Raw genomic sequence first — 72,089 nt, forward strand, 5'->3', positions numbered from 1 at the left:
ATCTAGATTACATAGTAATGATTCTAACACCCATGGAGCTTTGGTGTTGATCATGTTTTGCTCGTGGAAGAGGCTTAGTCAACGGGTCTGCAACATTCAGATCCATATGTATCTTGCAAATCTCTATGTCCCCCACCTGGACTAGATCCCAGATGGAATTGAAGCCTCTCTTGATGTGCTTGGTTCTCTTGTGAAATCTGGATTCCTTTGCCAAGGCAATTGCACCAGTATTGTCACAAAAGATTTTCATTGGACCCGATGCACTAGGTATGACACCTAGATCGGTTATGAACTCCTTCATCTAGACTCCTTCGTTTGCCGCTTCCAAAGCAGCTATGTACTCCGCTTCACATGTAGATCCCGCCACAACGCTTTGTTTAGAACTGCACCAACTGACAGCTCCACCGTTTAATGTAAACACATATCCGGTTTACGATTTAGAATCATCCGGATCAGTGTTAAAGCTTGCATCAATGCAACCATTTACGATGAGCTCTTTGTCACCTCCATATATGAGAAACATATCCTTAGTCCTTTTCAGGTATTTCAGGATGTTCTTGACCGCTGTCCAGTGATCCACTCCTGGATTACTTTGGTACCTCCCTGCTAGACTTATAGCAAGACACACATCAGGTCTGGTACACAGCATTGCATACATGATAGAGCCTATGGCTGAAGCATAGGGAACATCTTTCATTTCCTCTCTATATTCTGCATTGGTCGGGCATTGAGTCTTACTCAATTTCACACCTTGTAACACAGGCAAGAATCCTTTCTTTGCTTGATCCATTTTGAACTTCTTCAAAACTTTGTTAAGGTATGTGCTTTGTGAAAGTCCAATTAAGCGTCTTGATCTATCTCTATAGATCTTAATGCCCAATATGTAAGCAGCTTCACCGAGGTCTTTCATTGAAAAACTCTTATTCAAGTATCCCTTTATGCTATCTAGAAATTCTATATCATTTCCAATTAGTAATATGTCATCTACATATAATATCAGAAATGCTACAGAGCTCCCACTCACTTTCTTGTAAATACAGGCTTCTCCAAAAGTCTGTACAAAACCAAATGCTTTGATCACACTATCAAAGCGTTTATTCCAACTCCGAGAGGCTTGCACTAGTCCATAAATGGATCGCTGGAGCTTGCACACTTTGTTAGCTCCCTTTGGATCGACAAAACCTTCCGGCTGCATCATATACAACTCTTCTTCCAGAAATCCATTCAGGAATGCAGTTTTGACATCCATCTGCCAAATTTCATAATCATAAAATGCGGCAATTGCTAACATGATTCGGACAGACTTAAGCATCGCTACGGGTGAGAAGGTCTCATCGTAGTCAATCCCTTGAACTTGTCGAAAACCTTTTGCGACAAGTCGAGCTTTGTAGACAGTAACATTACCGTTAGTGTTAGTCTTCTTCTTGAAGATCCATTTATTCTCAATTGCTTGCCGATCTTTAGGCAAGTTAACCAAAGTCCACACTTTGTTCTCATACATGGATCCCATCTTAGATTTCATGGCTTCAAGCCATTTTGCGGAATCTGGGATCACCATCGCTTCTCCATAGTTTGTAGGTTCATCATGATCTAGTAGCATGACTTCCAGAACAGGATTACCGTACCACTCTGGTGCGGATCTTACTCTGGTTGATCTACGAGGTTCAGTAGTATCTTGTTCTGAAGTTTCATGATCTTCATCATTAACTTCCTCACTAATTGGTGTAGGTGTCACAGAAACCGGTTTCTGTGATGTACTACTTTCCAATAAGGGAGCAGGTACAGTTACCTCATCAAGTTCTACTTTCTTCCCACTCACTTCTTTCGAGAGAAACTCCTTCTCTAGAAAGTTTCCGAATTTAGCAACAAAAGTCTTGCCTTCGGATCTGTGATAGAAGGTGTATCCAATAGTTTCCTTTGGATATCCTATGAAGACACATTTCTCCGATTTGGGTTCGAGCTTATCAGGTTGAAGCTTTTTCACATAAGCATCGCAGCCCCAAACTTTCAGAAACGACAACTTTGGTTTCTTGCCAAACCACATTTCATAAGGCGTCGTGTCAACGGATTTTGATGGTGCCCTATTTAACGTGAATGCAGCTGTCTCTAAAGCATAACCCCAAAACGATAGCGGTAAATCAGTAAGAGACATCATAGATCACACCATATCTAGTAAAGTGTGATTACGTCGTTCGGACACACCATTACGCTGTGGTGTTCCGGGTGGTGTGAGTTGCGAAACTATTCCGCATTGTTTCAAATGTACACCAAACTCGTAACTCAAATATTCTCCTCCACGATCAGATCGTAGGAATTTTATTTTCTTGTTACGATGATTTTCAACTTCACTCTGAAATTCTTTGAACTTTTCAAATGTTTCAGACTTTATGTTTCATTAAGTAGATATACCCATGTCTGCTTAAGTCATCTGTGAAGGTGAGAAAATAACGATATCCGCCACGAGCCTCAACATTCATCGGACCACATACATCTGTATGTATGATTTCCAACAAATCTGTTGCTCTCTCCATAGTTCCGGAGAACGGTGTTTTTGTCATCTTACCCATAAGGCACGGTTCGCAAGTACCAAGTGATTCATAATCAAGTGGTTCCAAAAGTCCATCGATATGGAGTTTCTTCATGCGCTTTACACCAATATGACCTAAACGGCAGTGCCACAAATAAGTTGCACTATCATTATCAACTCTGCATCTTTTGGCTTCAACATTATGAATGTGTGTGTCACCACTATCAAGAATTAATAAGAATAGACCATTCTTCATGGGTGCATGACCATAAAAGATTTTACTCATATAAATAGAACAACCATTATTCTCTGATTTAAATGAATAACCGTCTCGCATCAAACAAGATGCAGATATAATGTTCATGCTCAACGATGGCACCAAATAACAATTATTTAGGTCTAATACTAATCCCGAAGGTAGATGTAGAGGTAGCGTGCCGACCGCGATCACATCGACTTTGGAACCATTTCCCACGCGCATCGTCACCTCGTCCTTAGCCAATCTTCGCTTAATCCGTAGTCCCTGTTTCGAGTTGCAAATGTTAGCAACAGAACCAGTATCAAATACCCAGGTGCTACTGCGAGCATTAGTAAGGTACACATCAATAACATGTATATCGCATATACCTTTGTTCACCTTGCCATCCTTCTTATCCGCCAAATACTTGGGGCAGTTCCGCTTCCAGTGACCAGTTTGCTTGTAGTAGAACCACTCAGTTTCAGGCTTAGGTCCAGATTTGGGTTTCTTCTCTTGAGCAACAACTTACTTGCTGTTCTTTTTGAAGTTCCCCTTCTTCTTCCCTTTGCCCTTTTTCTTGAAACTAGTGGTCTTGTTGACCATCAACACTTGATGCTCCTTCTTGATTTCTACCTCCGCAACTTTCAGCATTGCGAAGAGCTCGGGAATAGTCTTATTCATCCCTTGCATATTATAGTTCATCATGAAGCTCTTGTAGCTAGGTGGCAGTGATTGGAGAATTCTGTCAATGACGCAATCATCTGGAAGATTAACTCCCAATTGAATCAAGTGATTATTATACCCAGACATTTTGAGTATATGCTCATTGACAGAACTGTTCTCCTCCATCTTGCAGCTATAGAACTTATTGGAGACTTCATATCTCTCAATCCGGGCATTTGCTTGAAATATTAACTTCAACTCCTGGAACATCTCATATGCTCCATGACGTTCAAAACGTCTTTGAAGTCCCGATTCTAAGTCGTAAAGCATGGCACACTGAACTATCGAGTAGTCATCAGCTTTGCTCTGCCAGACGTTCATAACATCTGGTGTTGCTCCAGCAGCAGGCCTGGCACCCAGCGGTGCTTCCAGGACGTAATTCTTCTGTGCAGCAATGAGGATAATCCTCAAGTTATGGACCCAGTCCGTGTAATTGCTACCATCATCTTTCAACTTTGCTTTCTCAAGGAACGCATTAAAATTCAACGGAACAACAGCACGGGCCATCTATCTACAAACATAAACAAGCAAGATACTATCAGGTACTAAGTTCATGATAAATTTAAGTTCAATTAATCATATTACTAAAGAACTCCCACTTAGATAGACATCCCTCTAATCCTCTAAGTGATCACGTGATCCAAATCGACTAAACCATGTCCGGTCATCACGTGAGATGGAGTAGTTTCATTGGTGAACATCACTGTGTTGATCATATTTACTATATGATTCACGCTCGACCTTTCGGTCTCCGTGTTCCGAGGCCATATCTGTATATGCTTGGCTCGTCAAGTATAACCTGAGTATTCCGCGTGTGCAACTGTTTTGCACCCGTTGTATTTGAACGTAGAGCCTATCACACCCGATCATCACGTGGTGTCTCAGCTCGAAGAACTTTCGCAACGGTGCATACTCAGGGAGAACACTTCTTGATAATTAGTGAGAGATCATCTTAAAATGCTACCGTCAATCAAAGCAAGATAAGATGTATAAAAGATAAACATCACATGCAATCAATATAAGTGATATGATATGGCCATCATCATCTTGTGCTTGTCATCTCCATCTTCGAAGCACCGTCATGATCACCATCGTCACCGGCACGACACCTTGATCATCATCGTAGCATCATTGTCGTATCGCCAATCTTATGCTTCCACAACTATCGCTACTGCTTAGTGATAAAGTAAAGCATTACAGCGCAATTGCATTGCATACAATAAAGCGACAACCATATGGCTCCTGCCAGTTGCCGATAACTCAGTTACAAAACATGATCATCTCATACAATAAAATTTAGCATCATGTCTTGACCATATCACATCACAACATGCCCTGCAAAAACAAGTTAGACATCCTCTACTTTGTTGTTGCAAGTTTTACGTGGCTGCTACGGGCTTAGCAAGAACTGTTCTTACCTACGCATCAAAACCACAACGATAGTTTGTCAAGTTGGTGCTGTTTTAACCTTCGCAAGGACCGGGCGTAGCCACACTTGGTTCAACTAAAGTTGGAGAAACTGACACCCGCTAGCCACCTTTGTGCAAAGCACGTCGGGAGAACCGGTCTCGCGTAAGCGTACGCGTAATGTCGGTCCGGGCCGCTTCGTCCAACAATACCGCCGAACCAAAGTATGACATGCTGGTAAGCAATATGACTTATATCGCCCACAACTCACTTGTGTTCTACTCGTGCACATAACATCAACGCATAAAACCTAGGCTCGGATGCCACTGTTGGGGAACGTAGTAATTTCAAAAAAATTCCTACGCACACGCAAGATCATGGTGATGCATAGCGACGAGAGGGGAGAGTGTGATCTACGTACCCTTGTAGACCGACAGCGGAAGTGTTATGACAACACGGTTGATGTAGTCATACCTCTTCACGGCCCGACCGATCAAGCACCGAAACTACGGCACCTTCGAGTTCTAGCACATGTTCAGCTCGATGACGATCCCTGGACTCCGATCCAGCAAAGTGTCGGGGAAGAGTTCCGTCAGCACGACGGCGTGGTGACGATCTTGATGTTCTACCGTCGCAGGGCTTCGCCTAAGCACCGCTACAATATTATCGAGGATTATGGTGGAAGGGGGCACCGCACACGGCTAAGAAAATGATATTAGAGATCAACTTGTGTGTCTAGGGGTTCCCCCTGCCCCCGTATATAAAGGAGCCAAGGGGGTGAGGCTGGCCCTAGGAGGAGGTGCGCAGGAGGAGTCCTACTCCTACCGGGAGTAGGACTCCCCTCCCTTTCCCTAGTTGGATTAGGACTTGGGGGGGAAGGAGGAGAGGGAAGAAAGGAAAAGGGGGGCTCCGCCCCCCTCCTTGTCCAATTCGGACTTGGGGGAAGGGGCACGCGGCAGCCCCTAGGCCTCCTCTCCTCTTTCTCCACTAGGTAAAATGCCGATTTCACCCGGAACACTTCTGATGTCCAAACTTAGGCTTCCAATATATCAATCTTTATGTCTCGACCATTTCGAGACTCCTCGTCATGTCCGTGATCACATCCGGGACTCCGAACTACATAATATAACTATCATCGAAACCTTAAGCGTGCGGACCCTACGGGTTCGAGAACAATGTAGACATGATCGAGACACGTCTCCGGTCAATAACCAATAGCGGAACCTGGATGATCATATTGGCTCCCACATATTCTACGAATATCTTTATCGGTCAGACCGCATAACAACATACGTTGTTCCCTTTGTCATCAGTATGTTACTTGCCCGAGATTCGATCGTCGGTATCTCAATACCTAGTTCAATCTCGTTACCGGCAAGTCTCTTTACTCGTTTTGTAATACATCATCTCACAACTAACTTATTAGTTGAAATGCTTGCAAGGCTTATGTGATGTGCATTACCGAGAGGGCCCAGAGATACCTCTCCGACAATCGGAGTGACAAATCCTAATCTCGAAATACGCCAACCCAACATGTGCCTTTGGAGACACCTGTAGAGCTCCTTTATAATCACCCAGTTATGTTGTGACATTTGATAGCACACAAAGTGTTCCTTCGGCAAACTGGAGTTGCATAATCTCATAGTCATAGGAACATGTATAAGTCATGAAGAAAGCAATAGCAACATACTAAACGATCGGGTGCTAAGCTAATGGAATGGGTCATGTCAATCACATCATTCTCCTAATAATGTGATCCCGTTAATCAAATGACAACACATGTCTATGGTTAGGAAACATAACCATCTTTGATTAACGAGCTCGTCAAGTAGAGGCATACTAGTGACGTTTAGTTTGTCTATGTATTCACACAAGTATTATGTTTCCGGATAATACAATTCTAGCATGAATAATAAACATTTATCATGATATAAGGAAATAAAATAATAACATTATTATTGCCTCTAGGGCATATTTCCTTCAGTACTCCAGCAACACCGCCCGAATGTGCCGACAAATCCTGATAGGAGCTGCACATATCTCGTTCTCAGGGCACACTCAGATAAGCAATCCATACAACTAAAACCAGCCTTCTAGTTTCCCCGAGGTGGCGCTGCAAGGGGCTCTAGTTTGGACCAACATTCAGAGGAGCACTGGCCAAGGGGGGTTTAAATAAAGATGACCCTTGGGCTCCGGAAACCCAAGGGAAAAAGAGGCTAGGTGGAAAATGGTAAAACCAAGGTTGGGCATTGCTGGAGGAGTTTTATTCAAGGCGAACTGTCAAGGGGTTCCCATTATAACTCAACCGTGTAAGGAACGCAAAATCCGGGAACATAACACCGATATGACGGAAACTAGGGCGGCAAGAGTGGAATAAAACACTAGGCATAAGGCCGAGCCTTCCACCCTTTACCAAGTATATAGATGCATTAAGATAAACAAGATAATATTGTGATATCCCAACAATAAACAATGTTCCAACAAGGAACGAACTCCAATCTTCACCTGCAACTAGCAACGCTATAAGAGGGGCTGAGCAAAGCGGTAACATAGCCAAACAACGGTTTGCTAGGACATGGTGGGTTAGAGGTTTGACATGGCAATTTGGGAGGCATGATAAGCATGTGGTAGGCATCGTAGCATAGGCATAGCAAAAGAGTGAGCATCTAGCAAGCAAAGATAGAAGTGATTTCGAGGGTATGGTCATCTTGCCTTCAAAGTTCTCAGAGTTGCCTTGATCCTCGTAAGCAAACTCAACGGGCTCCTCGTTCACAAACTCGTCTTCCGGCTCTACCCAAATAAGAGCAACAAGCAAAAGGAGCACAATCAACCACGTGCAATGCTCAAGCAACATGATGCAAACATGGTATGATATGCGGGATGCGATATGTGATGCATAGGCATGATTTGGAAAGGAATGATTGAACCTGGACTCAACTTGGAATTCCAAGAGTGCCACTGGAAAAGTGAGGTGATTTCGGTTGAAATCAATATAAAGATCACCGGAATCGGATGCACGGTTTGGAAATGGCAAGCGAAACAAATATGGCACCGGTCTACGATAAACAGCAAGTGACCAACTAAATGCATCAAGTTAAATATGCTACATCACTCAAACATGAAAACAAAATACATGGCGGGGATCCACTAATGATGCTTGACAAAAGATGAACACTGAGCTACGGCTAATTCATCCATTAACAGGTTCAAACATGCATGACAAAAGTGCAAATGCTAACAGGTTTCAGACTTAGTGAAATTAACACAAGTCTGGAATTTATCATCAGGAAGCACACTTTAGAGCGTGAAAACTACATGCTACAGGAACTTAACATGGCAAAGTAAGGCATGTCATGAAGCTACTGAAAGCACTTAACAAAAGTCCCTTAGTGACCTTGAGCCAAAAGGGATCAGAAAATACAATAGCAAGCATGTGAACATAGAAAAAACACAAACAGATTCAGACTTAGTGAAAAACTGGAGCATGCAAATCAGTCAACGAGTAGGCATGTTTACGAGCTCGATGCACTCAATACAGAGCATGGCATGACAAACTAAGCATACACCCATCAAGAAGACATAGCATAGAAGCTAGACATGGCAAGAACAATAACATAGCATGCACGGATCAATAACAACATCCTCGGCAAAATCGCTAAACATGTCAACAATCTGCCAGAATCATTTTATAGCAAAAGTAGAGCTCGATTGACTCAATCTAGGGTGCTCCATAAATGCAAAAAAATACATGGATGGATAGAGCACTACAATGTTAACAAAACATCCTTACTGATCATCCTCAAAAGAGGCACGGATCACTAGGAAATAACATGAACATATGGCATAAAAACAATATCAGGACAAGGACTTACTGAAATTCTAAGTCCCTGAAATCAGCATCAACGATTACGCTACTTTGCAAGCTTGTGCTAGTCATCACAAATATCACAAAAATACATGGCATACACCCCTGTAAAGATAATATGACATTCTACAAAACACATGTAGAGCTCAGAATCATAGCATGCACAAATTAATCATGGCAAAAATGACAGAAGGCCATTCGCTGAAACAGATCTGACATATTCCTCACATAGCCCTCTTCCAACAGCATTTAGGGCATCAAGATGAGCTCAAATGAAAATCATGCAATGAGTTGAAATGATGTACTCATCAAGAAGAACATTTTGATATGCTACACGCACGAATTGGAGCTACGAATGCAGAGTTATGGCATGTGGAAGAATGCAAAAAACTAGGATTTCGGGAGGAAAAAGTCAACCCTCGCGGATCTGGATCTGGTTGCACGAGCACTGTAGCAGTGCGGATACCGAGGTCGCCGGCGAGTGCGGTGGTCGCCGGAGGAGAGCGGTCCGATGATGGGGTGGCGGATCCGGCGAGAGGAAAGCGGCGGCGCGGCTCTGCGGGGCGTCGGGACGCCGCGGCGACGTCGGCGAGGCAGGGGCGGCGAGGTGGCGATGGAGGCCGCGGTGGCCGGCGATGGCAGACGCGGTGGCGCAAGGCAAGTCCGGCGAGGGCGGGCGCCAGCTCGAGGGAAGGAGAGGCGGGCACGGGCGGCGCTCGGCTCGGGCCGGGGAGGCTGTCCCTCGCGGGCTTCGGCGGGCCGCGGTGGGAGGCGCCGGCGGAGTGGGGACCGGCCTAGGGACAGGTGTCGCGCCTCTATTGGCCCGAGGCGGCGGTGGAGGCTGTCCGGCAGGAAATGGACATGTCCGGCGACGGCGGGTGCTGATGGACTAGGGTTAGGGGGGAAATGATCCGCGAATTTTGAGGGGGTGCCCTTTATATAGAGGTAGAGGGAGTTAGGAAGCTCCAAATGAGGTGCGGTTTGTGGCCACGCAATCGTGATCGAATGCTCTAGATGATGGAGATGGTCTAGGTGGGTTTTGGGCCAAATTGGAAGGGTGTTGGGCTGCAACACACATGAGGCCTTTTCGGTCCCTCGGTTAACCGTTGGAGTATCAAACGAAGTCCAAATGGTACGAAACTTGACAGGCGGTCTACCGGTAGTAAACCAAGGCCACATGACAAGTCTCGGTCCAATCCGAAAACGTTTAACCCCCACACACGAAAAGAGGTAGAAAGGACCACCAGAGGACATAGGAGCGCCGGAATGCAAAACGGACAATGGGGAAAATGCTCGAATGCATGAGACGAACACGTATGCAAATGCAATGCACATGATGACATGATATGAGATGCATGACAAAGACAAAACACATGGAGACAAAAACCCGACAACGGAGAAATAAAATAACTTAGTGCCGGAAACGGCAAGAGTTGGAGTACAGATAAGGTAAATTACATCTGGGGTGTTACAACACTCCACCACTACGAAAGGATCTCGTCCCGAGATCTAGGACTGGAAAAACTCCGGGTACTCAGAACGGAGGTGATCCTCGCGTTCCCAGGTGGCTTCACGGTCGGAATGGTGTGACCACTTGACTTTTAGGAATTTGATTGACTTGTTGCGAGTCTTGCGCTCAGTTTCTTCAAGGATAGCAACTGGGTGCTCACGATAAGAAAGGTCTTCTTGGAGTTCAATGTCTTCGAAGTTGACGGTGCGGTCAGGGGTCTTGAAGCACTTGCGGAGTTGAGACACGTGAAACAAGTCATGCACGTTTGCGAAGTTGGAGGGAAGCTCAAGTTGATAGGCGAGATCGCCTCTCTTGCTGACGATCTTGAAAGGACCCACGTATCTAGGGGCAAGCTTCTCTTTGATACCGAAGCGACGAGTACCTTTCATTGGAGAGACGCGGAGGTAAACATGGTCTCCGATCTCGAAAGCCAAATCATGATGCTTACTATCATAGTAGCTCTTTTGGCGCAATTGCGCTGCTTTGAGGTTATCATGAATGACTTTGCACGTCTCTTTTGCCTTTATGATCAAGTCATTGCCAAGAAGTTGACGTTCACTAGTCTCTGACCAGTTAAGAGGAGTACGACACTTCCTGCCATAGAGAATTTCAAATGGGGCCTTGCCCGAACTCGCTTGAAAGCTGTTGTTGTAGGAAAACTTGGCATATGGAAGACAATCCTCCCACTTCATACCGAAAGAGATAACGCAAGCCTTGAGCATATCTTCAAGAATCTGATTGACACGCTCGACTTGGCCACTAGTTTGAGGATGAAAAGCTGTGCTGAAATGGATGTTGGTGCCCATGGCCTTCTGAAAAGAATCCCAAAACTTCGAGGTGAAGATGCTGCCACGATCTGAAGAAATCAACTGCAGAATGCCGTGCAGAGAGACAATCCGAGAGGTATATAGCTCTGCCAATTGAGCTGCTATGATGGATTCTTTGATAGGAAGGGAATGAGCCACTTTAGTGAGTTTGTCGATGACAACGAATATAGCATCATTGCCACGCTTGGACTTTGGAAATCCAGTTACGGAGTCCATCTCAATGTGGTCAAACTTCCATTCTGGAATGGCAAGAGGTTGGAGGAGACCAGCTGGTCGTTGGTGCTCTGCCTTCACTCTTCTGCAGACATCACATTCATTCACGAACTGAGCAATCTCACGCTTTATTCGAGTCCGCCAATACGACTGCTTGAGGTCCTGGTACATCTTTGTGCTTCCAGGGTGGATGGAGAGGAGTGAATTGTGAGCCTCGTTCATAATGACTTTATGAAGTTCACCTTTAGGCACAACAATGCGATCCTCGAAGAATAGAGTATCCTTGTCATCAAGACGATAGCACTTGTACTTGGGTTGACTCTTGGCAATCCCAATCTTCACCTTCTTCACCATAGCATCAAGAAGTTGAGCCTCGCGAATCTGATCTTCCAAAGTAGGAGAAACTTGGAGGTTGGCCAGAAATCCTTGAGGAACAACTTGTAGATTGAGTTTGCGGAAAGCTTCACAAAGCTCGGGTTGGTAAGGCTTGAGAATCAAACTGCTGCAGTAAGCCTTTCTGCTCAAAGCGTTAGCAATTACATTGGCCTTGCCTGGAGTATAGTCGATACTCGGATTATACTCTTGAATCATTTCGACCCAACGAGTCTGCCTGAGGTTGAGATTAGGCTGAGTGAAGATGTACTTGAGACTCTTGTGGTCAGTGAAGATGTCCACTTTTCTTCCCAATAAGAGATGTCTCCAAGTCAAAAGAGCATGCACAATCGCCGCCAACTCGAGGTCGTGAGTGGGGTAGTTCTTTTCATTGGGCTTCAACTGGCGAGAGGTATAAGACACAATTTTATTCTCTTGCATCAACACTGCACCAAGACCTTGAAGAGATGCACGAATCGGAGCTACGGATGCAGAGTTATGGCATGTGGAAGAATGCAAGAAACTAGGGTTTTAGGAGGAAAAAGTCAACCCTCACGGATCTGGATCTGGTTGCACAAGAACTGTAGCAGCGCGGATACCGAGGTCGCCGGCGAGTGCGGTGGTTGCCGGAGGAGAGCAGTCCGGCGATGGGGCGGCGGATCCGGTGAGAGGAAAGCGGCGGCGTGGCTCTGCGGGGCGTCGGGACGCCGCGGCGACGTCGGCGAGGCAGGGGTGGCGAGGTGGCGATGGAGGCCGCGGTGGCCGGCAATGGCGGACGCGGTGGCGGGAGGCAAGTCCAGCGAGGGCGGGCACTGGCTCGGGGGAAGGAGAGGCGGGCGCGGGTGGCGCTCGGCTCGGGCCGGGGAGGCTGTCCCTCGCGGGCTTCGGCGGGCTGCGGTGGGAGGCGCCGGCGGAGTGGGGACCGGCCCAAGGACAGGTGTCGCACCTCTATTGGCCCGAGGCGGCGGTGGAGGCTGTCCGGCGGGAAATGGACATGTCCGGCGGCGGCGGGTGCTGATGGACTAGGGTTAGGGGGAAATGATTCGCGAATTTTGAGGGGGTGCCCTTTATATAGAGGTAGAGGGAGTTAGGAAGCTTCAAATGAGGTGCGGTTTGCGACCACGCGATCGTGATCGACTGCTCTAGATGATGGAGAGGGTCTAGGTGGGTGTTGGGCCAAATTGGAAGGGTGTTGGGCTGCAACACACGAAGCCTTTTCGGTCCCTCGGTTAACCGTTGGAGTATCAAACGAAGTCCAAATGGTACGAAACTTGACAAGCGGTCTACCGGTAGTAAACCAAGGCCGCATGACAAGTCTCGGTCCAATCCAAAAATGTTTAACCCCCACACATGGAAAGAGGTAGAAAGGACCACCGGAGGACACAGGAGCGCCGGAATGCAAAACGGACAACGGGGAAAATGCTCGAATGCATGAGACGAACACGTATGCAAATGCAATGCACATGATGACATGATATGAGATGCATGACAAAGACAAAACACACGGAGACAAAAACCCGACAACGGAGAAATAAAATAACTTAGTGACGGAAACGGCAAGAGTTGGAGTACAGATAAGGTAAATTACATCCGGGGTGTGACAGATCTTTATATCGATTTCGACCGAAATCAACTCATCTTTCCAGCGGCACTCTTGGTTTGCCAAGTTGAGGCTTGGTTCAATCTTTTCCTTCCGGAGCACGCATATGCATTGCATATTACATCCCGCATATCATGCCATGTTTCGCATCATGTTGCTTGCGCATTGCACCGTGGTTGATCGTGGTTCCCTTTGCTTGTGTTCTTGCTTTGGGTAGATCCGGGAGACGAGTACGTGATCGAGGAACCCGTTGAGTACGCTTACGAGGATCAAGCTTACGTCAACTCGGAGAACTTTTGTAATGCCCTCGATGCGGCTATATCTCCCACGTGTCGAAGCATGACTTAGAGGCATAACCGCATTGAAAGCAATGTCGCAAGTGAGGTAATCTTCGCAAACAACCCATGTAATACAATAAGGGAAAAGATACATAGTTGGATTACAATCGCCACTTCACACAAATACAAGAGTAAAGCATTACATCATCCAGATACAATCTGGGCCCGACTACAGAGCCAAAATAAAAGAAGACTACCCCAAATGCTACACAGATCCCTGATCGACCCCAACTGGGCTCCACTACTGATCAACTAGAACGAAACAACACAAAGGACAAGATCTTCATTGAGCTCCTCCTTGAGCTCGGTTGCGTCATCTGCACGGTTCAACGGCACCTGCAAGCTGGTTTTGGAAGTATCTGTGAGTCACGGGGACTCAGCAATCTCACACCCTCGCGATCAAGACTATTTAAGCTTATAGGTAAGGTGAAAGGTATGAGGTGGAGCTGCAGCAAGCGACTAGCATATATGGTGGCTAACATACGCAAATGAGAGCGAGAAGAGAAGGCAAAAGCCGGTCGAACAACTATGATCAAGAAGTGATCCTAGAACAACCTACGTCAAACATAACTCCAACACCGTGTTCACTTCCCGGACTCCGCCGAGAAGAGACCATCATGGTTACACACGCGGTTGATGTATTTTAATTAAGGTCAACTTCAGGTTTTCTACAACCGGACATTAACAAATTCCCATCTGCCCATAACCGTGGGCACGGCTTTCAAAAGTTCAAATCCCTGCAGGGGTGTCCCAACTTAGCCCATCACAAGCTCTCACGGTCAACGAAGGATATTCCTTCTAGCGGGAAAACCCGATCAGACTCAGAATCCCGGTTACAAGACATTTCGATAATGATAAAATAAGACCAGCAAAGCCACCCGAATGTGCCGACAAATCCCGATAGGAGCTGCACATATCTCGTTCTTAGGGCACACCGGATTGTCCAAACTTTCGGTAGGCCAGCCCAGAGTTGCCCCTGGTGGCCACCGGCGGCTGACAGGCTGGACCAACACTCATAGGAGCACTGGCCCGGGGGTGGGGGGGTTAAAATAATGATGACCCTTGAGTCTGCAGAACCCAAGGGAAAGAAAAGGCTAGGTGGCAAATGGTAAAACCAATATTGGGCATTGCTGGAAGAGTGTTATTCAAGGCGAACTGTCAAGGGGTTCCCATTATAACCCAACCGCATAAGGAACACAAAATCCGGGAACATAAGACCGATATGACGGAAACTAGGGCGACAAGAGTGGAACAAAACACCAGGCATAAGGCCGAGCCTTCCACCCTTTACCTAGTATATAGATGCATTAATAAAATAAGAGATATTGTGATATCCCAACAAGTAAACATGTTCCAACAAGGAACAACATCTCCATGTTCCAACAAGGAACAAACTTCATCTTCACCTGCAACTAACAACGCTATAAGAGGGGCTGAGCAAAACGGTAACATAGCCAAACAACGGTTTGCTAGGACAAGGTGGGTTAGAGGCTTGGTTCAACAATATATGAGGCATGATAAGCAAGTGGTAGGTATCGTAGCATAGGCATAGCAAAAGAGCGAGCAACTAGCAAGCAAAGATAGAAGTGATTTCGAGGGTATGGTCATCTTGTCTGAAATCCCGCAAGGAAGAAGAACGAGTCCATGAAGAAAACAAACGGACATAGTCGAACAGGTCCTCACAATCATGACGTCACCGGAACCAACCCGAAGAAGCAAACACCGGAACGAAGCACACAATATAGTAAACAACCAACACATGAACATGGCATGATGCACAACCAAGTATGATGCATGTCCGGTTTAATGAGGCATGGCATGGCAAAGTGCATAAGCAATCCTACAAATTAAGTGGAGCTGAATATGCAACTCCGTTGCATATTGACGAAACACCACGTGACTTATTTAGTTCGAACTTATTTATATACCCAACAATATTAAATGTTGTTAACCATGGCAAGGGGTGAAGCATGACAAAACTACCTATCTAGGCAAGTTTAAATGAGGCCGGAACAGTCAAACAACAAGTCTGGAAAATCCTCATGTGCAATTTATGGATTTGGTACTGTTCTGCCCTAAACCATATTTTATAGTTATTAAACATGCAAAGCAATGTCACCATGTTAAACTAGGATTTTTCCACCCCATTTGCATACAAAGTTTATTAAATTTGGAGCTACGGTTATTTTGTTATGAATTAAAGCATTTTAACATGGCATTTAAGCAAATTTAAACAAACAACATTTTAAACATTTCAAACATGCATGAAAGTTGGATATTGTGAAACTAGATGAAATCCTAGTCATTTTACATATTAAGTTTGTTTAATTCCGATGCATGGTTATTTAATTGTTCACAATTTAAAATGATGGCATTTCTGTAAATACAAATGCACTGGAAAATGCTAAAATACACAGACTGGAAAAAAAAATATCCGGGCCAGATTGCAGCGACCTACAGCGGCCCAGGAGGACTTGGCCCGAGTGTGCAAAATGATAGGAAAACAGTGCAAAATAATAAAGGCGGCTGGGACTCGAACCCAGGATCACCTCGTATTGTGCCTGCGTGACTGACCACTGGGGTGCTTCTGCATTTGTGTTCAGAAAGGAGTACAGCTACTAATAAAGAAAAGCAAAGGCGTAGCCTTGCTCTGCCATGAAGGCACGGTGACAGCAGGTCTCCGGCGAGCCTTAACGGCCGGATGCAGCAGCGACTTAGGCTGGAGTTCGGCGGTGGGGGTGCGGAAAAAGGAGGGGAGTGCGGCTACAGGATGCGTGCGTGCATGTGGGGAGCAGAAGAAAGAGGCCAGAGCTCGAGCGTCGAGCTGCAGCTCGTCTGGGCTGCAGTGCACAACAATGCATGGACGAGCATGGCGCGGCGAGCGGGCGGCAAGCAGGCAGGGTGTGCGTGCGGGTGCAGATGCATGCGGGGGCTACGGGCACGTGTGGTGGAGCAACGCTGCGAGGGTGTGCGTGTGCAAGGGGCCGAGTAGAGGAGCTAATGAAGCTGCTACCATGGCGCTCATGGAGATCGAACTCCTGGTCACGTGGATCAAGACCTAGAGGACGAAAACGAGCGCTAGGTAAGGCCAGGAGGGTGAAGAGCTCACGGTGGGTAGGATGGTGTAGTCGATCGTGCTTGGGGACGAGCTGAGGCGACGAGGGAAGGCGATGAAGGAGCTCGCTAAACTTGGCGTTCCTCTGATCCGTGAAGAAGACGAAGCAGAGGAAGAAGGGGACGTCGTGGAAGAAGACGATCGGGTCTCGGGGAGCCGCTTGGAGACGTTTCGGGAGTCGCGGTACTTGCCGCGGAGGAAGACGACGACCGGGCGATGCTGGCTACGCCAGACTCGAGCTCAGCTCGGCTAGTCATGGCGATGGAGACGGTAGGGGCGTGGGGAGCTTACCTCGGCGGCGGGAGGAGGCAGAAGAGGGGAAAACGGAGCGAGGAGGAAACCCTAGGGTTGGGGCAGGATTATATAGGAGGAAGGGAGCGGCTGAGGCCGTCAAATCGACCGAACTGCCGACGTGGAGGCTCTGGATGTCCTGCCGTACAGGGAGAAGACGATGAACAGAGGAGCGGTGCTGGTGGGCTGGATTTGAAGGGGTAAGTGAGGTGGTTTGGTGTAGGTGGGCTGGGGAGATGGGTTGTTGCTGCTGGAGCTGGGCTCTCTCTCTTTTGCTACATTTCTTTTCCTTCCTTTTTCTTCAGTCAGAAATCTTAGAAGGAAAGAAAGGCAAGGGAAGATACGGAATTTGGCAGGGGTGAAGATATTAATGGAGTCCTAAAAAAATATGCACAATTTGAATAAACTGGTTTGGACATTTTTAAGGATATAAAAATAATTCAAGTTTGAATTAAATTCAAACTGGAGCCATTTTTGAACCCAACCAAAACAAGTTCAAAGGAGCTGAATTTTTGGCAGAGAGGTTGAAGGCATGGTTGAGAATTTATAGGAAAAGAATGAACATTAAATTGGTGCAGGAAATAGAATACCACAATTTAAATGGATTAACGAAGAAGGAGAAGAAGATGATCAAGCAAGGTTGTGGGTGTAGAAGAAGATGAAGTTGAAAAAGAGACAAAACAGGGGTTGATCACACACTCAAGCACACAACCAAAACCACCAACAGTATGCCTATGCATTTATGATCCATGATAAGACTGGCAATGCAATAATAACAATGATGCACATGAAGCAAGAAGCAAAATAAGACAATGACACTCATCAAGATCATGGCAACAAACACAATAACAACTAAAATAAAGGAAGGCATCTGGAGCATCGGTCTCGGGACGCTACAACTTTGCAGGCAAGATGACCATACCCTCGAAATCACTTCTATCTTTGCTTGCTAGTTGCTCGCTCTATTGCTATGCCTATGCTACGATACCTACCACTTGCTTTATCATGCCTCCCATATTGCCATGTCAAACCTCTAACCCACCTTGTCCTAGCAAACCGTTGTTTGGCTATGTTACCGCTTTGCTCAGCCCCTCTTATAGCGTTGCTAGTTGCAGGTGAAGATTGGAGTTTGTTTCTTATTGGGATATCATTATTATATCTTGTTTACTTTAATGCATCTATATACTTGGTAAAGGGTGGAAGGCTCGGCCTTATGCCTGGTGTTTTGTTCCACTCTTGCCGCCCTAGTTTCCGCCATACCGGTGTTATGTTCCTTGATTTTGCGTTCCTTACACGGTTGGGTTATAATTGGAACCCCTTGACAGTTCGCGTTGAATAAAACTCCTCCAGCAAGGCCCAACCTTGATTTTACCATTTGCCACCTAGCCTTTTTCCCTTGGGTTCCGTGGACTCAATGGTCATCTTTATTTTAACCCCCCCCCCCCCGGGGCCAGTGCTTCTGTAAGTGTTGGTCCAACCTAAGCGATGTCCGGTGCCCCCTGGGCAACCAGGGTCTATGCCAACCCGATGTCTGGCTCATCCGGTGTGCCCTGAGAACGAGATATGTGGAGCTCCCATCGGGATTTGTCGGCACATTCGGGCGGCTTTGCTGGTTTAGTTTTACCATTGTCGAGATGTCTTGTAACCGGGATTCCGAGTCTGATCGGGCCGTCCTGGGAGAAGGAATATCCTTCGTTGACCGTGAGAGCTTGTGATGGGCTAAGTTGGGACACCCCTGCAGGGATTTGAACTTTCGAAAGTCGTGCCCGTGGTTATGTGCAGATGGGAATTTGTTAATGTCCGGTTGTAGAAAACCTAAAACTTAACTTAATTAAAATGGATCAACAACGTGTGTAGCCGTGATGGTCTCTTTTCGGCGGAGTCCGGGAAGAGAACACGGTCTGGTGTTATGCTTGAACGTAAGTAGTCTTGGATCACTTCTTGATCATAGATTCTTGAACGTGCTTTGCCTTCTCTTCTCGCTCTCTTTTGCGTAAGTTAGCCACCATATATGCTAGTGCTTGCTGCAGCTCTACCTCATACCTTTTATCTACCCATAAGCTTAAATAGTCTTGATCGCGAGGGTGTGAGATTGCTGAGTCCCCGTGACTCACAGATTACTTCCAAAACCAGATGCAGGTGCCGATGATACCATTCCAGGAGATACGACTGAACTCAAGTGGGAGTTCGATGAGGACTCAGGACGATACTACGTTTCCTTTCCAGACGATCAGTAGTGGAGCCCAGTTGGGGAGATCGGGGATCTTATGCATTTGGGTTGTCTTTATTTTGGTTCCATAGTCGGACTTTGATTGTATCTGGATGATTGTAATGTTATAATTATGAATTGTGTGAAATGGCGATTGTAAGCCAACTATGTACCTCTTTCTTATTCAGTACATGGGATGTGTAAAGATTACCCCTCTTGCGACATTGCCTACAATGCGATTATGCCTCTAAGTCGTGCTCCGACACATGGGAGATATAGCCGCATCGTGGGTGTTACAGACGTGTTGTGGATGAATCTACTGATGTGCCCTCTACTTCTGATGTGTCATCTTCCTCCTCTCAGCCGACTTATGGTCTTCGTTTCGGCCTTGTCCACCCCCTGATCCATATTGTCCTTCTCGCTATGGTCTTCCGACCGTTGTTGAGCCGACTTCTTATCGAGATGCTATTGTTCATCCTGAATGGCAGTTTGCCATGGCAGAGGAGATTGCTGCCCTTGAACGCACCGGCACGTGGGATCTGGTTTCTCTTCCTCCCCGTGTTCGCCCCATCACTTGTAAGTGGGTCTATAAGATTAAGAGTCGCTCTGATGGTTCTCTTGAGCGTTATAAAGCTCGTCTTATGGCTCGTGGCTTTCAGCAAGAGCATGGTCATGATTACGATGAGACCTTTGCTCCTTTGGCCCATATGACCACAGTTCGCACACTTCTCGCCGTGGCCTCTGTTCGCCACTGGTTCGTGTCTCAGCTTGACGTTAAGAATGCTTTTCTTAATGGTGAGTTGCGTGAGGAAGTTTATATACAGCCACCACCTGGGTATTCAGTTCCTGATGGCATGGTTTGTCGTCTTCGTCGCTCTCTCTATGGCCTTAAGCAAGCCCCTCGCACCTGGTTTGAGCGTTTTGCCTCGGTTGTCACTGAAGCTGGTTTTTCACCCAGTGTTCATGATCCAGCGCTTTTTGTCCACCTTTCTGCTCGTGGCCGCACTCTTCTTCTTCTATATGTTGATGACATGATCGTCACCGGCGATGATCTTGAGTACATTGCCTTTGTCAAGGCTCGTCTCAATGAGCAGTTTTCTATGTCTGATCTTGGTCCACTTCATTACTTTCTTGGGATTGAGATTACCTCCATCTCTGATGCCTTTTTTATTTCCCAAGAAAAGTATATCCAGGATCTTCTTGCTCGTGCGGCTCTTAGTGATGAGCGCACTGTTGAGACTCCTATGAAGCTTAATGTTCACCTTCGTGCTACTGATGGTGAGCCCTTGTCCGATCCGACTCGTTATCGTCATCTTGTTGGGAGTCTTGTCTATCTCGCTGTCACTCGTCCGGATATCTCCTATCCTATCCATATCCTAAGTCAATTTGTTTCTTCTTCCACTTCGGTTCACTATAGTTACCTTCTTCGTGTTCGCCGATATCTTCGTGGCACGATCTCTCACCATCTCTTCTTTCCTCGTTCTAGCTCATTACAACTCCAGGCCTATTCGGATGATACCTGGGCTAGTGATCCTTCAGATCGTCGTTCACTTTCTGCTTACCGTGTCTTTTTTGATGGTTCTCTCATTGCCTGGAAAACGAAGAAACAGACTGCAGTTTCCCGTTCGAGTGCAGAGGCTGAGTTGCGAGCTATGGCTCTTCTCACAGCAGATGTGACTTGGTTACGCTGGTTATTTGAGGATTTTGGTGTTACTGTTACTGCACCTACTACACTCTTGTCAGACAGTACAGGTGCTATCAGTATTGCGCGAGACCCAGTGAAGCATGAGCTTACCAAGCATATTGGTGTTGATGCTTTCTTTGTGGGCGCTGGTGTGCAGGACCATGTTATTGCTCTTTAGTATGTGCCTTCCGAGTTACAGCTAGCGGACTTCTTCACGAAGGCTCAGACTAGAGCGCAACATGGATTTTATCTCTCCAAACTCAGTGTTGTGGATCCACCATGAGTTTGAGGGGGGTGTTAGAGTTATATTTATGGTGGCCTTTGGCCTTTTGCATTCTGGCCTTTGGCCTCCCCTGTACATGTATATATGATGGTGTTTGCCTTCTGATAATACTAAGTTGCATATTTTCCTAACAAAGAAGACGCCCAAGGCTCGACACACGACGATGACTGAGAGTGCGCCAAGGATACACTCTTAGTCCACCCGCAAATGAGTTGTGAGACTGTTAGAAGCTCCCACTCGCCTGTAGTAGCGGTGAAGTGGTAGCAAAAGGTTGCTTAATGGGCCGGGCAGGTTGGCTCGCCTGTGCGAACGAGGGTAATTTGACGCAAAGAGCTCTCTTGCACCTCTCGGGTCCATCACCGTCAATCGGCTATCACCGCTTTAAAATTCAGGGGCGGCAAAGAAAATCGCTAAAAGTGAACATGAATGGCCCAATAGAGCTGTGGCCAACGAAAGCTTGCATCGCCTTCTTGCCGACATGCGATATCCATCCGTGGTGGTGGTAGAGCCACCTGCCAGCCTGAGACTGAGAGCATGCTTGGATACGTTTTAGTCCCATGACTAAAAGTAGTGGGACTAAAATTTGCTAGTCTCACCCATGCTTGAATCCAAATACTAAAGAGACTAAAATCTAGTTATTGAGCATTTATTATCCTCCAAACCCTCCAATCCAGAACTAAGGAGAGGAATTAAATGAGGAGAGAGAGAGCTAATACATATTTTAGTAGGTTTCCCATGACTAAAAGATTTTAGCCTCAAGACTAGTCCTAGCCTCTCTTTAGTCAGGGGTGCTTGGAACTTTAGCCTCTAAAAGAGACTATTTTTAGTCAGACTAAAAATAGTCCCTTGTATCCAAGCACCCTCTGAAAGCGCAGTTCTCCATTCCATCCATCGTTTGCTACCACTTCACCGCTACTACTACAGTACCATTTTTCTATCTGTTAGTAGCATCTGACAGTAGGCACTCGGCACGTGCTCAATCGGCGCCACTTTGATCTGTGCACCTCGTATTTTTGAACGAGGTGACCAGTGAACTGTGATGTAAAAAAAAAAAAACTGTGATTCTGCCAGGAAGGCACCGCATCTGGATCTCTCGCAAAGGGAAAAAAAAGTCCGCAACCGCAAGCATCATCCAAAGGGCAACCCTGCGCAGCATATACCCATCCTGTAGCTACAAAACGAACCTTCGATGCAAATCCGCAGAGTGCACTCCTGGAAAGCGGTCCTGCTCTTCGGTCGAGCGGCTCACCGAACTCCGCCGACTGATCGCATCGCCTAGATGCCTCCGTGGCACCGAACGCGACGCCACCAAGACACAGGTGGCGCCGGGCACGGGAGCGGAGGTCAAGGAAGGGCAACACGTGACGAGCCCTTTCCAACGCGCAGGCGGGCGTCGTGGCCACACGCAGCAGCGCGCGGCCTTTGCGTGTCCCTGGACAAAGCGCGCGTCCACCGTCCCGGCGCCGGACCCGAACGCTGACGGACGACGCCGCCAAAGAAAGAAAGTTGCAGCCGGACTCGGACGACTCTCCCTGAATCAGGCGTACGCCGAGTTTGATTCCAAACTACTGTATTTTCTTCCCGTACATGACGACGATCTATTCATCCACATACGTGGCCTGTCGAACCGTGTTTAATTATCTGTACCATCGGTATTTTGCGGACAAATCGTCGCAATCTTTTTATGCCAGTTGAACAGCTGTTTGAGATGAAGAATACGTATTGCAGTGTCAATTTTTTTTTGAAGCTAGTGTCAAGTTAAACAAGTACTATATTTGTCAATGCGCTGGGCATCCATGAGTGCCACTAGAGGCCTGATCACGCTTCTCCTTGCTCGGCGTGGTTATTCTCGAGCCTACCAACAGAGTGGTTAACAAATCAGCATGTGCCACGCGAAACTCTACCGTGCCGCGTGTCCGGGCGGTTTCCGAATGCTCTTTTTTTTCTTGATTAAATAAAGAATGCGTGCTTTTTCTCTATATCGTGTTTCTCATTTTTTTTGCTATAAGCGGTACTACTGCAAGTAAGAATTATTTTTTGCGGGGGAATTAGTTTCCCCTTTATTACAAAAAAGTTAAGCATTGATTATTTGTAAATAAATCAGGTTTGAAGTAAATAAATCCGACATTTTCCTATGAAAATTAAAATAAATTTTACTAACCAATGCTGTGATCTCACAGTTCCAATTTATGCCCTCCGAAATAATTTCCCTTTCCACCACAAAAAAAAGGTCATTTGCAAGCTGATAAAACATACTAGTACGCAAACAGCTAGACAAAAAAGAGAATCATAATTCGCATCAATGGCAACAGACCCCACTTAAGATATTTTATTTTCGCAGTGAGGTATCATCCGTTAATAAGTTCAAAATCGAGGGCACAACCGTCATATCCGGCACCACCTTCTTTCTTCTAGCGATCTCCTCCGTGCCTCTTCTTCCCCTCGAGGACAAAAAGAGCCCCGAGAAGAGAAAAAAAAAGCAGGACTCCACACACCTGTGGGCTTCTACTGCGAGTCCGGCAGTTTCTTCTCCTCCACGCGAAGGCGGAATCGCTCCCACGTCTCGAGAGAGCCCCGAGCCGGACAACTCTCCCACCGCGGTGGCGGCGCCGTCGGCAGTCGCCGACGATCGGCGGCGGCGGCGGAGATGTTGGAGGACCAGGTCGCCTTCCTGCTGCAGAAGTACCTCGGCAACTACGTCCGGGGGCTCAGCAAGGAGGCCCTCAAGATCAGCGTCTGGAGAGGTGAGGAGCCCCCGCCCCCGCCCGCTCCCCTTCCCTCCCTCGCCCCCGCACTCGCTTCAGTCCGCTCTGCTGGTTAGCTGGTTCAGTCCGATTGGTTCCTCGCGGGTGATCAGGGAAGCGCTCGCGGCTGATTTTGGCTCGTTTCTCAGTTCCTCTGCGCGGCTTTGCTTGTTGCTGTGAGTAGTAATGTTTCTAGTAACAGTGGTGGATTGCTGTGGAACGGCTGTTGGGAGGTCGAACCCGAGCTTAGTTTGGTGCGCATACTTCGTTTTGGTAGGCGGCGTCTGGGCACTGTCTGTTGGTGTTGCGTCGTGTTTGTTGTGAATGGTGGCAATGGGGATGGCATTGTTGCGAGCTTGAGCTGGTTACTGTAGGTGGAAGTTGATTTTGGATGCTCCGAAGCAGTCACTCTGTTCCCCCTCATCACAGAACTCTTTATTCTTCATTTATTTCCGCACATCATATTTTGATTGCCGAGAGAATATTCATGCAACAAATACATTCATGTTGCGGTATGCCCAGCTAATTGGGTGTTAGGATTTGATGGGCGTAATGGGTGGGCATTGGTTATATATGTTCGGAGAGGATCCAACATTTTTTTTCATATTCCAAGTGCTTGTACTTGCAGTTGTAGTGTTGAGACATTGGGCGGTGTTGTGATGGCTTACTGTATTTTGTAGAGCTTACTTGGTGGTAATTCACTGGTTGCATCAGCTAGAGCCTAGAGGGCTAGTGTGAGCCTTTACCTGTTGGTAGATAGTGTAAATATGCCACTGATGTTCCTGAGCATATATACTCATCTCACTTGGTCAAATATCTCCATTTAGCCACTCAAGGATACCCCTTGAACTTACATGTTTGCAATAACAATGCATATGGCTGAACCCTGAAACTCTGGATAACATATATCCCTGAGATGCTGCTGTGCAACCAAATATGCTTAGCGTTGTAATCTTAGTACCAAATGTGTCTGTACCACATGGAACAAACTGCGTATGTAAGATGTATTTCATTTTGAAGCCAGGCACTGTATTTTGACCATGCCTGTCCTATTCTGCTGATCCTCAAATCTGATTGTCTGGAACACGGTGATGGGATACACTCATCTGGACTCTGGCCAAAAGAAGAGAAACATGATTTTATGGTGGGTCATCCTATCAATGGCAGAGCTACGGGGTGGGTACGAGAGCTGGCTGCTGACACTGAGCCATGCCATGCCGTCTACAGACATCGGCGAGGCCCTGGATCCCATCCTTCAGCACATCGCGTCCCCTTTTACATGCCCATGTCAGATGATTTTTGGGAGGAGAATGTGATATATGCATTTCCTGGTCCCCACTAGTGGAACTTGCTTTCTCAACCAACAATAGAGAGTCAGGAAGACAAAATATGAGTCAGGGTATGGTTCACTTAACTGATGTAGGTTGTGTGCATAAAGTCAATGGAATTGATCCTCTATTATCAGTTTTGTTAAAAGTAGCAAAGTTTGTGAAACGGAGTGTACACAGTCAAGTCATACAAAGGACTTACTTATCGCCAATTCATGGAAGAAAATCTTGTGATATTTGGAAGCTGTAGAATTAACTGGTGCTGTAGTGGAATTGGGCAATGGGTGTGTCTGCTGGGCCAAACATTTGCTTCAGTGGTTGCCATGTTGAGATGATTGTGAGCCAATACACATTCTACGCACACACGCGTGCACATGTGTTCTCCTTCTGCTGGCTATAGTTCATTTCTGTTAATGATATTGGCCATCTTCTACTTCATGTGTTCTCTGCAATACTATTTCAGGTGATGTGGAACTCACAAACATGCAGTTGAAGCCTGAGGCGCTCAATTCATTGAAGTTACCTGTGAAAGTCAAAGCTGGTTTCCTTGGTTCAGTTAAGCTCAAGGTCTGTAGTAGTTACTTAGGTTAGCCGCATCATTTTGCCTTAATTGTTGATGTCTTTTTTTGTGTGATATGATCGAGTATGCTAAAGGATGATTGCATAAATTATTATTAGGTCCCTTGGAGCAGACTTGGCCAAGAGCCAGTTTTGGTTTATCTTGATCGTATTTTTATATTAGCTGAACCAGCAACAGATGTTGAAGGTTGCAGTGAGGATGCTGTCCAAGAGGTCAAACGAACTGGAGTTAGGGTGAGCAATTTGTGACACTAGTTGAGTTATTCTGGCAGTTGTTGCCTGAACTGTGTATTAGTGATCTACTGTTTATTGAAACAGGAGATGGAAATGAAATTATTGGAGAGCCAGCAACAACTGAACTCCGAACTGGTACGTGTTGGTACTTGGCCTTTTTGTAGTTATGTGTATATTTGTGTACTGTGATGATGAACTACCTACATGGCTTGGATATTCAATCTAACCATGTTTTGCCTGCTGTTGTATGGGTTGGGACTTGGGAACCGACCATGTTAACATGATTATGCTTTATTAAATTTTTGACTCAAACTTTTCATCATCCCTGAAGAACTCGTCATGGCTTGGGTCTTTCATTAGCACTGTGATCGGAAACATCAAGTTATCCATTGGCAATATTCACATCAGATACGAAGACATAGAGAGGTACTTCAATTTCTGTTTAGTGGATGTATCTTTCAGGGTGCATATAAGAATACCATGAATTTTTTCTGTAGCAATCCAGGCCACCCTTTCGCAGCAGGTTTGGTACTTTCGAAGCTGTCAGCAGTTACTGTGGATGACCATGGGAAGGAAACTTTTGCCACTGGTGGAGATTTGGACCGAGTGAAGAAGGTATATATTCTCCTAACTTCACAACATTTTGGTTCAGTCATTAATACTGGTATACAAAGTAATACACAAGGTCTACTGGTTGCTTCTGCGAATCCAGACTTCCATTTACCCATGGATTATTCTTTCCTAAAGGGAGGTGAGGACTGGAAACCACTTTCTATGGCTTCTGAATCGCAGAATAGACAGCTATTGTGGACAATACTAGGTGTTAAAGACGAGCAATTCAAACTACTTATTTTCTCATACTGCGTTGATTCTTTACACACATTATTCTGCACGTCTAGAAGGGATAATGTGTTGATGTTAACAGAGAATGCATCCTTCAAGTTACAGAAAGATTGCATATTCCTCCCTCAGATTCATTTACTGGGCCTTCTGTTTTGCTTCTGATAGTCGTATTTATGATTCTTGCATTTTGATAGCTTATATATGATGGTTTTGCAGTCTGTTGAACTTGAGAGTCTGGCGCTGTATTTTGATTCTGATAGCAGTCCTTGGAGCGTGGATAAACCCTGGGAAGATTTACTGCCTTCAGAATGGAGTCAGGTAGCTTACAATTGTATTTGCTAATAAATAAATGTAGGGCTTGAGGGTAAAATTCTGCATGTAGGCAGTTGTCTATTTTACAATATCTAACTGGAAAGCTACATGGTGAACCTTGAGGGCCAGATACTGTGCTGTACTGAGGCATTGGAGGACTTGTGCAATCTCATTGTTTTGTCTAATATAATTTTATTTTCGCTTGATGAATATTTACTGGTTCACAAAATGTGTTTCAGGTTTTTGAGTTCAGAAAGCAAGATAGTTCTAGTACTGCTTCAAAAACTCACACTTACATATTAAGACCTATATCTGGCAAAGCAAAATATACAAAGGTACACATTGATGAAGCGAAGAGAAGCGGACAGGCATTGCAAAATGCTGCTGTTGATTTGGATGATGTTACTTTGTCTTTGTCGAAGGTTTCTACTCTTGGCCAACCACCCCCGTCTTCTTTTAAGTGACAAAGCAGCAATGCTAATGGTAGACTGGTTTCTTCAATTCAGGATGGCTACAGGGACATCTTGAAGATGGCTGATAACTTTTCTTCTTTTAATCAACGGCTGAGATATGCTCATTATCGGCCATCTTTACCAGTGAAATCTGATCCGAAGGCTTGGTGGAAGTACGCATACAAAGTAGTGACTCATGAAATGAAGAAGGCAAGGTATATGGGCTCTACACACCTTCTGCGTGGCTTCCACTTTGTGTATGGATTATGTGTTATTGTTTATCATGTATAGGTATTTTGTTTATCAGTTTATAGTTATGATATTCTCCTACATAACAAAGGATTGTGTCTGCATTGTGGAGGAATGGTCATTTATGTTTGGGTTGACTTAACAGGAATCCCTACATGCCTACTGAAATTTTGTTTTAATCATGATGAGACTAGCATTCAGTGTGAGCCGATCAACGTACTGATAAAACTGCACTTCCGTGCACACAGTGAAACATATATGTGGAAATAAATTGAGCATTAACAAAGGAACCAAGCCACATCAGTTGCCAAATTTCCAATCGAACCTTATAATATTTTTAGAAAATCAGGGATCCTTCCCTGCCTTCGTTCTATTTAAGTGAAAAGTCCCAGTATTACAATTGATTTTAGGTATTACGACATTATAGTATTATCCTTTAGAATACTCATTGGATAATTCTGTTTCGTGAAGCACCCTTCATAATTAATTATATATATTCGATGTTGAGTTCGGCCTATTGACTATATGGTGTAATGTTACATGGTGTACTTTTTTTGTGCCTGATTTTCTCATTGGGTTTGTGTTGATATATCTCGTTAATGCAGTGGAAGTCTATCTTGGGAGCAACTACTGAGAAACGCAAGACTTCGAAAGACATATGTATCTTTATATGCGTCCCTTCTGAAGTCTGACATGAGCCGTCCGGTTGTTGAAGATAATGAGGAGATTAATAGTCTGGATCGTGAACTAGATATGGAAGTTATTCTGCAATGGAGGTAGTACGTTTGTTCTTTGAGACATGCTCTATGAAGATTATCTTGTAGATATTCACCGTTAAGGATTTGTTTCAGAAGTTCATAATAATGTGGAAGGAGGTCTATCTGAATACTGATATGTTCCATTGGTCCTTCTTAAAATTACTTCATGTCTGACATGTAAACCTCATGTCACATGATATTGCTACTATCTTGCATGCAACTGTTGCATAATATCTCTTTTCGAATGCGCTGTTCATTCTTTCCGAAGTTGTTCTTTCTTTAAAGACATATCTGAACCGTTGAACAATGCATGCACGGTTCTGATGTACAATGAATAAGTTTCGAACCACTGAGGAGAACGAACCATAGAATCATCTAATGAACATTGCGCAATATGGCTTTTTTTTTTCATTGAATTTGAGCCAATGTAGTTTCACTCCAATTGTTTCAACTGCATGATCCTCTATGACTTGCTCATTGGTTAATATTTATCTTTTTTTCCTTTGTGAAGGATGCTGGCCCACAAGTTTGTAGAACAGTCAGCAGAAAGACAGCATGCTCAACAAAACAAGAAGCAGTCCTGGTGGTCATTTGGATGGTCTGTCTGATCTATACAAACTCACATTCGCTGTATTGTACAATTTTGTACTAATTACTTCTTCTGCATATAGGACTGGCTCTTCGAAGGATGATGGAGACTCGAAGAGTTTTAGTGATGAAGATTGGGAAAGGTTAAATAGGATAATCGGGTACAAAGAAAATACGGAGTATATTCCTGCTCAACAAGATATGAAATTGATGCAGTTTTATTTTGAAATACGCATGAAACATAATGCATCAAGGCTTATCATTGATGGTTCAGAGTGCCTTGCTGATCTTTCATGTGAAGATTTCCGCTGTAACTTGAAAATGTATCCAGAGGCAAAAGTTTTTGACCTGAAGCTTGGTTCCTACAAACTTTTATCTCCATATGGCCTGCTTGCTGAGGTTTTACCACTTTGTTCTTCTAATTTTACCTTTTAGATATTATTCAAATCATTTATGACTGAACGATATCATTATATGTCTTACCAGAGTGCAAGTGTTGTTGATTCTCTTGTTGGTGTCTTCTCCTACAAACCTTTCGATGAGCAACTGGACTGGAGTTTTACAGCCAGGGCTTCTCCTTGTTATATAACTGTGAGTTATAGTTATCCTTTAAAAACCTCTGGTGTGCACATGCTTGTTTTACCCTTTGATGATCATTGTTGTTGTTCCGGCAGTATTTGAAAGATTCCATTGACCAAATCGTTGCCTTCTTCAAGAGTAGCCCTACAGTTAGCCAGACCCTTGCACTGGAGACTGCTGCTGCTGTACAGGTATATACTCATAATTCACTTGAAGCACGATTTGTTTATATGATAATATGATTGATTCTTCTGCATCTCTTCTATTGAGTAACCATATCTTTTGATTTGTGAAGATGACATTAGATGAAGTGAAACGCACCGCTCAACAGCAAATGACACGTGTTCTAAAAGATCAGTCCAGGTTGGTATGAATTATTTTACTACTGAAAGAACTATTCTTTGGTGGGCACCAGAACGATACTATAGGATACCAATTTTTAAGGGATTGTGGGCTAAACAAGATCTTAGCGGTCTTCTCGGTAGGTGTCTATTACATGGATCCTGCATAGGAGGGTATGCATATTGAAAGTAGGGTGAGCAAGCGACGCTAGGACCAAAAGTCTTATGTCCTGGCTTCTTCTCTTTATTCTCTCGAGGGATTTTAATGGTAGGTGGAAGATCCAAATCTAGACGGGATTTAAACTAGTAATGACGATGATGCTCCTCGAGTTCGATGTATCAGTCGTGCGTCTTGAGCGGTAGGGTTGGTTGTTGTGGCTTCAGCATAGCTAGTGTTTCACAGCGCTCTCTGGGTCTTTAAATATGCGCCTTGTCTTGGACGTTAAGGCAAGATCTCCAAGTGCAGCTCATAGACGACTCTGACCTAGGGATTGAGATCCTTAGTTGGTTGAACTTTGGATTCCTCGCGGTGCCTTCCTCATCCAATATGAGTCCTAGCCCTGTAAAATGGGGTACTGTTGTTCTAGAAGATCCCCTTGTACTCGTATACAGATATGTTATCATATCTTATACAGAAACGTTTTTTTAGATGTATTCTTGTATATTCGTGGATTGGTCTCTCAGAATCCTATTTTTCATAGAGATATCTCTTTATTTGCTCTGCCGGTAATCGTTGTTGTGAGTAATGACAAATGCTTATTAGTAGCCATAACCTAGCAATTAAATTTGGAGTTGTCTCTTTATTTGGCCCATACAGCTAACCATTTTCATAGAGATGTCTCTTTATTCAGCCTATGAAGCATATTCAATTGCAACAAGGGGAGAGTGTCTTAACTACCTTACTTCAGCCTGAAAGACAAGAATACCCAAAACGAGATTATATTATATTTTTCAATACTATCAACTAAGCCGATTTAGGTTATCAAGGCATTGTTGATATACATTTCAATTACTTCTCACATTTATATCTTTTTTTACCATGCTAAGTACTCCCTCTGTCCCAAAATGTAAGATCATTTTTGACACTATGATAGTGTAAAAAATGGTCTTACATTTTGGTACGGATGGAGTATTATTCTAAAATGGTTAGCTGTATGTTCTTTGTATTGGTTTTTCTGAATGGCTATTGAATCCACATATAATCTCCGCTAGGTTTTCACTGAATCTGGATATCGCTGCTCCTAAAATTACTGTTCCTACCAAGTTCCGCCCGGATGATGTACATGAGACTAAGCTTTTGCTTGATCTTGGAAACTTAATTCTTCGGACAGAGGTCATGTTTACTCTTTGAAGTAAGACTTTCATATCTACAAGTGGTTGAATTTATCTGATGCTGATGTTTCTTGTCACTTCAGGAGATATGGGATTCATATTCTTCAGAAGAGCAGGATATGTATTTGAATTTCAATTTGGTGCTCAATGATGTATCTGCATTTCTGGTGGATGGTGATTACCACTGGAATGACACATCTAAAGAAGTCAATTTATTGCCAGTCATCGACAAGTGTGGAATTGCTTTAAAGCTTCAGCAGGTGCGCACTAGTCCGCCACCCGCCCCCCCTCCCCCCAAAAGAAAGAATAAATAACAGTGGGTATAACTCATCCTTCTGTTACGCAGATCCAGGTAGAAAGTTCACTATATCCTTCCACAAGACTGGCAGTACGGGTGCCTTCCTTGGGGTTTCATTTCTCTCCGGCACGCTATCATCGATTGATGGAGATTTTAAAGATTTTTCAAGACACCAATAGTGAGAATAACAGTTCAGACCTTGCACATTTGTGGGATCAGGCTGACTTTGAGGGATGGTCTTCTCTTCTTACATGGAAGGTTTGCCTTCTATTCTACAGAATTGTATACTCCCTCTATCGCTAAGAGATTAAAATAGAGTCCATCTGTCACCAATTGGTAGCTTTCTATATCTAATTGATAATTGCCACCACCCCTTCGGCGTACTGTGCACCCTACCGCCAGTGACCTGTGTTTAATGTTCAAAATTTTCCCTAACATAATAACTAAAGCTGCAAACCCTCGTTGTGCACATTATCTTTGCTCAGAATTTTAATCCTGTGTAATCCCAAATTTTAAATAATGGCGCCCACAGGGCAATTTTAAAGTAGACCTCTTAATGAATTTGATATTACTATTTCTAACAGTTCTCTATGACCTGTTATTAGGGTGTTGGAAACCGAGAAGCTGTTTGGCAACGAAGATACTTGCGGCTAGTGGGGCCATTTCTCTATGTATTTGAAAATCCTGAGTCTACAACATATAAGCAATGGTCCAGGTTGTGCACTTTCCCACACTTACTTTTTATGCAAATTGTGATTTAGAGCTACTGTTAAAGTTGAGTTTTCTAGCTCGTAAGTGATTTTTGTTTTTGTTGAGATTTTTATGTCAGTAATAGGTGCCTTGATTCTTAGATATTTTTATTTCAATGTTGGTTGCTTCAAGACTTCGTGGTGATTCAGCCTTGTGATATCACATGGCTTAGTTTCTTCAATGTTTCCATGAAGGAGCTCAATCCATTTTTGTCTATGCCTATGATAGTGATAGTGATGTAATCATGTAATTGACTTGCGATATTTTTTATTTGTGTTATGTGCCTGGATATTTGTCTCGAGTTTAACTTTTCATCTATTTGTGTTGCGGTGCAGTTTAAGTGGGAAGCAAGTTCATCAGGTTCCTACTGAGCTTACAAATGGTGTGCAGAATATTGTGGCACTGCACGACTCTGGTCAAGTCAATCCCAAGGAACGGTGTAGTAGCTGAGCTTATTATATTCAGTTCATTAGCTTCTAAAAGATTGTAATCGGGCATGTTACGAATGGTTTTCTGCATTAGCAATGGCATGTCAGAATTAATACAACGAACAACTATAGCAATGAAGAGTCGTAGGCTCTCCTTGCAATCCCTTTGACATAATTGATGATTTCAATTGATTTTCTTGTACAGATTCTGGAAGATACTGGTGCTTTGATACTGTTGTTTGACAGCGAGGAAACAAGAAAAATATGGCAGAACCGCTTGCAGGGTGCTATATATCGTGCATCGGTACTCCCATTCCCTTTACCTTTTTTTGCGTAGGTTTCCATTTTGTCTTCTATTGTTATCCAGATAATAACTAGCATACTTGCAGGGCTCTGCCACAGTTTCCAATTTTCCTGAAGCTGCTTTCACATCAGAAGCTCGCTCTTTCAAAGGCAGTCTTCCTGATGTTGTCAACATAGAAAAATTGTTTCTTGCTGGTATTCTTGATGAACTAAAGATCTGTTTTTCGTGTGGCTATGAGGTATTTCTTTCTTGCCCAATGTTCTTTGTAATCTTGAATCTATTGTTAATGATGTAACTTTTACTGTTTGTAGAGTAACCACAGGCTAAAAAAAGTACTACTGGCTAAGGAGAGCAGCTTGTTTGAATTTCGAGCAGTTGGTGGTCAGGTATACCTGTCTCTTATGTACATACAGTCCTTGATACGTGGTTCATTTTACTTACCCAATTTTTTGTGTGCAAACAAATAGGTTGAACTCTCAATGAAAGGTGGCAACCTACTGATTGAAACTATTTTGCGGTCACTGGAAATTGAAGATCAGTATTTTTACCCAGGGAGTCCTGTACCAAGGTACTTGGCAAGGTCCTTCATCAACAGTATGCAAACCAAAGAAATCCCCACTCCTGCTCGAAAGAGTAGTTCAGAAACTAAAGGCGCCCCGCTAAAGAAAAGTGACAGTGAGGAAAGGTTTTTTGAAGCATCAGATGATTTTGACGAATTTGGAACACCTATGCTAAAAGAGAGGAGTATATCAGATTATTTTAGTTCCCAAGATGTTTTACCTACTGGCCTCCCTTCCTTGCAACCACCTGCATTTAGTCGAATTCCTGGTTTGTTACCAGACAGTGAAATTAAAATGGTTGGATTCACTTCCGCAGGAAGTGGTACTTCCGATAGTTTTGTGAAAGCTCAGATTGTTATATATGATCAGCAGTCTCTCCAGTACAACAACTTGGACACCAGGGTAATTATCTCAATATCTAAAAATTATTCAGTACTTAAGGCTTCAAGTGTGTATATAAACTTGCGGGTTCCCAATGGCAGTTGTGATATCTGACTTTTCCTTTTGTTACCAGGTGGTTGTAAGTGTTGCTACTCTAACCTTCTTTTGTCATCGGCCAACTGTCCTTGCAATCATGGAATTTATGAATGCTATCAATCTTGCAAACGACCCTGATAGCGATAAAGATAGAAACACAGATGATATTAAGTCTGATAATGTGGTTGAGGAGCCTAAATCTGATCTGGAGTCAGAACCTGTCATAAAAAGGTTGCTGTCTAAAGGTAAAAGCAGAGTAGTTTTTCATCTTACATCAAGCATGGCAGAGGCACAAGTATTACTGATGAATGAAAATGGTGATCTACTTGCTACTTTGTCACAAAATAACCTCTCAACTGATATCAAGGTATGAGCATGTCTAGCTTATATGATTGATTTTGGTTTAGTTGACCTTGCATAACTGACTATCTTTGGTGTTATTTAAGGTGTTCACATCCTCATTCAGTATAAAGGCTGCACTTGGAAACCTCAAAATAAGTGATGATAGTCTTCGTAGCAACCATCCTTACTTTTGGGTCTGTGATATGCGAAATCCAGGAGGATCTTTTGTGGAGGTACTACCATGTTACTTGTTGTATTATTTGAGTCACTACTTGACTAGATGTAGCTCTTAACTTCTATAAGTCTTCCTATTCTTGAATAAGCATTTTTTCTGACTTGAGAAAGTAAGGTAATTCTTTAAAACTTTGTGCAGATCGACTTCTGTTCATACAGTGTTGGTGATGAAGACTACTGTGGGTATGACTACAGTCTTGTAGGGAAGCTCTCCGAAGTTAGAATTGTTTATCTTAACCGTTTTGTTCAAGAGGTATGCTATTTAAAGCTCATCTATGTTCTCCTTTTTGTCAATGACCTAAGGGTTCTCTCTTCTTTTCTTATGTGTGCAGCTTACTGGTTATTTCATGGGTCTTGTCCCTAAAAGTTCTGATGGTGTCGTAAAGCTAAAAGACAATGTAACTAACTCAGAGAAGTGGGTTAGCAAAACTGATATGGAAGGATCGCCTGCCCTCAAGCTGGATGTTTCTTTCAGTAGACCTATAATTGTTATGCCTCATGATACTAATAGTAATGAGTAAGTATATGAATGTTTTATATTCACCTATCTTTGTTGCATTTAATAAATGGTCATTTATGGTTGCAGCTTCTTGGAGCTTGATGTCCTGTACATAACAATCCAAAATGAGTTCCAATGGATAGGTGGTGACAAGAATGAGATGGGTGCTGTCCACTTGGAAATTTTAACAGTTACAGTAAGTCCACTGCACCTACATGTTTTTATTTGGACGGCCGCCATAGGGGACCAACCTACTAAAACATTTTATAATATCAGAAAAAAGCATATACAAACAGGGATTAGCCTAGCCATTGCCCATCGAGAATCTTGGATCAGAAACTTTTACATGTATGCTAATTTGGGGTTGCTCCATCAAATACAACTGTTCAGCAATGTTTCATCATTCATACTTGTTCCTTCAAGTTTAAAGTAACGGACAAAGAATAAAATGGAAGGGTGAAAATGAGACCACACGTTAAAGGTTATGCTGTCTTCTCTTTAGATCTGATGAGAACAAATTGTTTTCAAGCAAAACCCCTGTTTTGGGAGTTTCCGCTCACAATTTGGAAGGTGTTTACAATAAAGTAAATGTGGAATGGAAGGAATACTTTAGGGAATAGAGTACGATTTCCATCAGACTATTTGTTTATATTTCTGAGGTCTAGATTAAAGTGGAGGAAGCTATGTTGTGGTATATATTGTGTTTGGGTGATCATCTTATAAAAATAAGATTTGTATAAGTTGAGGACAATCCTGTAAATCTCATTGAAGCTGTCTTCTTCACTACCAAAATTCGACAACCTTTTGACGATTGCCATTAAACCACAATTGATCGTGCCTATTATGATTTATCTCGTAGGCATGATGATACCCTGCGCCTATACCTTGTAGTAACCTTCACTGATTCTATACTATATTCTTCTGTTTTGATGTATTGATGAATTATATGTATAATATCTTTCATGTTGCACTTCTCATTCAGCAGTGTCAGTTAGACAGTTGAACACTGCTATTGCAAGTCTGATTACTGTTCTTGTTACTGTTGATTTTATAATTATTCTTATAGCTGTCGTTGCACACTTTGTAGGTAAAAGACATAAATTTAACCATTGGTATGGATATGGTGCGGGGTGAAACTATAATACAGGATGTGAAAGGTCTCTCCGTTGAGATTCATCGATCATTGCGTGATCTGATGCACCAGTTGCCAGTGGTGGAGGCAGCAATTAAGGTAGCATACTTTCTCAGAATGAATCTTTACTTAAAATTCCATGGTTAGATTCCTTGATCATAAGAAAAGTTACTATTTGCTTCTTCTTTTAATTGGAATGCCATTGTGATAGTCATTTTTCATCCATGATGTGTCAGGTGGATGTCCTGAAAGCAGCATTATCCAATCGGGAATATGAAGTTATATCTGAATGTGCGGCGTCAAACTTTGCTGAGGCACCACATATTGTGCCTGCTCTGGATGGCCCTCGAGATGGAACTTCCACATCGGAATCTCATGTTTCTGCATCTTCTGTTTCTTCTGAAAGTATTCAGGACCTGTCCCAAGATACAGAAACATGGATAGCAAATAAATTTTCTGTTTCAATAAATCTGGTCGAGCTTTCTCTGCATTCAGGATCAACAAGGGATTCCCCTCTGGCTAGCGTTCAGGTACACATATTTAGCACTTCATTTCCATGTGCAGTCCCTCACTTTAAATTGTCTCATAAGTCATAACCATATTGAGTCCTGGTTTGAACAAACTTGTATAATATAGTACCACCTGTAATATTATCACTGAAACTGCAGTGCCCATTCTTGCATTTTTTACTTAATTGAACTAGTATACATGATAATATAATATTCTGTTCTCAGGCAAGTGGTGCTTGGCTTCTCTATAAATCAAATACACGGGAGGAGACTTTCCTTTTCGCGACACTCAAAGGCTTTTCTGTTTTTGATGACCGTGAAGGAACAAAAGATGAGTTAAGGCTTGCCATTGGGAAATCAGCAACAGTCAGAGACACATCATCTGCTGATGGGTATGATAACCCTAATGAACTTGATTCAGGTGAACGAAGGATACAAAAGGATCTAGGCCTCGAGCCAATCCCCTCAATGCTCATTTTTGATGCTATCTTGCGAAAATCCTCGTCTTCTGTCTCCGTATGCGTTCAGCGACCCAAGTTTCTTGTGGCTCTTGACTTCTTACTAGCAATAGTCGAGTTCTTTGTGCCATCTGCTCGCAGCCTGTTATCCAATGACGAAGACAAGGACCTTCTACACATGATATCTCCAGTGGTGTTCACTGATAAAGTTTATTACCAGGAGGATTCAACTTTTAGTCTTTCACCTCAGAAACCTCTGATTGTTGATAATGAAAAGTTTGAGCACTTTATCTATGACGGAAATGGTGGTAAATTATATTTGCGGGATAGAGAGGGGGAGATTCTTTCAAGCCCTAGTGCTGAAAGTTTCATCCATGTGCTCGGTGGTAAGACATTGCAATTTCGAAATGTCAAGATAGTGGTAACGTTCTATGCTTCAATCTTTTTTGTTTCTACTTTCTTCTTTGCAATATACTTTTTGTCTCATTTTAAAATGCAATATGTTGCTGCAGAATGGTGAGTATCTGGACTCCTGTGTATCTCTTGGCAGTGATTGCTGGTACTCAGCATCAGAAGATGACCATGTCTACCTAGTAAGAGAAAATGCGCCCGAAAAGGAGGGCCTCCAGTCAATTCTTAATGAGGAAATTCCGGAAGGCATTGCTGAAAATGAAAGTTCTGACAGATCAACAGAATTCATAATTGAACTACAGGTATTGTTTTTCATATCTAGCCATGGCTGAGATAAGCTTGGATTTTATGTTGTAGGCTTGAATCAGGGATTCCTCGAATCAGATGCTTTGATTCTTCAAAATCGTTTGTGAATGGTTTTGCTATTTTATACTCCCTCTGTAAACTAATATAAGAGTGTTTAGATTACTATATTAGTGATCTAAATGCTCTTATATTAGTTTACAGAGGGAGTACATATCATCATCAAGATCCTGGATCTTGTTACAACAGTGCTTCCTTCTGGTAGTTCAGTAGCGGTTCCAGGTGGTTACTGGTGATAATAAAAAAAAATGTTGTCCAAACAGGATATTTGGAGTTTTGAATTGGTATCTTGCTTCATTTTTGTTTAAGGTCGAACTTCTATGCCCCACTAGGCACATATTTTTCCACTTGTTTTGCAATGGACTGCCAGGTGTTTAATGAGGCCTACCAAAGCCGTTTGTGCCTTATTGTGGCAGTTCCACATTCTTTGCATGGAAATTTCTCTAAGCTATTAATCCTAGTCCGTCAACATGTTAATGTAACTGGATAGCTCAAATACCTAATTTTAAACAAATATAGCCATTGCTGAATCTGCAATCTTTTAACCTTGTGTGGCTAGGCCAGTAACTGGTGTCGAGTGGTACTCAGTTGGTTATAATTGGGTGTGAATTTTGAAGCATTCATACATGATTCCGTTTATTGATTGTAAGCTCACTTGAGCTCCATCTTCTCAGGCTATTGGACCAGAGCTTACATTCTACAGCACATCAAGGAATGCTGGTGAAAATGTGGCGCTATCGACAAAGGTTATTCATGCCCGTACAGATGCATTTTGCAGGTTAAGTTTTTAATGCCCCTAGGATAAATGTAGATCTTTTTTTTTTAATCTTAGAACTGACCTAAACCACTCAGTAAAAATAGACTGAGATTAAGACCATGTTATGTCATTTTAGTGGCCATTGGGAATGCATGTCTTTGCTTCCAGAGAGTGCATAATGCATTTCCAAATGCATGAAAGAAATAGCCATGAACACTGCATACAATACTATGCACAGCTGCAAAATTTCAATATCAAAATTTTCCATGATGTCGAGGACCGATGAAATTAATACATGGTTTTAATGTAGATGCACTGTTCTTTTTTGGGCACTGCACAATATGGACTTCTTTTATACTGAAATCTTGTCAATAAAATAACAGTTGTCACAAATTAGCAATGGATGTCCGTTCTCAACAGCTGCACATTGCCTCCTTTCTTTTATAAATGAGAAATTTGAATATACAACTGCAAATTGGATGGAATGGATTATGCTGTTGCTCATAGCCAGATTGTGCACTTTATATAGATATCATATTTTCATCCTAGCAGAAAATAAATTGATAGTCAATTTCCAGAAAATTACTATATCACACCTTTTTATGGAGATTTCCCCCCGCAATCCGGCATATGCCAAGGATTGTTACCTAACTCCTCAGCATCTTAATGGCGCAATTTGAACTGCAACACATATTTATTCTAACTATTTGTTATGCTGCAGGCTTGTAATGAAGGGCGACAGTATGGATATGAGTGGACACATACTTGGTTTAAAGATGGAGAGTAATGGCATCAGAGTTATAGAACCCTTTGACATGTCCATGAAATACTCAAATGCATCTGGAAAAACAAATTTGCATCTGCTGGTTTCTGAAATATATATGAATTTTTCCTTCAGTATTCTGAGACTATTTTTAGCTGTTCAGGAAGAAATTTCAGCATTTCTCAGGATGTCATCAAAGAAAATGTCAATGATGTGTTCTCAGTTCGATAAAGTTACAACTATGCAGGGTAAGACAGGAGCTGATAGTCTTGTTATTGGATACTCCTAGTGTTTAGTCCACAGGCATCAAGTCTTATGGAATTTGACTTCGTTTTTAGGCAATGTGAAGGATGAAGTTTACTCTTTTTGGCGACCACGTGCTCCATCTGGATATGCCATTTTTGGCGATTTCCTCACCCCAATGTCTGTGATTACGTTTAGTACTTCTGTTTCTCTTATATTTCTCATTTGATGGGACGACTTTATTGAAATTGATCATTTGTTTCATCTTAGGAATGACCCCCCAACTAAAGGAGTCCTTGCTTTGAACACAAACGTTGCAAGAGTGAAAAGGCCTTTATCATATAAGCTAATCTGGCAATCTGGTTCTGCAACAAATGAACTTCATCATGACAATAAAGATACAAAAAATAGTCTCTCTATGATTGACCAGCTATGCTCTGTTTGGTTACCTGTAGCGCCTGCTGCCTATGTTGCCTTGGGTTGTGTAGTTTCAGCTGGAACTGCTGAACCACCTTTGTCTGCAGTTTTTTGTTTAACTGCTTCCTTGATTTCTTCATGTGGTCTAAGGGATTGTATTGCACTGAGGTAAGATGAACAATACCTTATTTTTATATTTGTTGTGCGTCTATAGAAGATGCTAATCACAAATTATATTTTTGTAGGGGTAATACTAATACGTCATTTTGGCGCGTTGATAATGCTTTTGGTACCTTTTTACCGGGGGATCCTGCTAATGTCAGTGTGCATCCAAATGCTTACGATCTTCGCCACATGCTATTCAATAGTGCGGATTCATCTTCGAAGAATAGCTCTAAAGGGAAAGATAGTCGGAATGACGATGCCTCTCAGATAGAGAGATCAGCGTTGACTTCAGGTCGGCTGTTTGAAGCAGTAGCAAGCTTCAAACTTGTTTGGTCAAACGATGGAATGTCTGCGCCAAAAAGGCTCTCAGTATGGCGTCCAATGATGTCGGAAGGAATGTTTTACTTTGGGGACATCGCTCTTAACGGGTATAATTGATATGATACACTTTTCATCTTCCAATGTTCTTTTTTGTGATATGCAATTTAAACATAACTCTTAATTTAGGTATGAACCTCCGAATTCAGCTGTTGTCCTTCGTGATACTGGTGAAGATACCTTCCTAAGAGCCCCAGAAAGTTATAAGATTGTTGGTCAAATTAAGAAGCACAGGGGTAGAGATGGTATATCATTTTATTATCCTCAAGCTCCACCTGGTTTTGTTGCTTTAGGATGTGTTGCATCTAAAGGTCCACCAACAAAAGAGGATTTCAGTATGCTAAGATGTATTAGAAGTGATATGGTGACGGGAGGTCAATTTTCTGAGGAAAGTGTATGGGACTCACGTGGCTCTAAAACATCTGAAAATTTTAGTTTATGGACTGTGGATGAGGATTCTGGTACATTTCTTGTTAGAAGTGAATTTCGTAAACCTCCAAGAAGACTCGCTGTGAAGCTTGCTGGCCCCCCTATATCTAGCAGTTCAGATAACATCATTATTGATGCTGTAATAAAAACGTTCTCTGCTGTTTCCTTTGATGATTATGGAGGAATGGTGAGTCTTGTCCAAGTTCACTTCAGCAACAACTGGTATCAAATTTTGAGATGTTTAACTGTATGCAACGATCAGTGGCTTGTTCCTTTGTCTAAAGTTTTAGCTAGCTGTTTGTCTGGCGCTGATTTCACACCAGTTGTTGGTTACTCTTTGTTCTCATATCAATTAACCTTTTCTTTTCAGATGGTGCCATTATTTGGCATATCTTTTGATGGTGTTGGATTTAGTTATCATGGGGGTCCTCACCATCTAAATGCAACTGTGAGTTTGTCGTTTGTGGCCAGATCTTATAATGACAAGTGTAATTCGTGGGAGCCCTTCATTGAACCAACAGATGGATTTCTTAGGTAACTCCTCCAGGAATTAAATCTTGCAAGATACACATAATCCTTGTCGGTATCTTTCTTCTTTGCAACATACTTGTTTTCTGTAGTATATTCTCAGCGTTTCAAGCTCAAGGCAAACTGTAGACCTTTTCTTTGTTGTGAAGTTTTATTACTCCCTCTGTAAACTGCAAAAACGTCTTATATTAGTGTACAGAGGTAGTATTAGGTAACTGTTTGAGCCTGGGCAAGAACAGGTTTGGTCTGGTTTACCTTCCATCAGGCCATAGCACATGTACCGTATTAGAAAGTAGACACAGAAATCACAGACTAAATGCAGAACTGTTATGCTGCTAGCTGGCCCACGCCAACAGCAGGTAAGATGCACAGTAGGATCGGTGCATGGAAAGGATAAATGGTATTTGTTTCTTTTTGGTTCCATGAGTCAAATTTGATAAGATTATACTGATTGCGTTATATCTTCAGTTCAAGTTGTTACGGTCTCTGTCGCCTATAGAAGGGGAGGCCAAACATTAGACTAGATTGTTCTAGCTGCCTTGCCCTACCTTATAACAAGAGCGGATTGCTTCCGTTATGGTGTTTTTGATTTTGTAATTGGTATTCATTTTTCTCGCGTTTTTAGGTACCAGTATGATGTGAATACACCAGGTTCTCCTGCGCAACTCCGTATTACCTCGACACGGGATCTGAATTTGAATGTGTCAGCTTCAAATACAAACATGTTATCACAAGCTTATCTTAGCTGGAGCAATATTACCCTTGGTGATGAATTATACAGGAAGGTAAATCGTTTCTGTTTTCTTCTGATTATGTAGCCGTTTCTCTTTTTTGTGCTATCTTAGGCTAAGGCTATAATATTCTGCTATTTTGCCATCTGTTATGTTATAAGAACTTTTCTCACTTCTCTTATCTGTCCATCTGTCCACTCATTAAGTGTTGTTTAATTCCATGACCAGGAAACATCTTCCCCTACCCAGGGATCAATTCTTGATGTGCATCAGCGAAGGAACTATTATGTTATTCCACAAAACAAGCTTGGTCAAGACATATACGTAAGAACAACTGAATATAGGAGCTCAGATATTACTCTGTTGCCATCTGGGGATGATAGATCTATAAAAGTTCCAGCATCAAGGGATCTACTGGATTCTCATTTGAAAGGGAAATCTGCTAGGTTATATCGTCTGATGATAACTGCTATTATCGCAGATGCTGAGGCAAGTCTTTTCTTTTGCATCCCATTATGTACTATTTGATGTTGTAGCTGAACATTCAAGCATTCCTGTTACATTTGCATGTTTGTGTGATGCCTGTCTGTTGGCAAAATGGTACTTTAGATGTAAACTCTTCATCTACTTAAATTTTTTTCTCATTACATTTGGCCGTTAGCACCTGAATATATTATGCTAGTATCTCACACTTAGAGAACAGTATGGCAGGACATACTTGCTAACAAAATGTTGTGTAAACTTTACAAGGTTCTGCAGGAACCAAAGCACATCCGAAAATCCTAAACATCACAAGTAAATTGAAAGATGAAGGAAATACAATCAAAGTGTGTAAGTAACGTGCAACTAAAGCTGCAAGCAAAATGAGAATTTGGTATATTAGGTACGGAGGGAGAATATCTATTAACAACACCTCCTCCCATTAGCAATATAGTGTTACTGTTACACAAGAGTTATGACTTATGACCCTCATGGGCCAACACTTGGCCAGATGGGCCACATTGGTCAATTCATCCTATGCACATGTCATGCTCAATTCATATGCTAGACCTGTCCAAACACCGGGCTGTGCCAGAAAAACTCGGTCTTGTATGGCAAGAATCAAGTCTGCCCTCCCTGAAAAAGGTCAATCTTAAATGCTGAAAAGTTATTATTCTTTGAATGGATAGCATTGTATTACCATTTCCTGAATTGAATATCAGTTGTAATTTTTTCTGTATATGAAATCGTTGTTTTATTTGGGTTCATGGGTGAACATCTAGCCTGAGTTGAAAATTTGGCCAGGCAGGGTTCCTTGAACAGCTCTAACATATGCTCATGTGGTGCAATGTTAGTGCCAACCCAGTTACGCTAAGTGGTTCCACCAGTCCCGACTGGTTACTGACCGTAAACTAAGTGGGCATAACTTGAAACTGATATCGGTTGTACTTAGCAATGTGACTGGCGATGACCAGTTTGCAGGAAAAAATGTCGGAAGCTGTACCATTTCATACATGTTCTAGCCCACATTGTCTGGCAAAAAAGTGAAGTCGAGTCTCCAGGTGCTGATAGCCAACTTGGGGAAACCTGAAAAGTCAGCTAGAAGCACTCACAACCTGGAGACACTATGTAGAGATTTGGATTGCATTCAGTGTCCAGACTTTCAGAAGACCAGCCAGCTACGGAGTTGCATGCGTTTATCAGCCAGTGATTGCAGGTTTAGATATGCTGATGATGGTTCCGTAGCATCTTATATTACCATATGAAGATTGAACGGAAAATTCCCAGCATCACATTAGATCGTAGCGTCTTATATTACCATATGAAGATTGATTGGAAATTGCCCAGCATCACATTAGATGAGGAGATGCAGCCAACAAACATTATATAGGCTTAATTTCAGTACGTTAGCATTTCAGGGCTCATCTGAAATGCCAGGATTTGGTTGAAATTTAGCTTGGCTAATGTGTTCACTTATTGTTCTGTTGGTGAAACTCATCTGAATGAGTACCATGTTTGTGGAGCATCGCATAAGATTTCTCTTCCTATATTGAATACCTCTTATGCTTCTCTTCTTTCAGTATATACTTATTTTATGCTTAAAAGTGTCTAAACTTTCTTAATGGAATCATTTATTTCTTCTGTCAAATGATGAAATTTGAATTAACTATCTGCTAAATAAAATTTAGCAAACAGGCAAATTTCTACTCATTCTAGACATGTTTTTCCTTCACAGATCAATGCTGGTAAAGGGTTAGCAACTGGTGAGTATATGACAGCAGTGCGGCTCTATTCAGAAGGTAGTTCTATATCTGGTGTTCAGCAACAGAGTGCCCGTACTTGTGCTGCTGCTGGAGAAAGTTCTTCGCAAATCACAAGAAAAGTGACTTGGAATGAAATGTTTTTCTTCAAAGTCGATTCTGAGGTATGTGAACTGGGCACTCTTTCTTTGAGTATCCATGTCATTTATTCTCTTACTGTGGTCATTGCTTTAACATCCATATCTTCTGTTGATTACATACCAGGAGAATTATGTTCTGGAACTTGTTGTCCTTGATGCTGGTAGAGGTTTGTGGCTTTATTAACTGCTATCTTTTTTCGTGTTGCCTGCACTTGTTTATATTTTATCATGTCTTACCGACAGGTCAACCCGTTGGTATTTACTCCGCTCCACTGAAGCAAGTAGTGCAAAAACTCCCTTCTGCCTCAAGTTCTGACTATGCAAAATTTGAACTGACTTTAGGAGATCTTATGACAACCAAGGTAGTGGTGAGAACTGATATTCAAGGCTGTAGATTAGTCATTTGTTTTTTTTTGGAATAGAGTGCACAAATAATATGCTTCTTTTTGTATTTAAATAAGGTTGATTAGCGTTAATATAATTATGCAGGAACATGAAATTCTTAAACCAAGTGGAAAAATAAGATTTGCGGTGCTTGTTTCTGGTAGGGCTACTGCTAAACAAGGAAGCAGAGCCAGTCCTAACAGAAGCAGGAGTGGGTATATACAAATTAGTCCTTCCAAAGATGGCCCTTGGACAAACATGAAGTTGAACTATGCTGTGCCAGCAGCATGTTGGAGGTTTGGGGATTGTGTGATTGCTAGTGAAGCAACAGTCAAGGAGGGAAACAGATACGTTGGCATACGTTCCCTTGTGTCAATCACCAATACAACGGATTTTGCTATTGATTTGCGTCTAAAAGGAAGAGATTCTCAAAGTGCGGGGTCAGACGGCCAGTTAGAGAATTCTGATAAAGATGATCAAATAGAAGTTGGTGTGTTGGAGCCTGGTTCCACTATTCCAGTTCCATTGTCAGGTCTCTCACATCCTGGTGTGCTTTATACATTGCAACTAAGACCGACCATTCATCATGAACTTGTGCAGCATTCCTGGAGTGATGTCCAGGAGAGGCGCAGTCAAACTGAGTTCCGGAATGAGCAGGTCCTAGATATATGTGTATCAGATCTGTATGAATCTGAAAACTTACTGTTCTGCTCACAGATAGATGGGTCTTCTAGTACTTGTCAAGGATTATGGTTTTGCTTGAGTATAGAAGCCAAGGAGATAGGCAAAGATGTCCGAACTGACCCAATATACGATTGGAGTATAATTATCAAATCCCCATTATCGTTGACATATTATCTTCCCATTCCTGCACATTACACTGTTAGTGCCAGCCACCTTGACGAGGAAGAGACGAGTTGCTCCCGGGGCGAGCTAAACCCTGGTGAGGTTGTGAAGGTTCAAAATGTTGATCCAAGAAATCCTTTGTACCTGTCCCTTGTTCCACATGGGGGATGGGAATCAGTACATGTATGTATAATTTTGTTTTTGTTCCTAGCTGATATCTTAGCTTTTTATAAGTGTAGTGTTGACATGTTTTTTCTCCAACCCCAAGGAGCCTGTTCCAATATCACATCCCACCGAAGTTCCTTCAAAATTCATTAATCTAAGAAGTTCTTTGTCAGGAAGGTGAGGATTCAAACATGGAAATATTTTGTGGATAATTTCATAGAACACTTTACATCTTTCTTTCTCTTGTAGAGTTGTGCAGATTATGCTTGAACAAAGCAGTGATAAGGACTATCTGATGGCAAGGGTTATCAGAATATATGTTCCGTATTGGATATCATTTGCAAGATTGCCTCCACTCACCTTGCAATTCGTTGATATCACTGGAAGAAGAGACAAGAGACGCTACCTTGCGCGCCCACGTGCAGAAAAAAGTGATAAACTGCTCTATGGTATAGGACATGAAGAATTGGTCGACGGATACACCATAGCATCTGGGTTGAATTTTAAGGGTTTAGGTCTCTCAGCATGTGTCTCCAGAAATGGACAACAGTTAGGAGCTCTCAAAGAACTATCACCTCTTGCTGACATGGTTAGCTTGGATGCATTCATATTCATATATATTCTTTTTTACATCTTCGGTTCCTAAGATGATCTGTTTGTTTTTTAGGATGGTACAGTTGATGTTTCTGCCCATGATAATGATGGAAAGTGCACACATGTATTTCTTTGCTCAAAGCTATGCTCGTACCAAGCTGTTCCAACAAAGGTAACTGAATGTGAGCCTTTAACTTCATATGAAAATTGTTAATCAGTTAACCTCATGTCATAGTACAACAGGTTATCTATGTACGACCATACACAACTTTTACAAACAGGGTTGGCCAAGATATGTTCATAAAACTTAGTGCTGGAGATGATCCGAAGGTCCTACATGCGTACGACAGGAGAGTCTCCTTTTTGTACTCTGAAGTGGGACCTGACAAACTGCAGGTACTACTTATCGATCGTAATGCTAGCTCTAGATAGAGTAATTTTAACATGAATTGCTCACGAAGCTTTATTCAGAACTAAACAAATCTTTTGTGGCAGTTCTCTATATGCTCTCTGGCTGTTCACGCAACATTTGAATTAACAGATGCTTACAACTTCCATTGGTCATTTTCATTTGCATCTCAGCGTCGTTTATATTGTTATGAAGAAAATACTTGCATTAAAAGTATTATGAAAGGTGGAGAGTATCTCGTACAATAATAACTAGAAAATATTTACATTAAAAGTTTTATGAAAGGTGGAGAGCATCTCGTACAATAATAACTAGCACAACAGACTGTGCATATCTTATTCAAGGTGTTGCTCATCTAAGGGGACTAAGGAAAGTACAGTGGACCTGCTGGCCTTGTGCATCCTATTCTCCTTAGTCTTAGAATCCCATTTTATGGATCTTTCTTACTTCACTTGTGTAAACATTAGTTGTACTAAAAATGCAAATAGTATTATATATACACCTGCATTACCTTCAGAAAGAAAGTAACTGTAAAAAGCTCTGGATGTTCTCATTAGCTCTACTTTCCTCCAGATATGACAATTTCCTTTCATTTTATAATTTCCTGGTAGAATTGTTATAAGGTGTATTTACAGTCATGAGCTATCTTATCTGAAGGTCCGATTGGAAGATACTGACTGGTGTCAGCCTCTGGATATAGTAAAAGAAGATACTATCGTAATAGCAATGAGAAAGCAGGACCGTACTCAGAAATTTGTGAAAGCTGAGATACGTGGTTATGAGGAGGGTTCAAGATTCTTGGTCGTATTCCGTTTGGAGCCCACAGATGGGCCGATCAGGTATGAAGTGATTTTACAGTAGTTTGCAGGTATGAAACCACCATCTCTCTAACTATGACAATGATATGACTGGTTTCAGGATCGAGAACAGGACAAGCAATGCAACTATTGGTACTCGCCAGTCTGGTTTAGGTGAAGATACTTGGATCCAAGTGAAACCACTTTCGACCAGAAAATATTCTTGGGATGATCCATATGGACAGAAAGCCGTTGATGTTAGCATACAGAAAGGAGATGTTACTAGTTTCCAGTATGTTGACCTTGAAAACCCTGTTGCAAGTTCCACCAGTTTTGGGGAGCACGGCGTCAAGTTCAATATAGTTGAGACTGCCGATGTCACAATATTGAAGTTCACCGATTACCATAGAAGACAGGAGGGATCACCTGAATCTGAACTGGTTGCATCTACGTTGACACAAAATGAGACAGAGACAGGAGCTGGACCCTTGGAGCTTATTATTGAACTGGGAGTTGTTGGAGTCTCTTTGATTGATCATAAGCCAAGAGAGCTTTTATACCTAAATCTGCAGAAGGTTTTCATCTCATACATGACTGGTTATGACTCTGGGACCACTAGCAGGTATACCTTCACATGCATATACTATTCGATCAAATTTTTGTTCATACACACATTTTTGCTGAAAATCTACATTGTTTTCTGAGCAAGAGTAACCATTTCCGTTTTGTGGGGATCCTGAGATACATTTCTTTCTTCCTTGTCTTGTATGTTATATAAGTCTGTTAGTTGAAGCTGCTCTTTTGTCTTTTGACAAAAAGAAATGACAAACACAGTTACACTATGTTGAGCCTGAAGTAGCATGTTTGAAATCTTGTTAAAAAGGTGCATATATTGCTTCATACTCCCTCCGTCCCAAAATAAGTGTCTTAATTTTGTACTAACTCTAATACAAAGTTATACTAAGATTGAGACACTTATTTTGGGACGGAGGGAGTAGAAAATTAGAAATGTTGGGCATCTAGGAGGTTTATTTGGTTTGTTGCCAATTTCTTATTTGTACTAGACCAGCTGCTTGATTTAGGCAAATCACAGCCCCTTTCAGCATTTGCAATGGTGAGTGGTTAGAGATAATGTTGCTTTGAAGCTAGCTCTACATATGCCTTCTTTTATCCTAGCATTGCTTGTGCCACTGTTTTTTTCTGCTGATGAATAACATTTCTTTCAGATTTAAGTTGATCATAGGCCAGTTGCAACTCGATAATCAATTGCCATTGTCCATAATGCCTGTTGTTTTGGCAACTGAGAGCATGCCTGATTCAAATCATCCTGTTTTCAAAGCGAACATTGCTGTAAGCAATGTAACTTCGAATGGTATTCAAGTCTACCCGCATGTCTATATACGGGTAATATTTGTTGCTGCGCAGTTTTCGACAAACAAATCTATAAAGTACCAGCAATGCTAAAAGTGGACAATTTTCTCTCTTCTAGGTAACTGACCAAACATGGAGGTTGAATATTCATGAACCTATTGTTTGGGCACTGGTTGATTTCTACAACAATCTTCGCTTTACCGGCACCTCCAGCAGCTCAACTGTCACTGAAGTGGATCCTGAGATACGAATAGAGTAAGCACCTATGTTGAAACTCAATTTGCCACATAATTACGGCAGTAGCTGTCAAGAATATTTCACTTATTTCTGAGATGGATACATCTGTATTTGAGTTGTTTCTGTTACTAATGTTTTACGGTTTTACGTACCGAGTTGTTCACCAGTATAATCGCTGAAACTTCAAAGTTGTGGACTAGCACTACATTTGTTATCTTGCCCAATTTCTAATTGCGGGATTGGTTTCCGCGTATCATGTAGTTGTTAGGAAAGCAACTTATCTTTATTGAAGGCTCAAGGGGCATATATATATATTACACATGACTTGAGGTGTAAGGAAACTAAACATAGACTAATAAGGACTCCTAGACCTATACTAATACTCCCTCCGTCCCAAAATTCTTGTCTTAAATTTGTCTAAATACGGATGTATGAAGTCATGTTTTAGTATTAGATACATCCGTATCTAGATAAATCTAAGACAAGAATTTTGGGACGGAGGGAGTACCTCCTAACACCCCTGCTCAAATGCGAAGCGTATGCAATAGCATTACATTTGAAGTGTAATACTAGAAAAAAAATGATAATCCAATTCCGCGTCTTGAGAGTGTCATCGTAGCATGAAGAGTCTTCAAAACCCGTCGAGTCGCCAAAGGGGATAACGAAGAGATGGCACATCAGAGGAAGACACCGCATCGATAGAAGATACTCCCTCCGTTCCTAAATATTTGTCTTTTTGAGATTTCAAATGGATTACCACATACAGATGTATGTAGACATATTTTAGAGTGTAGATTCACTCATTTTGCTCCGTATGTAGTCACTTGTTGAAATCTCTAAAAAGACAAATATTTAGGAACGGAGGAAGTACAAGAGAATAGGAAGAGATGGCACATCAGAAAAAGAATGAAACACTGCTTAAAGAATCATGGCCCATGAAAACCGACGGCGAAAGAAGCTCGGCGGCAAGAGGATAGGCTTAGATCAACAATGCAAAGAGAGGCCACATAAATCCTATAGAGAGGACAATGACCAGAAAAAAGGCTGACGGACAAAAGTTTGGTGGACTCGCATGACATGAGAAACACAAAATATCAACGGATTTGGTGGACACAGCGGAAATTATAGAAAACGAGAAAGCACACACGAGACAAAGATGTAAGAGACATTGGACTTCTTTTTAGAAGGAACAAACTTGCAATGACGTAGCACGCATCACCAAAACACACCAAAAACTAGGCTGCACGCAGGGCGTAACAGCAAGCAGTAGCACCTAGCATCAGCAATGAGAGAGCAGCGTCAACGCAGGCAAGCATGCAGCAGCCAGTGTAGCAAGAGATAGCAGCAGCCACGCACACGAAAGCAAAAGCAGGAGAGGAACACGCCTGCACAGCTGCATGAGCGGACGCACGCGAGTGAGAAGCGGCTGCACACGGGAACACGCGTGCAGAAAGCAGCTGCTGATGAATCGGGACGGTGGTCGTCACGCGGTGGCGACGGTCTTCGCGGAAGGGCCGATCGTCCCAGCGGCAGACTTGGAGAGCAGCCAGTGGGAAGCGCAGCGGGCGTGGGAGACCTGCACGAGCGGCGCGGAAGACCTGCACGGGGGCGCCGTTGACCGGGGCGGTGGCGATCTTCAGGGCGATGGGATCCAGACTCCAGAATGACGGCATTGACCGAGCTCTAATACCATGTTAGGAAAGCAACTTATCTCTATTGAAGGCCCAAGGGGCATATATATATTGCACATGACTTGAGGTGTAAGCAAACTAAACATAGACTAATAAGGACTCCTAGACCTATACTAATACTTCCTAACAGTAGTTATAGCAGGCAATACATTACATATTACATTATTAGGACTCTAAAACTTTATTATTTTGAGTATAACTAGTTAAATAGTGACCATGGAAGTTAAATGCTCATGCATTGCTATAGGAACTGTTCTTATTGCATAATTTGTTTAAACTATTGTGTTATCATAGTTCCTAACTTTGTGCAAATAAAAAAAATCTCAAATTATATGTCAATCAAATTGACTAATCAGAATGGCGTGATACATCTATCTACTACATAGAATGTATGATAATTGTGGTAATTAGTTGCTTGGCAACTTAAGTACTCCCTCCGTCCGGAAAAGCTTGTCCCAGGCTTGTCTTTCAAATGGACACGTTTTTTCGGACGGAGGGAGTAGTTGTTTGGATATAAAGAATTAGAGGTGAGATTTTGGCAAACCAGTTTTTGGAGGATTTTTGGGAAAAACCAGTTTTTGTTAGTTTTTCTGTTAAGGTAGGTTTATACTATTCATTGTTTGGATGTGAAAATAAGAGGGCCACCGTCTATAACTTCTGCTGGACACACACACTAATTTGATGGCTCGAATTCTATTCTATCAACCTTCTTCTGTTCATCATCCTCAGCCGTGGGACTAGCCCTAAAATCCAGTATGATGCTGCGTTATGATTGGGGTCCTGGAAGCCAGAGGTCAAAGTGAACATATAGATGATGATAAGCCGCAGGTACAGGTGGTGACCCTGTGGGAGGTAATCTGCATGGTCCCGGTGGCACAAGGAGTCAACTGCAACAAGGTGGTGGCCCAGTTCGGCTCTCAGCGCAGACGCAACGCTTGTGGACCGCATTGCACGGCTCACCTCCCGCCCGCCACATCGCTTCCTCCGCCGCGACATCTTCGTCAAGCTCTATGTCACTCCAGCTGAGGTGCCCATGGTGGTCTTGTTTTTGCCGCCGGCAGAGATCTGTACCAAGAGGTGCCCGTGGTGGCCTTGTCGAGCTCTTGTGGCTGCCGGCAGAGCTCACCATGTAGTAATCGTCGCCATGCGCAACCTGCCTGCCGTGGTCACTCCCACCTCTCCATCCCATACGGCGACGGTCATGTCCGAGCACCAGCAACGAGCTTGTGCATGGAGAGGATGTCACGGCGCGACGGGCTCAACACGTCTCTCTCCAACGACTTCGTGGCAGCCGTATGTAGAAAACCAGATTATGCAAAAACGCCAATTAGTCATCTTTTTAAAAGCTGGGTTGTTAGGCTTCTGTAAAACTTGGTTTGCTATATCCATGAAGCGGCTAGACAATTCAGACAGGATTTTAGGTTGTTACACCAGAATCGAGGTTAACGAGAACTAGTTTCCTACAGTCCTGGTATCCAAACAAACCCTAAGAGTTAATCTCTGAGGGTGAACCCGCCACCAACCCAGATATGTACAAGAGCAAAGATAAAGAACCATGTGAACATCATCATGTTCTAGTATCAAACTAATGCAGAATAAACATCATGAGCATAATATGTGCATACATTTTGAGTTTCTAATAAATTTATAACAACTTTTTAGATGGCAAATTAATTTGAATTCGCAAAATAGAAATAATGCATGTATGCTAAACTGGTTCAAATTAGATCACATGTTTGGCATTGCTGAAGCAATCAAAGTATCACTCATATGGTGGCCTGTCAAGTGCTATAGAGCCCACTTTGTTCTAATGTGCTATTATTACCCTGCTACTGCTATTGCATCCGCTACAAGTGATATTTTAGCACTTCCATCCAGATAGATGCAGCCCCTTTTTTTAAGTACTAGAGCACAATTTAGATGGTATTTCAAAGAATGATTGTACATTAGCTTTTTTCAGCTTAATATACTATATCCGCTTTTCAGATATTGTTGGTCATGTGATACTTGGAAATGTATGATATGGGGTATTTAAGATGAGCAAATAATCCAGTGTCCTGCAAAAAAGTTGCTTAGCTTCCATATATGATTTTTTTGTAGGAATCTCCATGCATGGTATTAAACATTCCATGTGTTGCGACCTATATTTAAGCTATTTTATTTTATGTATTTCTGATGGGATATCATTGTATAGGCAAAAAAAAGAATATAAGACGTTTTTTGGTCTAGAAACGTCTTATATTGTGATAGAGGGAGTATGACGTATTTTGCGCATCCTACAAAGATTTGCAGGAATTTTCATGTAACCATGTTGGATTCTTTCACATCTCATTTGGCTTAACAGTGTATTGTTGTCCTATTGATTTCCGTTTCTCTTGTTCGTTTTTATTCTAGCCTTGTTATTTTGGTTTCTCTCAGTAGAAAGTGTTCTGAAATTCGGTAATTTTGTTGTTGTGCTAAGTAAACACTGCTGTATTATGTGTGTTCGTTCAAGTTTCCACTAGTACCACAAAAGTCAAAACATATATGATAACAATTTGTGTTTAGATAAGTTACACGGGTTAAGTTGAGCATGTTTCATTTTTTGTGTTAAATTTATGAAAGCGTTGACTTTTGCTACTAACATTTTTGAACAGAAGTTAGCTGGGTATGACATAATATTTTATAATTTCAGGCTTGTTGATATTTCAGAGATAAGGCTTAAAATATCTCTAGAAACTGCACCTACTCAAAGGCCACGTGGTGTCCTTGGTATTTGGAGTCCTGTCCTATCGGCTGTGGGCAATGCACTCAAGATTCAGGTAGCTGAACATTATTTATTGGCAAATCATGTCGGGACCAGATCAAAATTAACTTATATACTCAAGTTCATGTTTCTTGTCCAATGCTCACCTAACTTAGTTGATATGTACGGTGGTCCACATCAGGGTGACTACTGTTCAGATGAAAGCTAGACATACTTCAGTACTACTATTTTAATTTTATTCGAACTCTTCCCTAACTAATAAATCTCTAGGTGCATGGAAAAGAGCTCAAACCAATAAGCGATCATTTCTATCTTGAATTGATTCATAACTTAATCAGACTACTGGAGTAGTTCTATGCACATTACTATTGGAAACTGTTGAGCATGTTTTGTTTCTGAATTATGAACTGTGAGATATATTTCGGTCTTATTAACAGTAATTTTATACTGTGTTGTTTGCTTTAGGTGCATCTTAGGAAGGTAATGCACAAAAGCCGGTTTATGCGGAAGAGCGCAATTGTCCCTGCTATCGTTAACCGTATCAAAAGAGACCTCATCCACAATCCTCTGCACCTTATATTTTCTGTGGATTTTCTTGGAGTGACAAAATCAACTTTGTCATCACTCAGTAAAGGATTTGCGGAGCTCTCTACCGATGGGCAATTTCTTCAACTGAGATCAAAGCAGGTAAAATTGCGTGTTTTAGTATATTCTTGCTTATGAACTCCACCAGGCATTTCAAGTTGAGTATGATTCAGGGTTGGTCAAGGAGAATCACTGGCGTTGGTGATGGACTAGTTCAAGGGACTGAAGCATTTGCTCAGGGTTTGGCTTTTGGGGTTTCGGGTGTTTTAAGAAAGCCAGTTGAGAGTGCCAGGCAGTATGGTGTTATTGGCATTGCACATGGTCTTGGTCGTGCCTTTGTGGGATGCATTGTTCAACCTTTGAGTGGTGCCCTGGATTTTTTCTCCTTGACAGTTGATGGAATTAGTGCCAGCTTTATAAAGTGTGTGAATATTCTGAATAACAAGTTTGTTCCTCAGCGGATTAGAGATCCTCGTGCTATTCATCGAGATGGTGTGATAAGAGAGTATGACAGTTTAGAAGCTTCTGGCCAGGTGCATTGCTTTTTCATATTTGTTCGTCATTTTTACTTTGGTGATTTGTTTTAATAGAAGAGAGCTTGAGTTATGTAAAGAGCGAAATATAATCAATGGACTACAATTTTGTCATAACATACTACTATCTCCAGTAAAAAGGTGATGTCCTTTAATCCAAGCAATCAAAGTACGTTAACTCAAACCATAAAGTATTTTCATAATATTAAAAATGGATGGTCAAAGTTGTGTTTGGTGGTATGTGTCAATTAAAAACAAGACATGAATTTAATATAACAGTGTCAATCATTATAGATCTGGTTTCACTGAGATAAAAGGCCCCCTTTCTTTGATTTTTGCACTCACATTAAGTTCCTAACCAAGCCAGCATGCATGGCTTTGTGACGATGCTATTAATATGTTGTACGCTAATGTTTTATTACTCCATTCTTCAGATGGCCCTTTACCTGGCAGAAGCTAGCAGATATTTTGCATGCACAGACTTATTTCGAGAACCTTCTAAGTATGCATGGTCTGATTACTACGAAGATCATTTTATTGTGCCAAACCAGAGGATTGCTTTAGTAACCAACAAGAGGGTGATACTCCTTCAGGTAATGCTTCTTTTTATCTGATTCTCTTAGTACATTCCTCTAAATTTTGACTAAACTTGTCCTTTTATTAGTGCTTGGATCTAGATAAAATGGACAGGAAACCTTCCAAAATACTTTGGGATGTCCCTTGGGAAGAAGTACTTGCATTGGAACTTGCAAAAGCTGGGTATCAGAGGCCTTCACATGTAATCGTACATCTGAAGAATTTTAGGAGGTCTGAGAACTTTGTAAGGCTTATAAAGTGCAGTGTTGATGAAGAACGGGAAGCTCAGGCTGTTTTACTTTGTTCTTCAATACGAAAAATGTGGAGATCTCACCAGACAGGCACGAAAGTTGTACCCTTGAAGGTTCCTTCTGGCCAGCGCCCTGTATATTTTGCATCAGATGATGATAGAAGGGAATCTCAGAGTCCTGCTAGGCCTTTGCTAAGCTCAAGAGGAGCGTCCAGTAATGTTGAGCATCGACTTATAAACCACACAGTTAACTTCCAGAAAATGTGGAGTAGTGAACAAGAAGTTCGGAGCCGGTGTAAACTTCTTGGGAAGCAGGTAAGTTGGCTGAATTCTTCATAGAGATCAAAAGAAGTTCGGAGCCGGTGTACTAAGGTAACCACAATCATGAGTTTGTATTCCAGGTTGCAGACGATGGAAGGATTTTTAGCATCTGGAGACCCCTATGCCCTAGTGGGTATGAAACTATACTGTATCCATCTAATATACCTATTTTCTGCTCTGATGCTCAAAGTATAGTACCGCTTATTTGTAGGTATGTCTCAATTGGAGATGTCGCTCATGTTGGCATCCATCCACCACATTTTGCTGCTATCTACAAGAATGTTAATGACAATTTTGTGCTACCTCTTGGCTATGACCTGGTAAGTGTTCAGTGAAACATTTTCTATTACATTCTGTAAGGTTGACAGGACATCAATTAAATGCCCTAGACCTGTCTCCTTGATACTTTTAGTCAGCTTTGCGTTTGCACTGTAGTATATAATGTTTTGGCTATGCAAAACTGATTTCAGTTTCTGTTTTATCGTGCACGCAGGTTTGGAGAAATTGCGCCGAGGATTACAGGAGCCATGTATCATTATGGCAACCAAGGCCACCTGAGGGATACGTGGCTCTGGGATGTGTGGCTGTTTCTGCTTTCGAAGAGCCCCCTCTTGATTGCGCCTTTTGCGTGAATGAGAGATTTGCGGAGGATGCAGTGTTTGAGGATCAGATAGTATGGGCTTCCTCAGATGCTTACCCATGGGGATGCTACATTTACCAAGTTCAGAGCAGTTCGCTGCAATTCATGGCACTCCGTCTTCCAAAAGAGCAGTCTGAGCAGAAGCCTAAGAAGATCTTGGAGGCGTATCTCCAGCGAGCATCAGATTAATGATCCTATGAGGCGAAGCAGACATGCCATGCATCAGAGACATCAGGAGCGGTATAATACTCCCTCCATCCCGACACTATGATAGTGTAAAAAATGATCTCACATTTTGGGACGGAGGGAGTATGATATAGGGAAATGAGAAACTTTGCTATGCAAAAGAGAAGACTCAGCAATCTTGCGCAAGATAGTTTGTCTTTGATATGAAATATTTTTGTACAGTTTTGGGCGGCATTATGTTATTGAGCATGGCATTTTTGCGGGGAGAGATAATGTGCTAGCCTGGCTTTGTTTTTCGGCTGTTGCTGGGATTTGTATCTCTGCTTGATGCTTGTCAATAGTGTAAACTAGTAGGTGGGAATGGCTGTAAGTGTACATTTTGTAACGCGTTGTTATAGTGCTCTTTCTGCTGTGGTGCTGTTGCTAAGATTTGAAGTTTTGCTTGATGCTGTCAAAATTAGCCAACTGAACACCGTTCAAACACAAATCGGAAGGTCACAGGCTTACGGCCCATTTTGTCGCTCGAGTCGTGACACAAAGTCTTAACGAATGCAGAGGACCAACCCATATCACGCAGCCAAGTAAGTGCAAAAACGCATAGACAAGTATGCCGAGCTCCAAAGGGGATCTTGTTCCTAAAGACCATCCAGCACGCGAATTGATTGGCCGAACAAGGGCATTCTCCAAGCGGATATAACGACGTCGAACGACACAGCAATGCCAAGTCAATTTAAAAACAACCAATAAGGGCACTACGAAACAGTAATACATCATAATCTTACATACAAACTCTACTCTGCAGGACTGTCGGGCTTGGGCGCCTCTACCTCCTCCAGGAATTGTTGCGGATTAGGACTCCCCGACGAAGGCCTCACCATCGCATTATAAAGTGGGTGGTCCTCATCTTCTTAGCCACCGCCGCGACGTCTTGGCGCCAGCCCTCTGCATCATCGTTCTAGATCTTTGGCAGCGGAGCTGTAAAAGGCAAAGAGAGAGTATACTTAGCAGCAACCTCCAAGTTGCAACAGTTTTGCTGTGTTTCAGCAAGCTGCTTAGGCGTAGCCGTCTCCTCGCTTTCTGATGTAGGATGGAAACTCTAAGGCCGATCTTTCACGAAATGAAGAGAATTCTACGAAGAACACGAAGAACACAAGGGGAAACACTCAAATCAGCGGAAACGATCACACATGTGCTAGATCCACGAACATAGAGTGATACAAGATCCAAACGCAACAAAGGACGATACAAGAGGCGATAGTCTTCTCCGTGAGGAGGTCTTGAGGGGTCTTCCCGTGAGGGGTCTTGAATCCACTTGGGGGATCTTCTCCGTAGAGGTTGCGGTCTCCGAAGGAGAAAGTATCAAGTGGATGAGCAAAGCACTGTCTCCAAAATGAGCTATCACATTGCTAACCCTAAAACGTAGGTGGGGGTGTAGTATATAGTCTAGGGTGCCAAGGGATACATGGGCTTCGGCCCTTTACATTGTGCGTAGACAGGGGGAGCTGGATGTCCAGGCGTCGGGCCGGATGTTTGGGCCTTCCCGAGGTGCCGGATGTCCCGACTGGCAGGGTCCGGTTCCTGAGCTCTCTGGATAGGCGTGGTCTGGATTTCTGGGGTGGGGTCCACATGTCCGGTGGCTCACGTCGGGCCGGATGTCCGGTGCCTGAGCCGGATGTCCGGGATGGTGGGGGCCGGCTTCGGTGAGTTTCTGTGAAGAACACCGGATTTCCGGGCTGAGGCCGGATGTCCGGGCTCGTGTCGGGCCGGATGTCCGGGTCCTGGGCTGGATGTCCGGGCCCTGTAGCTTCGGCTGTTCAGCAGCGACTGCGGTTGATGCTCCAGGGGCCGGATGTCCGGGTCCTGGGGACTTCTTCAGTTCCTTCCGTCTTTCCTCTTCATCCTTGTACTTATGGACTTGTCCGTCTTCACATGCATCTTCAAGAGGGTCTTCTTGATACCTGATCATGCACAACATTTCGGACTTAGGTAGTAGCCATGTCTCGAGCAGGTCATATGGAATATCATTGAGGAGATATGCCACCTCGGTCTCGAGAACTCTAGCTCGTGCTCGTGTCATTGGTCTTCTTGGCACTTGATGAGACAACGGTAGGTCCATGGGGATGACCATAGGATGCTCCGCATCATCTCCCCCCCTTGGGAAAGATCCGACCTCAGATCAAAAGCCTCATCACCATGGTAGGGAGAGAGATCTTTGACGTTGACGATGTCGCTAACGGAGTACTTGTCGCGTGGTATGTCGATCTTGTAAGCGTTGTTGTTGTAGCGTTCAAGCACCTTGAAGGGTCCATCGACTCGTGGTAGAAGCTTGGATTTGCGTTCGTTGGGGAAACAATAACCTTGAAGGGTCCATCGACTCGTGGTAGAAGCTTGGATTTGCGTTCGTTGGGGAAACAATCACCTTGAAGGGTCCATCGACTTGTGGTAGAAGCTTGGATTTGCCTTCGTTGGGGAAACAATCCTTGCGAAGGTGTATCCACACAAGATCTCCAATGTCGAATATCATGGGGTGCTTGTTGAAGTTGATCTTGGTCGCGAGGCGTTGTACCTGGCGCTCGATGGTGTGCCTTGTATCTTCATGCATCTTCTTGAGGTAGCTCACTCTAGCGCTCACGTCCATGTTGATGCGCTCTTGTAGTGGTAGGGGTAGAATGTCCAATGGGGACAACGGGTTGAAGCCGTAGATGACCTCGAAGAGGGACTTGCCGGTAGTCGAATGTCTTGCACGATTGTAGGCGTACTCGACGATGGGTAGACACTCCTCCCACTCCTTGATGTTCTTTTTGATCAACACGCGTAGGAGAGTAGATAGCGTCCGGTTTGTGATCTCCATTTGGCCGTCGGTTTGTGGGTGGTATGCCGAAGAGAACAAGAGCTTGATTCCGAGCTTGGCCCATAGTGTCTTCCAAAAGTAACTAAGGAACTTGACATCACGGTCCGATACGATAGTCTTGGGCACTCCATGTAGGCGCAAGATTTCCCTACAAAAAAGATTTGCAACATGTGAAGCATCGTCTATCTTGTTACATGGGATGAAATGAGCGATTTTAGAGAATCGGTCCACAACAACGAACACAGAATCTTTGCCATTCCTAGTTCTAGGCAAATCAAGCACAAAGTCCATACTAATATCTTCCCATGGGTGATACGGTATAGGAAGTGGCATATAGAGACTTAGCTTTGCAACATGTAGAGCATCGGTTGGTGAAGCGTGGGACGTCATGAAACATCTTTGGCCAAAAGTAGTTCTTTGAGAGCGTAGCGAATGTCTTGTCGCGTCCAAAGTGTCCCATAAGTCCTCCACGAGCTTCTTGCAAAAGTAACAAATGAAGAGAAGACTCGGGAATACATAGTTTGTTAGCTCTCATAAGATAATCATCCTTGATGTAATAGCGTTCCCAAGATGTATGCGTCAAACATTTGGCATAAGGGATAACAAAAGTAGGATCATGCCCATATAAGTCTTTTATGTGCTCAAAGCCAATACCATTCAATTCAAGTTTAGTTACAAGCATGCATCGGGAAAGCGCATCCGCCACAACATTCTCTTTGCCTTTGAATGCCTTAATGAATTCACTCCACTTAGCATGAAGCTTGTTCAACTTAGTTTGACCCTTAAGATACTTAAGTGTTTCATGATCCGTGTGAAGAATGAACTCATGAGGGCGGAGATAATGCTCCCAAACATGCAAGACTCTCACTAAAGCACAAAGCTCTTTGTCATAGGTGGGGTAGTTAAGTTGCGCTCCGGAAAGTTTTTCACTAAATAAGCTATTGGGCGCTTCTCTTGCATCAATACACCGCCTATGCCATAACCACTAGTGTCACAATGGATCTAAAATGGTTTATAAAAGTTGGGTAATGCAAGCAAAGGGGCATGCGTAAGCATATTCTTAAGCTCATTGAATGTGGTATCTTGAGATGGTCCCCAAACAAATGGTGCATTTTTCTTACTCAAGGCATGTAAAAGTAAAGCGATGGTGCTAAAATCCTTCACAAATCTATGATAGAAACCGGCTAAGCCAAGAAAACTACGCACTTGTTGCAAGTTGGTTGGTTGTGGACAAGTTTTAATAGCATCTATTTTAGCTTCATCTACATGCACACCCTTAGAAGAGACAATGAAACCCAAGAAAACAAGCTTATAAACACCAAAAAGGAATTTGTCCATATTAGCATAAAAGCGCTCTTTTCTAAGAGTTTGTAAAATGGTTCTAAGATGGGTGACATGATCATTGAGAGATTTGCTAAATACAAGAATATCGTCAAAGTAGACCACAACAAATACGCCAATGTAGGGACGGAGAACAAAATGCATCACACGCATAAAGGTGTCGGGTGCTTCAGATAAGCCCATAGGCATGACCAAGCATTCATATAAGCCAAACTTGGTTTTGAAAGCGGTTTTCCATTCATCACCCTCTTGGATGCGAATTTGGTAATAGCAACTCTTAAGGTCAATCTTAGAGAAAATGGTGGCTCTGCTAAGCTCATCTAGCATATCATCAAGGTGTGGAATGGGCTAATGATAATGAACGTGGATAGCATTGATAGGACGACAATCGGAACACATGCGATATGTACCGTCTCTCTTGGGGACAAGGGTTACCGGGATGGCACATGGGCTCAAGCTTTCTCGTACGTGGCCGTTGTTGATGAGTTGTTGTACTTGCCGTTGGATCTCCTTGGTTTCCTCGGGGTTGACGCGATATGGTGCCTTGTTAAGAAGAGGTGCTCCGGGGATGAGGTCAACACGGTGTTCGATGCCTCGAAGGGGAGGTAGACCCGGTGGTAGCTCGTCGGGGAATACATCTTGGAATTCCTGCAATATAGAAGACAACACTAAAGGTAGATTGTGAGTGGTGTTAGTCCTTGTCACTTCATCCTTGCACAAAAGGGCATAGTGCATAACACTTGATGGGTTCTCACACACTTCTCTCATCTCACTTTTGGTGGCGAATAACACTAAGTTTTCTTGTCGCTCATCGTGGAGGCACTCAATTTTGGCTTGTGGCACTCACTCTCCTTTTGGTGGTTCACTCTCTCACTTTTCTCTCCATGATGGTTGATTGCTTGCTTGTCAGCGATCACTTGGTTTGGTGACATAGGTCATAACACGTACTCCTTTCCTTTCATCTTGAAGCTATAGTGATTGGTTCGCTCATTGTGGATGATGCCACAGTCAAATTGCCAAGGTCGTCCAAGTAGGAGGTGGCAAACAGACATAGGAACGACATCATACTCCAAAGTGTCTCCATATGCTCCGATCTTGAAGGAAACTTGAACCATGTGCTCCACTTGAATAGTGCCATAGTCGCTAAGCCATTGGACCTTGTAGGGGCGAGGGTGCTTCATCTTGACCAATTGTAGCTTGGAACATAGCTCTCACTTGCCAAGTTGTGGCAACTTCCTCCATCGATGATGACCTTCACGAACCTTCCATTGATGCCCGCCTTGGTGTGGAAGATATGGCATCTTTGGTCTTCGTCTTGTTGATGTTGAAGGGTCAAGACCTTGGAGACAATGAGAGGGGGGCTCGAATCATTGTCACAAAAGACTTGGTCATCTTCATCCTCATTCACTTGCCGGTGCATAGCCACATGCCCAAGGGCTTCCATTTTGTCTTCACTCATGGAGTCATAGGTGCTGTCATCATTGAGGATCATGGTACGCTTATTGGTACACTCGAACGACTTGTGGCCTCGGCCACCGCATGTGAAGCATATGATGGAACTTGTCTTGATGGTCTCATCCGGTGGAGTTGTAGATGATGAAACACTCGGCTTGAAGTTGCTTGTAGTAGGAGGACGACTTGAAGATGTCAAAGTTTTCTTGTAACTTGACTTGTCGCCGTTGCTTGGAGAAGGTTTGCTTGAGGTAGAATGTGGTTGAGTCATTGAAGCTTGGTTGGAGGAGTCGTAGTTCTTGGAAGAGTATTTGGCATATTTGAAGTCATCTTGCACTTGTCGCTCCGCCTTGGTGGCTTGATGCACTAGCTCGATGAGGTTGGAGTAAGGTTGGAAGTCAGCGATCTTCTTGATAGGGTGATTGAGGCCATTCAAAAACGTGCCATAGTTTGCTCATCATCTCCTGTGACATTTTCTCGAATCATGGCCATCTCCATTTCCTTGTAGTATTCTTCAACGCTCTTTGTTCCTTGCTTGAGGAGTTGTAGTCGCTTGAAAAGGTCGCGGTTATAGTATGTTGGCACAAAATGCGCTCTCATGACATCCTTCATTTGATCCCAAGTGGTGATGGGTGGTTCACCTCTTGCCTCTTGGCGCTCAATTATTTGCTCCCACCAAATGAGGACATAGTCTTGGAACTCAAGGGATGCCATGGCGATCTTCTTCTCTTCCTCATAGTTGTGCAAACAAAAGATCATGTCGACCTTCAATGCCCATGAAAGATACTCTTCCGGGTCGTTTCTTCCGAAGAACTTGGGCATGGTGAACTTGAGCTTGCCGTAGAGTTGTTCTTCATTGTGTTGGGGTCGAGGGTGATGACGACCTTGTCGTGGAGAATTGTCGCCCTCAAGTTGCTCTTGGCGTGGACGATCCCGATTGTCTTTTTGCTCTTGGCTAACTTGTGGTTCTTGTCGGGATTGTTGTGCTTGTCTATCTTGTGGAGGAGCTTGTGGAACTTGTTGGTGCAATCGTGCTTGATGGTTCCTCTCTTGAACTTCTTCACGAAGTGCTTCTTCTTGCTCACGCGTATGTTGGTTGCGTGCAGCGACAGCGTAACTTGTGCCTCGGAGGGAACGTTGCACCTCAAGTGCTTGAGCTTCACGCCGTTGTTGTTCTTGACGTTGTGCCTCGGCATCTTGTTCGTCTTGGTGTTGGCGCGCTCGCTCTTCCTCTTGTTGACGTAGGCGTTGCCTTTCTTGTGCTTACGCAAGGGTATCTTGATTTTGACGATGTCAATTTTCTTGCTCATCAAATTGCTCTTGTCATCTATCATTGCCATGTAGTGGATTGCGGTTTGCTTGACAGTCTTGGTGCGTGGCTCGTCGAAGAGTGTTTGATGTCGGTGTACTTGAGCCGGAGATGGTGTCGGAAGAATGTCGACTCAAGTGACTCCGCCTTGAATAGGATGAAGTGGTAGAAGAGCGGTTGACCAACAAGGCACGAATCTCATCCATTTTTGCATTGCTCTCTAGTTTTTGTTAGTCGAGCTTGTTGTCGAAGTAGTCTCTTGTACGTTGCTTGGTTATCGCAATTCGGTGGCGAGATTGTCGATGCGGTCGCTCAATGCTTGTTGTTCTTGATGCAATGCTCGTTGTGCGCCGAAGAGGTGGTTCTTGATGACGATGTTCGGGTCCTCATCTTGCTCGATGAAGAGTGGGTTGGTAGAAGTAGTTGGCCTATCCATCATTCCAAGTAAATATGTGAGTGGGAGAAAGAGAAGAACTATACCAAATGTACCCTGACCGATGTTGAGAAAGGATCAACGATCACTCAATGATGTAACAAGGAAATATCACAATTGGTACCGGTTCCCGTCAATTTCTCACACCTACACAAATAAGCCTTTAGTGGAGCTTGGTTAGGATGGTGGACAAAAATTTATGAAATTGGTAGTGAGACTCAATAATGTTGGAAAAGATTCACAAATTTGCAAATGCAACGAGTAGACCAATAGCAAAAGGAGGTACACTGAAACACACACGGGAAGATAAATGGGGTCGTGCAACCAAGGAATGAGCCAAAATGTGGAATCAACGAAAATGCTCTTGTTGCACAACACTGGAGAGATGCTAGTTCGATTGCACAATAAGCGGATACGAGACTTGTGCACAACCTACTAAGCAGAATGCAACAACTTCTATCCCAAGTATGCTATATGTATGGTGTTCCGAAGATATGATCCAAGATGATCGAGTATGACAATCTTAATGTAGTATGATGCTATGGTTCTTGCTTAAAAGCTATTTGCTTATCTTTTCCATTTGCTTAAAAGCTTGTTTGGCTCTTTCTTTTTTGAGCTCTTTCTCATGCAAAACTTCATGAACCAAGATAGCAATGGTGTATATGCGATGACAACCTTGTGACAGTACCAAGATATGTATACCAATATGATGGGATATATGCAATGACAACTAATGTGCACAAGTAACGTTGCTGGCAATACTCAATGGCTAGTCTCGATAGGAAGGGTATGTAAAATGGGCTATGGTGGTTATCAATGCAATGGCAAGGAAGTACACAAATGTGTTGTCAAAATTACCGTCCTTGCTTATGGTTGGGGGTGTCAAAATGGTGGAGTGGTCGGTGTCGATGACGAGTCCATGGCGAAGATGATCGGCGGTGATGTCGATGTCGAACCGTCCCTAAGTTGCCGAAACGCATTAGGAAACGTAAACCGCAACTCAAATTCTCAAAACAAAGCGTGTCAAAAATGTCGGAGTTGGACACCGATTAGGCTGTGGTGGTTGTGGAAAGCGGTGGTGGTATGCGGGAAGTAATGGTGTAGGCCCGGTCAAAATTGGCGAGATTTAGGCGGGAAACAGAGCGGTGGATGGAGCGGTGTTGCGGGAGGCCGGATGTCCGGGGGCACGGGGCGGATGTCCAGGCCTCCAAATCTGAGATGAACTCGATGAACTCGTGGGGAAAAAAAAGGAAATTTCGGGGCAAAATTCGAGAGATTTCGAGGATGGAAATAGGGGAAATGATGGGGGAAAGCTAGATCTACCTGTTACACACGAAATCCACGGATCAAATCCAACAAAACATCATCACACCAACAAGTCACAAAAAAATTTGGGAGGGCTATTTTTATGGGGATTTTCAAAACTGGGACAAAAATCAACAAAACAAGGGTAGGGGCTCCAAATTCGTGATCAACCAAGGCTCATGATACCAAGATGATGTAGGGTGGAAACCCTAAGGCCGATCTTTCACGAAATGGAGGGAATCCTACGAAGAACACGAAGAACACGGTGGGAACACGAGGGGAAACACTCAAATCAATGGAAACAATCACACATGTGCTAGATCCACGAACATAAAGAGTGATACAAGATCCAAACGCAACAAAGGACGATACAAGAGGCGATAGTTCTTCTCCGTGAGGAGGTCTTGAGGAGTCTTCCAGTGAGGGGTCTTGAATCCACTTGGGAGATCTACTCCGTAGAGGCCGCGACCTCCGAAGGAGAAAGTATCAATTGGATGAGCAAAGCTCTATCTCCAAAATGAGCTATCACATTGCTAAACCTAAAACGTAGGTGGGGGTGGAGTATATATAGTCTAGGGGCAAAGGGATACATGGGCTTCGGCCCTTTACACTATGCGTAGATAGGGGGGCGGATGTCCGGGCCTTCCCGAGGTGTCGGATGTCCGGGCGCGGGGGCCGGATGTCCGGGCTGGCAGGGTCCAGTTCTTGAGCTCTCTAGATAAGCGTGGTCCGGATTTCCGGGCTAGGGTCCAGATGTCCGGTGGCTCACGTCGGGCCGGATGTCCGGGATGGCGGGGGCGGCTTCCGGTGAGGTTCTATGAAGAACGCCGGATTTCCTGGCTGAGGCCAGATGTCCGGACTCGCGTCGGGCCAGATGTCCGGGTCCTAGGCCGAATGTCCGGGCCCTGTAGCTTCGGCTGTTGGGCAACGACTGTGGTTGATGCTCTAGGGGCCAGATGTCCGGGGCTTGGGGCCGGATGTTCGGGTCCTGGGGGCTTCTTCGGTTCCTTCCATCATCCCGCTTCATCCTTGTACTTGTCGACTTGTCCGTCTTCACATGCATCTTCGAGAGGGTCTTCTTGATACCTGATCATGCACAACATTCCGGACTTAGGTAGTATCCATGTCTCGAGCGAGTCATATGGAATGTCACTAAGGAGAGATGTCACCTCGGTCTCAAGAACTCTAGCTCATGCTCCTGTCATTGGTCCTCTTGGCACTTGATGAGAAGACGGTAGGTCCATGGGGATGACCATAGGATGCTTCGCATCACCTTCCCTCCTAAGTTGGGCAACCTTTTGTTTGGCCTCCAGGGCCACGCAAGCCTGCTGCATTAGTTTCTTCTCCACTGCCTCCAAATCACGCTAAATCAAACCCCGGTGATCCTTGTTCTCCTCTGAGTCATTACGAAGGGTGTGACAGACATCCTGCTCTCGTTGAAGGGCGGTCTCCAAATCATGTTTGGAGGACAATGTTATCTCCATCTCCTTCGTGGAGTTTTGCTCCGCCTGCTTACGGGCCTAGGAGGCCTCATCCAATTCCTAGCGGAGGGCTGCAACATCCCCGGGGGCTACACAAGGAAGCTATTACAAGCAGGACCACGCTGGGTACAATTCATTCAAAGTGGTCACTTACAGAAGGCACCATCCCTGGCACATTGCAAGACACCGGTCTTCATCAGGCTACGATTCTCCCGAACGAGCACGTAAACAAAAACACAAGGTAAGACAATCATCCAGGTTGTCTACTAAAGACATATGTGGAACCAAGCATGACTCTCGGACTAGTGGACATTCACTCCATTATCTCTATCCATTTTTACACTTTTTGCGTAGGCCATTGAGTTGATCAGTTGTTGTCTTAACTTCAAGATTTATTTGTAAAAAGTATGTTAGGGGAAAAGGTTGTTGCGTTGCAGTAAAATAACACCTCAAGCTAAGATCTCCCTCCCCCCTCCCGTGAGCCAACGGGGGGAGGTAGGAACCCTAGCCGCTTCCCCTTTGCCCCCTCTGTTGGGGATCGTAGCAGAAATTTAAAATTTTCTACGCATCACCAAGATCAATCTATGGAGTAATCTAGCAACGAGGGGAAGGGGAGTGCATCTACATACCCTTGTAGATCACTAAGCGGAAGAGTTGCAAGAACGCGGATGAAGGAGTCGTACTCGTAGCCATTCAGATCGCGGTTGATTCCGATCTAAGCGCCGAACAACGGCGCCTCCGCGTTCAACACACGTGCAGCCCAGTGACGTCTCCTACGCCTTGATCCAGCAAGGGGAGAAGGAGAGGTTGGGGAAGACTCCATCCAGCAGCAGCACGACGGCGTGGTGGTGAAGGAGGAGCGTGGTAATCCTGCAGGGCTTCGCCAAGCACCGCGGGAGAAGAGGAGGACTTGGGAGAGGGGGAGGGCTGCGCCAGAACTTGGGTACGGCTGCCCTCCCACCCCCACATATATATAGGGGCAAGGGAGAGGGGGGCCGGCCCCCTCAGATCCAATCTGAGTAGGGGGCGGCGGCCAGGGGGGGTTGCCTTGCCCCCCAAGGCAAGGGGGGCGCCCCCTTTAGGGTTCCCCCAAACCCTAGGTGCATGGGCCCTAGGGGGGAGGCGCCCAGCCCACTAAGGGGCTGGTCCCTCTCCACACACAGCCCATAGGGCCCTCCGGGGCAGGTGGACCCTCCCGGTGGACCCCCGGAACCCCTTCGGTGGTCCCGGTACAATACCGGTAACCCCCCCGAATTATTCCAGTGACCGTATGATGACTTCCCATATATAAATCTTTACCTCCGGACCATTCCGGAACTCCTCGTGACATCCGGGATCTCATCCGGGACTCCGAACAACATTCGGTGACCATGTACATCTATTCCCTATAACCCTAGCGTCACCGAACCTTAAGTGTGTAGACCCTACGGGCTCGGGAGTCATGCAGACATGGCCGAGACAACTCTCCGGTCAATAACCAACAGCGGGATCTGGATACCCATGTTGGCTCCCACATGCTCCACGATGATCTCATCGGATGAACCATGATGTCAAGGATTCAATCAATCCCGTATACAATTCCCTTTGTCTATCGGTACGATACTTGCCCGAGATTCGATCGTCGGTATCCCGATACCTTGTTCAATCTCGTTACCGGAAAGTCTCTTTACTCGTTCCGTAACACATCATCCCGTGATCAACTCCTTGATCACATTGTGCACATTATGATGATGTCCTACCGAGTGGGCCCAGAGATACCTCTCCGTTACACGGAGTGACAAATCCCAGTCTCGATTCGTGCCAACCCAACAGACACTTTCGGAGATACCCGTAGTGTACCTTTATAGCCACCCAGTTACGCTGTGACGTTTGGCACACCCAAAGCACTCCTACGGTATCCGGGAGTTGCACAATCTCATGGTCTAAGGAAATGATACTTGACATTAGAAAAGCTTTAGCATACGAACTACATGATCTTGTGCTAGGCTTAGGATTGGGTCTTGTCCATCACATCATTCTCCTAATGATGTGATCCCGTTATCAACGACATCCAATGTCCATGGTCAGGAAACCGTAACCATCTATTGATCAACAAGCTAGTCAACTAGAGGCTTACTAGTGACATGGTGTTGTCTATGTATCCACACATGTATCTGAGTTTCCTATCAATACAATTCTAGCATGGATAATAAACGATTATCATGAACAATGAAATATAATATAATAATAATAAATAATTTATTATTGCCTCTAGGGCATATTTCCAACAGTCTCCCACTTGCACTAGAGTCAATAATCTAGTTCACATCGCCATGTGATTAACACTCACAGGTCACATCGCCATGTGACCAACATCCAAAGAGTTTACTAGACTCAATAATCTAGTTCACATCACTATGTGATTAACACTCAATGAGTTCTGGGTTTGATCATGTTATGCTTGTGAGAGAGGTTGTAGTCAACGGGTCTGCCATATTCAGATCCCTATGTATTTCGCAAAACTTTATGTCATATCGTAGATGCTGCTACCACGTTCCACTTGGAGCTATTCCAAATTGTTGCTCCATTATACGTATCCAGTATCTCTACTCAGAGCTATCCAGATAGGTGTTAAGCTTGCATCGACGTAACTCTTTACGTCGAACTCTTTATCACCTCCATAACCGAGAAACATTTCCTTATTCCTCTAAGGATAATTTTGACCGCTATCTGGTGATCCACTCCGAGATCACATTTGTACCCTCTTGTCAGACATGTGGCAAGGCACACATCTGGTGTGGTACTCAGCATGGCATACCGTATATAGCCTATGACAAAAGCATAGGGGACGACCTTCGTCCTTCCTCTTTCTTCTGCCGTGGTCAAGCTTTGAGTCTTACTCAACTTCACACCTTACAACACAGGTAAGAACCCCTTCTTTGACTGATCTATTTTGAACTCCTTCAAAAACATGTCAAGGTGTGCGTTCTTTGAAAGTATCATCAGGCGTCTTGATCTATTTCTATAGATCTTGATGCCCAATATGTAAGCAGCTTTATCTAGGTCTTCCTTTGAAAATCACTCTTCAAACAACCGTTTATGCTTTCCAGAAATTCTACATTATTTCGAATCAGCAATATGTCATCCACATATACTTATCAGAAATGTTGTAGTGCTCCCACTCACTTTCTTGTAAATACAAGTTTCTAGCAAACATTGTATAAACCTAAAAGCTTTGATCACTCCATCAAAGCATATATTCCGACTCCAAGATGCTTGCTCTAGTCCATAGAAGGATTGCTGGAGCCAGCATACCTTTTAGCATCCTTAGGATCGACAAAACCTTTTATTGTATCACATACAACTTTTTCTTACGAAAACTGGTAAGAAAACTTATTTTGACATCCATTTGTCAGATTTCATAATCGAAAAATACAGCTAATGCTAACATGATTCTGACGGACTTAAGCATCGCTACGGGTGAGAAATTCTCATCGTAGTCAACTCCTTGAACTTGTGAAAAGACTCTTTCCCACAAGTCGAGCTTCATAGACGGTAACATTACCGCCCACGTCCGTCTTCTTCTTAAAGATCCATTTATCTCAATGGCTTGCCGATCATCGGGCAAGTCCACCAAAGTCCATACTTTGTTCTGATACATGGATCCTCTCTCGGATTTCATGGCTTCTAACCATTTGTCGGAATACGGGCCCACCATCGCTTCTCCATAGCTCGCAGGTTCATTGTTGTCTAACAACATGATATCTAAGACAGGATTACCGTACCACTCAGGAGTAGTACATATCCTTGTCGACCTACGAGGTTCGATAGCAACTCGATCCAAAGCTTCATGATCACTATCATTAACTTCCTATTCAACAGGCGTAGGCGCCACAGAAAAATCCTTCTGTGTTGCATCACTCTCTGGTTGAAGTAAAGGTTTGACAACCTCATCAAGTTCTATCTTCCTCCCACTCAATTCTTTTGAGAGAAACTCCTTCTCGAGAAAGGACCCGTTCTTAGAGACAAACAATTTGCCCTTGGATCTGAGATAGAAGGTGTACCCAACTGTCACCTTTGGGTATCCTATGAAGATGTGTTTGTCCGCTTTGGGTTCGAGCTTCTCCGGCTGAAGCCTTAAGCATCACAGCCCCAAACATTAAGAAACAACAGCTTTGGTTTCTTGCCAAACCAATGTTCACACGACGTCGTCTCAACGGACTTAGATGGTGTCCTATCTAAAGTGAATGCAGATGTCTCTAACGCATAACCTCAAAATGAAAACGGTAGATCGGTAAGAGACATCATAGTTCGCACCATATCTCATAAGGTTTGATTACGATGTCCGGACACACCATTACCCTGTGGTGTTCCAGGTGGCTTCAATTGTGTAACAATTCCACAATGTCTTAAGTGATTGCCAAACTCATAACTCAAAAATTCTCATCGATCAGATCATAGGAATTTGATCCTCTTGTTATGATGATTCTTAACTTCACTCAGAAATCGC

At 43.5% G+C, this 72,089-nt stretch overlaps 1 protein-coding gene across 1 annotated transcript; it reads left to right on the plus strand.

The window, feature by feature from the left end:
- The first annotated feature begins 23,643 nt into the window (after nt 1–23,643).
- LOC123052093 (uncharacterized) lies at nt 23,644–57,855 on the plus strand. The gene is made up of 61 exons (XM_044475179.1): nt 23,644–23,946; nt 25,738–25,841; nt 25,953–26,087; nt 26,172–26,222; nt 26,419–26,513; nt 26,585–26,702; nt 27,147–27,248; nt 27,482–27,664; nt 27,749–27,909; nt 28,549–28,719; nt 29,213–29,299; nt 29,373–29,688; nt 29,776–29,880; nt 29,964–30,059; nt 30,164–30,231; nt 31,422–31,542; nt 31,625–31,801; nt 31,888–32,097; nt 32,445–32,554; nt 32,925–33,021; nt 33,223–33,321; nt 33,407–33,559; nt 33,633–33,707; nt 33,789–34,283; nt 34,396–34,725; nt 34,805–34,933; nt 35,074–35,187; nt 35,267–35,451; nt 35,521–35,629; nt 36,521–36,664; nt 36,802–37,095; nt 37,300–37,953; nt 38,045–38,245; nt 38,981–39,084; nt 39,785–40,074; nt 40,165–40,249; nt 40,340–40,654; nt 40,732–41,079; nt 41,159–41,645; nt 41,829–41,992; nt 42,612–42,771; nt 42,946–43,206; nt 44,933–45,121; nt 45,222–45,264; nt 45,341–45,465; nt 45,587–46,510; nt 46,596–46,669; nt 46,742–47,081; nt 47,160–47,258; nt 47,330–47,482; nt 48,153–48,334; nt 48,414–48,914; nt 49,519–49,696; nt 49,782–49,918; nt 54,266–54,392; nt 54,803–55,024; nt 55,096–55,455; nt 55,890–56,048; nt 56,120–56,596; nt 56,683–56,922; nt 57,096–57,855. Exons 1-61 carry the CDS (start codon nt 23,850–23,852, stop codon nt 57,429–57,431), a joined length of 12,666 nt encoding a protein of 4,221 aa, XP_044331114.1. The 5' UTR covers nt 23,644–23,849; the 3' UTR covers nt 57,432–57,855.
- Nucleotides 57,856–72,089: the final 14,234 nt, after the last annotated feature.

The sequence above is a fragment of the Triticum aestivum genome, chromosome 1A, assembly GCF_018294505.1.
Source record: "Triticum aestivum cultivar Chinese Spring chromosome 1A, IWGSC CS RefSeq v2.1, whole genome shotgun sequence".
Classification (NCBI taxonomy): Eukaryota; Viridiplantae; Streptophyta; class Magnoliopsida; order Poales; family Poaceae; genus Triticum; species Triticum aestivum.

What these genes read in the sequence shown, in the direction of transcription:
- LOC123052093 (XM_044475179.1), top strand. Translation starts at nt 23,850, where the DNA reads ATGTTGGAGGACCAGGTCGCCTTCCTGCTGCAGAAGTACCTCGGCAAC. An exon ending in CGTACAGATGCATTTTGCAG is followed by an intron (nt 39,085 to 39,784) that starts GTTAAGTTTTTA and finishes GTTATGCTGCAG; the next exon opens with GCTTGTAATGAAGGGCGACA. An exon ending in TCTTCAAAGTCGATTCTGAG is followed by an intron (nt 45,122 to 45,221) that starts GTATGTGAACTG and finishes ATTACATACCAG; the next exon opens with GAGAATTATGTTCTGGAACT.